Source organism: Scyliorhinus torazame, chromosome 1 (assembly GCF_047496885.1).
Source record: "Scyliorhinus torazame isolate Kashiwa2021f chromosome 1, sScyTor2.1, whole genome shotgun sequence".
NCBI classification, from domain to species: Eukaryota; Metazoa; Chordata; class Chondrichthyes; order Carcharhiniformes; family Scyliorhinidae; genus Scyliorhinus; species Scyliorhinus torazame.
In genome coordinates, this window is record NC_092707.1 from 286,269,358 (window position 1) to 286,341,446 (window position 72,089).

Here is a 72,089-nt window from a genome sequence, read left to right on the forward strand (position 1 = left end):
TCAGAAATCCGCCACTCCTCAGTGGAAAAGGAGGCACAAGCAATAGTGGAAGCTGTGTGACACTGGAGGCATTACCTGGCCGGTAGGAGATTCACTCTCCTCACTGACCAACGGTCGGTTGCCTTCATGTTCGATAATGAACAGCGGGGCAAGATCAAGAACGACAAGATCTTGCGGTGGAGGATCGAACTCTCCACCTTCAATTATGAGATCTTGTACCGTCCCGGAAAGCTGAACGAGCCGTCCGATGCCCTATCTCGCGGCACATGTGCCAATGTACAAGTGGACCGTCTACAAGCCCTCCACGAGGACCTCTGCCACCCGGGGGTCACTCATTTGTACCACTTCCTTAAGGCCCGCAACCTCCGAACAGTCACCAGAAACTACCAGATCTGCGCTGAGTGCAAACCGCATTTTTTCAGGCCAGATAGAGCGCACCTGGTTAAGGCCTCTCGACCCTTTGAACGCCTCAATTTGGATTTCAAAGGCCCCCTCCCCTCCACCGATCGCAACGCGTACTTCCTGAATGTCGTTGACGAATACTCCCGTTTCCCTTTCGCCATCCCCTGCCCCGACATGACAGCGTCCACGGTCATTAAAGCCCTCGGTACCATTTTTACACTGTTCGGTTTCCCCGACTATATCCATCCGGCTCATCAAATCACTTTAACTCTCAACGTTTTCAGTTATTGTGTCTTGTTATAGTTATGGCATCATGCCGACCCTGTTTGTCCCGTTGGCCCAGTTGAAGCGATAATTTTGTGTTTTGTTCAAAGTTACGGCACAGTACCGACTCTGTAAACCCCTACCACCATGCGAACCACCATCCCGCCGGGTTCTTTTTCAACAAGGGGTGAATGTGGTGGTATGTATTAGGGGTAATACGGTACACCACGTGTCGACAGGCTATTGGTGGAGGGATGCCAGGTCCTGATAGGATCTGCCACCTACTGGACTCCACCCAGAAATGCCGGTATAAGAACCCAGCTTTTCCCTCCATTTCTCTCAGCAGCTGCATTCTGTAACCACGCTGCTGGGGATAAAGTTCTGCTTAATAAAGCCTTCAATTGACATTACCTCAACCTGCCTCGCTACAGGTTGCATTTGACTTTGTTCAATAATGTAAACCAGCTAACAGCTAATCAACAGATGTTTACATCTTTCTACATTAATATTCCAATTGAAGATAATTCCAGTGAGCTGACCCCTGTGCTGTTCTATTCCTCTGCCTTGATTCCTAGACACATTGAAAGTAATTCACTTGGAGACCCCCCTTGGGGTCCCCCCCCCCCCCATGCAGGATGTGAGGTGTAGAATCATAGAATCCCTACAGTGTAGAAGGAGCCCATTCGCCCATTGAGTCTGCACCAACCCTTTGAATGATTACACTACCTAGGCCCAATCCCCCACCCTATTCCTGCAGCCCCACCCTATAGGGCAATTTAGCATGGCCGAACCACCAAACCTGCACATCTTTGCACTGTGGGAAGAAACCGGAGCAGACACAGGTAGAATGTGCAAACTCCACAGTTACCAAAGGTCGGAATCGAACCTGGGTCCCTGGCGCTGTGAGGCAGCAGTGCTAACACTGTGCCCCTGGTGTAGGGAAATAAGTGTTGCAATAGTGGAGAGAGTCAGGTGTTCAGAGTGTGCGAATAGGAGGATATAGTCATGTAGTGACTATAGGATAGTATGTATGTGACTGTAAGATGTTAATAAATGTTGGGTGAGGAATGTTGTCAATAATGGAGTTTTGGATTGTGCAAATGTGAGGAGGAAATAGTTGAACCCGACTTTGAATTCTTACCTTGATAAGCCTGAGCAGGTTATGTAACTTCTTTCTGCAAATCAGCCACATCCTTGAATCTGAGCTTCTTTCATTGGTACCCTCAATGACCTTACCCCCTCAGCAGCGACGGTATTATCTGGAGGGTTTTCTGTCCCGTGGCAGGTACAGGATTTCCTTCCTCCTGCCCACTGCCTAGACTCGGTTCCAAAGTGGCATTAAAGAGCTCGAGGGTCAAAATAATTACTCTTGCATCCATTTTTCTCTTCAGGAACCTTCTTTCCTGACTAACAGCTGCCCTTGAAAGGGTGTCGACTGCCTTTATGTAGCATCACAGACACCAAAGCTCCTGCCCTGCCAATGCACCTCCCCATCCCCCACTCCACACAGCCTCAACCCAAATACAGGCGTGCTGCCAATAAGTAGTTGAGGGTAGAGTTGGCTGCAGGCCTCTCCCATTATAATGAGGACCCAGTAATTACATGTGGTGTCAGTGCCCACACAAACAGACATGTGCAGTGCACGCCTCAACCCCAGTACTACTCCCTTCCCCCACACCCGCACATACACATTTTCATTGTTCAAACAAATTTCTGAATGAAAATGTCCATGTAGAATGTCAGCAGTAAAAAAATCCTTTGTGGGTTCACATGCAATTCAATGCGATATATGCAGAGGTTTAAAACACTCATTCAAAGAAAGTAAGGATTGGTTCAGTCCTTTCTGAGATTTGTAGCATGCAAACCAGCTGGCGAAAAGCATTCTGCGTTTCTGTGCATGAATCTTCGCAGTTATTAGCCCGTGACTGAGACATCACCAGACAAGCACAAACGTGCACATGCACAGCTGTCATCATGTTGCTTTGGCTGTTTGAGAATCCTCACAGTAATGTAAATGAAACATTCCTGCATCAGCCCAGTACAGCAGAGCTAATGCCCCATAAAGCGGTTCCCCAATGCAAACAAGCCATCGTCCACAGAGGTCTTTGAAGTTGTTTTTGCATTAGTTTGTTTTAAGCAAAGCAAATAATATAACATGGGGATTTAGCGAAAGAAGAATATTTGAATTAGCAGATCATTTGAAGTAAGCAGTTTTGAATTCTGAAGTGCAGGAATGTATTGCAAATTACCAAATGGAAACCAGGGAATTTTTTAAAAATAGCATATGGGCTTCTTTGTATATATTGCTCATCTCCAAATACAACTGAGTGGCCTGTTCGACCTCTTCAGAAGGCATGCAGCTTCAACCACTTAAAATGGGAGCACAGCCACCAACAGGTCAGATGGTTTCTGATTACTGAGAAACAGTGGGTTTATCCAGAGATATGGGGGAGAGACTGGAGCTCAATACACCCGGTTTTTTGGACACAAAAAGAGTGTCGAGGTAGGCACCACCTCTCGCACACAATCTCCCATTCCCAGAAGTGCACCAGCTGCCATCTCAGAGGGTGATCTCTTTGAGGCTTACAGAGTACTCACCTCAAACATAGATCAGGCACCTGGAATATGGAAATCAGGGTCGTAACACGCCTGAGAGGAAATTCAGCAACAACTCCACCTTACAAATCCTGCTTGGTTTACCTGGGTTGACGCCAGTGGTCCAATAAAGGAACACCAGGAAGCAATCTAGTGAAAGGCAAGTAACCTTTTTATACTTTTGTTTCTGTGTACAAAATTCTCTTTAGTCCTGATTCATCCGCCCATCTGCAGTCCATTCAACAATGTTCCTGTTGCCTGGTTTGGTGGTTTGGAGATGGACGACATTCCTAAGGCCCCATCAATTGGTGTCTGCATCTGGAAAATGCGGCCCAAGGCCCAATTTCTGGCAATCTTTGACCCATCCTCTTTGAAGAGCACAATCCATCCACAGAGTTTCACCGCCATTCCTGACGCCATGTTACAACAGTGACTATACTTTTTGGGATATCCTGAACTCCTGGAGGGGCCATAGACATAACATTTTCTGCAATTTCTTCACAGTCAAACACTCATTAGAGCAGTTACTGCAAATCTGGAGGCACAGGAACACAAGGGATAGGGGACGGAGCAGACCATTCAGCCCATCGAGCCTGCTCTGACATTTCTTACGACCATCTTGGGATTTAACTCCATTTTCCCACCCATTCCCCATTTCCCTTGATTCCCCGAGACACCAACAATTTCTTTATACCAGCCTTAAATATATTCATCATTGGAGCATTAACAACCCTCTAAGGAACAGAATTCCAAAGATTCACAACCCTTTGTGTGAAGACATTTCTCTTCCTCTCAGTTCTAAATGATCAACCTCCTTATCCTAATGTGTCTCCAAGTTTATTTATCCAGGCCAGTGGAAATAATGCACCAAAGTCCAGAGCAGCAAATACTGGCACCCTGTTGGCACCCTGTTGGCACCCTGTAGAGGTTCTACTGCACCCACATTTGCTGTAATTGCCGGGAAGTTTGAACTTCCGGTGGGTTGATTTTCGCTGCCTGGGATCCTCTGTGAATGTCTCAGAGACTGAGCTCAGGATCAGAGACTTGAATCAGATACCTGAGACTTACCTGAGTACTTACCTTGCAAATGTTACATAGGAAAATGCCTGGTGTAACTGTAAGATTAACCAGCATAACTGAACAGAACTAACACCCCCCCCCCCCCCCCCACCACCCCCCACCCCCACCGCACCCCCCCCCCCCCCCCCACCCCCCCCGCACCCTGCCATCAACCCATCCTTGGACCAAACCCGACTCTCTACCTCGGCACCTATACCCAACCCAGCCCAACCCAAATGTCCCCAACCTGAAAACCCCCAATCCGACAACACCTGACCCAACCCGACTTCTCCCCGAATCTGACCTGACTACCCACTCTGACCCACTCTCACCCATTCACTCACCCACTCCCACCCACCCTCACCCACCCTCAGCTACCCTCACCCACTCACTCACCCATTCTCACCCACTCTCACCCACTCTCACCCACCCTCACCCACTCTCACCCACACTCACTCACACATTCTCACCCACCCTCATCCACTCACTCACCCACTCTCACCCACCCTCACCACCCTCACACACACCCACCCTCACCTACCCTCAGCCACTCACTCACCCACTCTCACCCGCCCCCACCCACTCTCACCCACACTTTCCATCCACTCACCCACTCTCACCCACTCACCCATTCTCACCCCCACTCACAGACTCGCCCACCCTCACACACTCACCCACCCTCACCTACCCTCAGCCACTCACTCACCCACTCTCACCCACCCTCTTCCACTCACTCACCCACTCTCACCCACCCTCTTCCACTCACTCACCCACTCTCACCCACCCTCTTCCACTCACTCACCCACTCTCACCCACCCTCTTCCACTCACTTACCCGTCCTCACCCACTCTTATCCACCACCTCACCCACTCTCAGCCATTCTCATCCACCCTCACCCACCCTCATACACCCTCACCCACTCACTCATCCACTCTCTCACCCACTCTCACCCACCCTCTTCCACTCACTCACCCACCCTCACCCACTCTCACCTATTCACTTACCCACTCTCAGCCATTCTCATCCACCCTCACCTGTTACTCACCCACTCTCAACCATTCTCATCCACTCTCACCCACCTTCACCCACTCTCATCCACTCTCTCACCCACTCTCACCCACCTTCACCCACTCTCATCCACTCACTCACCCACTCTCACCCACCTTCATCCACTCACTAGCCCACCCTCGCACACTCTCATCTAGTCTCACACGTTAGAAGCATAGGGGTTTCTAATTTAGACAAATGATCTGGATTAAGAAGCTCAGTCCAAAGTTTGCTAATGTTCTCCAAACAACAGATGGAACAGCGGGACCGAAGGAGGCAGCTCTGATATTGTCCAACGAGACAGACAAAACATGCAAGCGGACAGAACGAGAGCAGGTGAAATTTATTGCAGCAAAGTACAATCTATCTTTAAGAAGTGGAGACAGGACGGGGGGACACTGACGGTCGCGGACTTTTACACTGAGGGCAGACTAGTGACCCGAGAGGAACTGACGGAGAGACTGGAACTACCAAACGGAAATGAACTCCGACATTTACAGGTCAAGAACTTTCTTCGCAAGGAGACGACAGCATACTCAAGGACTCCAAGAAACACAATGCTTGAGGAATTACTGGACGCGGACAATCTAGGGAGGGGAAACCGTGGGGACCTGTACAGCAATTATTAGAAAAGACAAGCTCCCCACCGGACAAAACACAGGAAAATGGGAGGAAAAGCTAGGGACAGATCTGTCGGAGAAGATTAAGTTAACCATCCGCGGGTCAGAAGGTGGCTTCCACAAAGCGTGGAGGTCATTCACCAACTTGTTCCAGGACCTATTTGAGGCCAAGAGAGTGAGGTGGGGAGGGGGGAGGGGGGGGGGGAGGGGGGGGGGGGAGCGCACGGGAGCCAACGAGGCTGCATGGAGCTGACAGGGAAGGGAGGGGATGGTGGAAGGAGGCCAGAGAGAAAAATCGGCCAATACAGGAATCAGGTGGCCTAGAACAAGACCACAAGACACGGAACCCCCGAAGAAATGCCGCAAATAGGTTGGGGGGGGGGGGGGGGGGGCGGGAGGAGAAGTGGTGAAGCCAATCGTCAAAAAAGGGGAGAAGTAAAGGGGAAAACACTGCAGACATGTATATAAGTGACCCAGGAAGGGACAATGAAGCAACAAAAAGAGGGGGGTGGGGGGGAACCAGGGAGCTGGGGGGAGGGTGGACCAACACAGAGGGAAATGACTTGTATATTGTAACCAATGCAGATACCCTTGCTGAATGTACAGTGTCCATTCAATGAAAACATTTTTTTTTGAAAAGCATAGTTTAGTCTGTCAGATGTAGAAAGGAAAAATCGCCAATATGAATATTCAATGAGCAGTGTTGACATAAGGAGAAAATGTAAAGAGTTGTCAACTCTTATTAGACTCCTGGTGAAGTGAAACCAAAACAATATAGATCAGTAAGTGAACATACCAAGAGGTGGTTGACTAATATATCCATAATATTAGAATACAAGCCAGTTAGTGCAGAGTGGGGCGCAGTGTCGTAACTATATAGGGCTCTGATTAAAGCACACCTTCAATTCTTCATCCCATTCTGGATTATAAGAAAGAAGAGAAACATTCAAGAGACAAGTATAGCGAAGAAGCATAAGACTAAAGGTCAGTGTGAGAGTTTGTGTTATGAGGAAAGACGAACCATAAGGGAAATGTGAAGTGACATAAGGTTATTAAAGGTATAGAAATGGGAACTCTGGGTATTAAGTTGAATTGAACTGTTGGAGTAGAACCAGATGACACAGGTTCAGACTGGTAAAAAGCTGCTATTCCAAACTAGGATTGTTCTCCTTTGAGCAGAGAAGAATAAGGGGAGAATTGACAGAGCCGTTCAAAACCTTGAAGGGTTTCGATAAATAGGGTGAAACTGTTCCCCGTGGTTGAAGGGTCCATTATGGGAGGAGACAGGTTTGAGGTGATTGGCAAAAGAACCAGTGGCAATATGAGGAAAAAATACTTTGCAGAGCTAGTTGTTGTGACCTGGATACCACTGTCTGGAAAGGTGGTGGAAGCATATTCAATCATAACTATCAGAAGGGAAGTGGATATATATTGGAAAATAATAATTTGCTGGGCTGTGGGGAAAAAGCAGAGGCAGTTGAACTAATTGGATAGATTTTCCAAAAAGTCAGAGCAGGATCCATGCGCGGGATTCTCTCAGCCCACGCCAGGTAGGAGAATTGGCAGGCCGGGTACGATTCGCGCGATGCCGCCCCGACGCCGGTCCGCCGATTCCCCGGTCACCAGAGAATCGTCGCCATTGGTGCCAGAGCGCTCCCCCCCCCCCCCCCCCCCGGTAATTCTCCGCCCGGGATGGGCCGAGTAGCCACCCAAAAAAGCCCGAGTCCCGCTGGCGGCGTTAACATCTGGTCTTACCCGGCGGGACCTCGGCATCCATCCTGTCTGGGGCAGCCTGGTTGGGGGGGGGGGGGGGGCGGGGTACTGATCCGGGGGGGGCCTTCACCGTGGCCTGGCCCGCGATCAGGGCCTGCCAAACGGCAAGCCAGCCTCTCGTGATGGAGGCCTCTTTTGCTCCGCGCCGGCCCCTGTAGCCCTACGCCATGTTGCGTCGGGGCCGGTGCGGAGAAGGGAGCTACCACGCACTCGCGCTGGTCGCAACGCGCATGCACAGACCCGCATTGCCCATTTGACGCCGCTATCGGCAGCTGAAGCAGCGTGGGTCGTTCCAATGCCATAGGACCAGAGGATCGCTACACTTCGTGGTCCGATGACGCCATCATTAAACTCTCCAGTTTTTACAATGGCGTCAACACTCTGCCTTCAGATGGGAGAATCCCGCCCCATGTTCCAAATGGCCTCCTTCAGTCCTGGATCATTGATAGATTCTAGTTATATTTATAGTTTTATTCATATAGGTGTTAGTTGAATCCATATAGCTAATAGGCAAAAATACTAAAAGTGTCTTGACTGTGGCAATCCAGTCAGTGTCTCATATAATGAATTAACCATTGTATTCCAGTGTATTTAGCACTAAGAATATATTCTTCCCTGTCTAATCAACTAATCAGCTACAGCAAGGTCTCCACAGAGCTGTGTAACATGGAACATGTGGGAAACATATCCAGTAATTTTCCTAAGACTGCGTAATCAGATGCTAAGCTGGTTTTGATAGGCACCAGTGAATCTTCAGTAATGTCCAATGTTTGATTAACAAATCATCCTCTAAGTAACAGACGTACATTTGAACAAACCAGGAGGTCTCATCTGAGAATTAGAAGCCAATGAAAGTAAATGAGGAATTAAACCAGAGATAAGAATTCTCTTAAAAGTAGGACCTCGTGGTTGAGGTCTTTGTTCCTGAATACTTGAATGTTCTGTTTAAAGTGATTTCTTTGTGCTTATGGTTTTTGCCATGAGCTTATGCATTTTTATATATTGTTTGATATTTTGTTTCTAAGTTTTTATTCAGTTCTTATTCAAGTGTATTCAAGTGAGTAATTAGCCATAATCGTATTTTTCACACCTCCCACCAACCGGACTATCGATTCTTATTAGAAGGTAAAATAAGAGTCCCATAATTATTCCATGATTGATTCTCATCTAACCTTTATGATCGTGGGGTAAGGGTGGAAAAAAGGCCAGTGTCCATCAAACCCAAGTAGCAGTGCTGAATTTTAACCAGGTATGCAGACCTGGCATTTAATCTCAGCTCGCTCAGAGGCAGAGTCATAACCCTGAGCCCAATCCTACCGACAATATTCTCCTCTCCATTCCCCAGGGTAAGGGGAGTGGAGGCAAAAAAATCCCCAGAATCATTGTGGGTGCTGGTGATAATTGGGAAACAATAGGATCCATCAGGATGGATGAATTAAAATGGGTTGAATTGTCATCCTTTTCTGTCATTATCTTGCAATTCCCGGGTTGCTTATCCAGAACTATAACCGGACGCTACCAGGGAAAACAAAACATGTAAAACATTAGATGGTTGGGACTTCCGATGGCGGACATGGTGTGAGTGGTGGCACATTAGGTAGCTCTCGCTCATGGTGGACTTTTTGGATCTTTTCCTAGCTAACGACGGAGCTGAGAGATTGTAAAAGGTGCAGGAGGGGTGGAAGGAGAGAGTCGCCCATCGGTGTATGGATTTGTGGACCAGAAGCGGACGAAAAAGGAGGGAACAATTGTCGAAAGATGGCGTGGTGCCTGCGACACAGGGGAAGATGGCGGAGGGCCAGGGACCGATCTTGCCCGCTCAGTGGTCGACGGAGTAGCTAGTGGGCTTCCTCCATGAGACATTTGCCCAGCAAAGAAAGGAAAACTTTGAGGACCTGGCCAGGGTGGTGGAACTGACAAAGGTTCGGATCGACCCCATGGAGCTGAGGCTGGTGGCCTATAGCCAGATGATCCTGAAGGCAGAGGAGGTGGTGGGGGAACACGAGGAGCAGCTTGCCTCGATGGCAACGGAGAAGGGGTTGATGCGGGATCAACAGAGGCAGCTTCAGGAAAAAGTGGAGGACCTGGAGAATCGGTCACGTACGCAGAACTTAAGGATCATGGGCCTGCCAGAGGGCAGTGAGGGAGCAGATGCCGGCAGCACGGTAGCATAGTGGTTAGCGCAATTGCTTCACAGCTCCAGGGTCCCAGGTTCGATTCCCGACTGGGTCACTGTCTGTGCGGAGTCTGCACGATCTCCCCATGTGTGCATGGGTTTCCTCCGGGTGCTCCGGTTTCCTCCCACAGTCCAAAGATGTGCAGGTTAGGTGGATTGGCCATGCTAAATTGCCCTTAGTGTCCAAAATTGCCCTTAGTGTTGGTTGAGTGGGGTTACTGGGTTATGGGGATAGGGTGGTGTGGGCTTGGGTAGGGTGCTCTTTTCAAGAGCCGGTGCAGACTCGATGGGCCGAATGGCCTCCTTCTGCACTGTAAATTCTATGAAAATCTATATATGTTGCGTAGATGGTCAAGAAGCTCCTGGGTGAAAGGGCATTTGCTCAATCCCTGGAGGTGGACCAGGCGCACAGGCCACCAATGGGGAAGCCACAGGGGAACGAGCCGCCGAGGGCGATGGTGGTGCGCCTGCACCAGTTCTTGGATAAGGTACAGATTTTGAGGTGGGCCAGGCAGATGAGGTGCTGCACCTGGGAAGGTAGTGAGCTGCAAGTTTATCAGGACCTGGGTGCGAGCTGGCCAAAAGGAGAGCGAGCTTCAACAAGGTGATGGCGGCCCTCTTTAAGAAGGGGGTGAAGTCCGGCATGCTATACCCAGCGCGTCTGTGGGTAACATATGAAGGCCGGGACTTCTACTTTGGGTCACCAGAGGAGGTGATGGAATTTGTGAAAGACAATGGACTGGCAGGAGAAGGAGGACATTGAACTCTGGAGGAGGTGTCCCTGTTTTGTATTTTTGTGGTTTGTCTAGATCACTTTTGCACTGGGTTGGGGGCCATTCTTTTTATTTGTTCTATGTTTGTTTGTTTTTCTTGATGGGGGATGGTGGGTGCTCTTTTCTGGATGTTTGGTGGGGGTGTTAAGTTAGCACTGGGAGGATGGTTGAGTGGAGGTGGAAGGGATTCAGTGAGGAGTAGGACGCTCGGCGCCATGGGCAGGGGCTACCAGGCTTGCTGGGTGGGCTAGCTCACGGAAACACAGTGGGGGATGAGCAGGTGGTTCGTGTGTTGATAGGGTTGGGGTTGCTATTTTGTGGTAGGGGAGAGTGGGGGGAAATTGCTGACAGGGGAGGGGTTTTTAAAAGGTGGCATGGGGAGGGGTTATGGTTGATTGAAGGGGCGTGGGGTGGAGGGGGGGGGGGGGGGTCTGTCCGACCAGGCTGTTCACATGGAACGTGAGGGGATTGAATGGGCCAGTCAAGAGGCCCTGCGTGTTCTTGCATTTAAAAAGCTTAGAGATGGACGTGGCGATGATCAGGAGACACACCTGAGGGTGGGGGATCAGACTAGGATGAGAAAAGGGTGGGGAGAGCAGTTATTCCATTCGGGGCTAGATTCCAAAACAAGGGGGTTGGCGATTTTCATAGAATCATAGAATTTACAGTGCGGAAAGAGGCCATTCGGCCCATCGAGTCTGCTACGGCTCTTGGAAAGAGCACCCCACCAAAACCCACACCTCCACCCTATCCCGTAACCCAGTAACCCCATCTAACGGGGGCGATTCTCCGAGTCCCGCGCCGGGCCGAAGAATCGGAGCAACCACGCCACGATGCCCCGTCGCCGGCGCGCGATTCTCTGAGGTGCGGAGAATCGGCGCTATTTGCGCCGGCGCGTTTGGTGCAGCGCCGGCCGCGGGCCGCTGGAATCGGCGGGGCCGCCGATTCTCCGGCCCGGATGGGCTGAGCGGCCGCTCCGACGCGACAGAGTCCCGCCGGCGCCGTTCACCCCTGGTCGCTGCCGGCGGGAACTTCGTTGGGAACACTCGGGGAGAGGCCTGTGGGGGGAGGGAGGGGGGCTCCCTCACTGTGGGGGGGGACCTCCGATGGTGTCTGGCCGGCGGTCGGGGCCCACCGATCGGCGGGCCGGCCTCTCTGTCGGCGGGCCTCCTTTCCTCCGCTGGCAATGTTATAGCCCTGCGCCATTTTTGTGCGGGGCGGCCTGAGGGAGTACAGCCACTGCGCACGCGCTAGTTGGAGCCTGCACGGGATCCAAGGAGCTGCGTCTTTTACGCGCCGCCAGGTCTCCGACGCCGCGCCGAGGCCCCGCCCCTGCAAATTGTGCCTCGCCCCTGCCAGCCCCACGGAGGCCCCGGAATGGGGTCTGGGAATGGACGCCATCGTCAGCACTTAGACTCCCATTGGGAGGATCCCGCTCAACCTTTTTGGTCACTAAGGGCAATTTAGCATGGTCAATCCACCTAACCTGCACATCTTTGGACTGTGGAGAAAACCGGAGCACCCGGAGGAAAGCCACGCACACACGGGGAGAACGTGCAGACTCCGGACAAACAGTGACCCAAGCCGGGAATTGAACCTGGGACCTAGAGCTTCGAAGCAACAGTGCTAACCACTGTGCTACTTTGCCACCCATATCAACAAATGGGTGGCATTTGAAGTGGGAAGTATAGTGCCGGACTCCGGGGGGCGGGGGGGGGGGGGGGCGGGGGGGGGGATATGTTATGGTGAGTGGGCAGTTGGCGGGGATGCCGGTAGTGCTGCTGAACATTTATGCACCGAACTGGGACAATGTAGAGTTCATGAGCCGGGTGCTGGGGAGGATCCCTGACGTTGACTCGCATCGGCTGATTATGTGGGGAGGAGGGGATTTTAATATAGTTATAGATCCAGGCTGGGTCGGTCGAGCTCGAGGACAGGGAGGATGTCGGCGGCAGCGAAGGAGCTATAGCGGTTTATGGAACACATCAGTGGGGTGGATCCGTGGAGGTTTGGGAGGCCGAGAACGAAAGAATACTCATTCTTCTCCCATGTGCACAAATTGTACTCCCAAATTGACTTCTTTATTTTAGATAAGACACTGCTGGCAGGGGTGGTGGCCATTGAGTATTTGGCAATTGTGGTATCTGATCACGTCCCACGCTGGGTGGCTTTGTGGGAGAGTAAGGGGGGGGCAGCACCCGCAATGGAGGTTAGATGTGGGGCTGTTGGCGGAGGAAGAGGTGTGTGAGGGACGGTGTACGAATATGGGGAGAAGGCAAACAGGATGCTGGCACACCAGCTGAGTAAGTTGGAGGCGGCGTGAAGACGAAGGTGGGGGAATACAGTCCTGGACCCAGTGGGGGTGAACGGGGTGTTCAGGGACTTTTATAGCACGTTATACAAGTCGGAAACCCCAACCGGGACGGAGCGGGTGAGGCAGCTTCTAGAGGGATTGTAGTTCCCAAGTGTGGAGGAAGGGGTGGTGAAAGGTCTATGGGCCCCAATTGGGCTCGTTGAAGTAATGAAGGGGCTGGAGGTGATGCAGTCGGGCAAGGTACCCAGTGGAGTTCTACAAAACGTTCTCGGGAGTGCTGGGGCCCCTGTTGATAAGGGCGTTTAATGAGGCTAAGGAGTGAGGGGTGTTCCCCCCGACGATGTCACAGGATTTCTCTCATCCGGAAGCGGGAAAAGGACCTGGAGCAATCTCCCTTCTAAATGTTGATACCAAGCTCTGCCTCGAGAATAGAGGATTGTGTGTCAGGGGAGGACCACATGATGTTTATGGAGGAGTGACATTTGGCGGCAAATATCCAGAAGGCTGTTAAATGTGATAATGATGACTTCCGAGAGACACGGGGCGAAATTCTCCGGTATCGGCACGATGTCCGCCGACTGGCGCCCAAAACGGCGCAAATCAGTCGGGCTTCACGCCGCCCCAAAGGTGCGGAATGCTCCGCATCTTTGGGGGCCGAGCCCCAACCTTAAGGGGCTAGGCCAGCGCCGGACAAATTTCCGCCCCGCCAGCTGGCGGAAAAGGCCTTTGGTGCCCCGCCAGCTGGCGCGGAAATGACATCTCCGGGCGGCGCATTCGCGGGAGCGTTAGCGGACGCTGATGGCATTCCCGCGCATGCGCAGTGGAGGGAGTCTCTTCCACCTCCGCCATGGTGGAGACTGTGGCGAAGGTGGAAGGAAATGAGTGCCCCCACGGCACACGCCCGCCCGCGGATTGGTGGGCCCCGATCGCGGTCCAGGCCACCGTGGGGCACCCCCTGGGGCCAGATCGCCCCGCGCCCCCCCAGGACCCCGGAGCCCGCCCACGGCGCCTTGTCCCGCTGGTAACGTAGGTGGTTTAATCTACGCCGGCGGGACAGGCATTTTAGCTGCGGGACTTCGGCCCATATGGGCCGGAAAATCGCGGGGGGGGGCCCGCCAACCGGCGCGGCGCGATTTCCGCCCCTGCTGAATCTCCGGTGCCGGAGCATTCGGCAACCGGCGGGGGCAGGATTCTCGCCAGCCCCCGGCGATTCTCCGACCCACAGGCTGCCAACGGGCGCTGCCATTTTGGACCCCGGATACACGAGGGGGGGACGGGCGCCGCCATCTTCCTACCCACGGGCCGCGTGTGATCCATGGGAGCGGCCATTTTGTCCACCCCCGGCTGCGTGCGACTCATGGGAGCGGCCATTTTGTCCACCCCCTACCGCCTGCGATCCATGGACGCCGCCATCTTGGCTGACAGGCAAGGACCCCAGCGTGGACGGCTCCACGCTGCCTGAAGACAACGATCTGATACACCAACCACGTTTGGCATCGGTGACCCTCGAACAGTCACGGCCCCGGACACTCCAGACGACAACGACAAAGGTGCTGGTGAACGGGCATGAGACGCCGTGTTTGATCGACTCGGGGAGCGCGGAGAGTTTTATTCACTCGGACACGGTAAGACGCTGTTCCCTTGTAATTCGGCCAAGCACCCAAAAAGATTTCCTGGCGGCGGGGTCCCACTCCGTTGAAATCAAAGGGTTCTGCATCGCAAACCTAACGGTGCAGGGGAGAGAGTTCAAAAATTACCAGATGTACGTCCTTCCCCACCTCTGCGCTCCCACCCTCCTGGGGTTGGACTTCCAATGCAACCTCCAGAGCTTAACATTCAAATTTGGCGGCCCTATACCCCCACTGACTATCTGCGGCCTCGCGACACTCAAGGTCGAACCGCCCACCCTGTTTGCGGACCTCACCCCGGATTGCAAACCCGTCGCCACTAGGAACAGACGGTACAGCACCCAGGACCGGACGTTTATCAGGTCCGAAGTCCAGCGGCTGCTGAAGGGAGGCATAATCCAGGCCAGCAATAGTCCCTGGAGAGCCCAGATGGTAGTAGTGAAGACAGGGGAGAAGCAAAGGGTGGTCGTAGACTACAGTCAGACCATCAACAGGTACACGCAGCTAGATGCGTACCCTCTTCCCCGCATATCCGACATGGTCAATCGGATTGCACAGTACAAGGTCTTCTCCACCGTGGACCTTAAGTCCGCCTACCACCAGCTCCCCATTCACCCCGGTGACCGCAGGTACACTGCCTTCGAAGCAGACGGGCAGCTATACCACTTCTTAAGGGTTCCATTCAGTCTTCCAACGGGAGATGGACCGAATGGTCGACCAGCACGGTTTACGGGCCACGTTCCCGTACCTCGACATGTCACCATCTGCGGCCACGACCAGCAGGACCACGACGCCAACCTCCGCAAATTCCTCCAGACCGCTAACGCCCTCCACCTCACCTACAACGAGGAAAAATGCGTGTTTAGCACCGACCGTCTAGCCATCCTTGGCTACGTAGTGCGTAATGGAGTGTTAGGCCCCAACCCCGAACGCATGCGCCCCCTCATGGAGTTCCCTCTCCCCACCGTACCAAAGCCCTGAAACGCTTCTTTTCTTATTACGCCCAGTGGGTCCCCCAGTACGCAGACAAGGCCCGCCCACAAATCCAGTCCACTACTTTTCCCCTGTCGACAGAGGCCCGCCAGGCCTTCAGCCGCATCAAAACGGATATCGCAAAGGCCACAATGTGCGCCATCGACGAGTCCCTCCCCTTCAAAGTCGAGAGCGACGCGTCCGACGTAGCAGACCCGTGGCCTTTTTCTCCCGGACCGTACACGCTTCAGAAATTCGCCACTCCTCAGTAGAAAAGGGGGCCCAAGCCATAGTGGAAGCTGTGCGACATTGGAGGCATTACCTGGCCGGTAGGAGATTCACTCTCCTCACTGACCAACGGTCGGTAGCCTTCACGTTCGATAATGCACAGCGGGGCAAGATCAAGAACGACAAGATCTTGCGGTGGAGGATCGAACTCTCCACCTACAATTATGAGATCTTGTACCGTCCCGGAAAGCTGAACGAGCCGTCCGATGCCCTATCTCGCGGCACTTGTGCCAATGCACAAGTGGACCGTCTCCAAGCCCTCCACGAGGACCTCTGCCACCCGGGGGTCACTCGTTTCTACCACTTCATAAAGGCCCGCAACCTCCCTTACTCTGTTGAGGAGGTCCGAACAGTCACCAGGAACTGCCAAATCTGCGCAGAATGCAAACCGCATTTTTTCAGGCCAGATAGAGCGCACCTGATAAAGGCTTCCCGTCCCTTTGAACGCCTCAGTTTGGACTTCAAAGGCCCCCTCCCCTCCACCGATCGCAACACGTACTTTCTTAACGTCGTTGACGAATACTCCCGCTCCCCCTTCGCCATCCCCTGCCCCGACATGACCGCGTCCACAGTCATTAAAGCCCTCGGCACCATCTTTACCCTGTTCAGTTTCCCCGCCTACATCCATAGCGACAGGGGTCCTCCTTCATGAGTGACGCGCTGCGTCAATTCCTGCTCAGCAAGGGCACAGCCTCGAGCAGGACGACCAGCTACAACCCCCGGGGGAACGGGCAGGTAGAGAGGGAGAACGGAACGGTCTGGAAGACCATCCTACTGGCCGTACGGTCTAGGAGTCTCCCAACTTCCTGCTGGCAGGAAGTCCTCCCGGATGCCCTTCACTCTATCCGGTCCCTGCTGTGTACCACCACTAACCAAACGCCTCACGAGCGCCTCCTTGTCTACTCTAGGAGGTCCGCTTCTGGAACGTCACTTCCGACCTGGCTGGCAGCCCCAGGACCCATCCTGCTCCGGAAACATGTGCGGGCGCACAAATCAGACCCGCTGGTGGAAAAGGTACATCTACTCCACGCAAACCCGCAGTACGCCAACGTGGCGTACCCAGACGGCCGACAGGACATGGTCTCTCTGCGGGACCTGGCGCCCGCCGGAGCTCCCACCCCCCCAACACAAATCACCTCCCCCTCACTCCCGCCGGTGCACACCACAGCCACCCCCTTCCCGGGTGGATTGGTCCTCCTCCCAGGCCCGTCCATGAGTAAGGAAACAGAAGGGGACAGCGCGATGCTCCCAGAGTCGACCGGACCCGAGCCAGCACCACCACCACCACCCGGGCTGAGACGATCAGAAAGGGCGACCAGAGCACCATCTCGACTCATCGAATCGACTTAAGATGTATATAATTCAGTGGCCCAGTAAAGCGGCATTGTTGTAAATAGTTAACGCTGCAAATCGGGTAAAATGTGAATAATTTGGTGGCCCAGTAAAAGCGGCATGGTTGTATATAGTTCAATGGTTAAGGTACCGACCCTGTAAACCCCTACCACCATACAACTCACCACCCCGCCGGGTTCTTTTTTAACAAGGGGAGAATGTGGTGGTATGTATTAGGGGTAATACGGTACACCATGCATGCCGAGGAGCTATTAGAGGACAGATGCTGGGTCCTGATTGGATCTGCCGCCTTCTGGGCTCCACCCAGATAGGCGGGGTATAAGAACCTGGTTTACTCCCCGCAGCTGCATTCTGTGACTGAGCTGCTGGGGAACGAGTCTGAACAAGTCTGCTCAATAAAGCCTCGATTGAAGTTCTTTATGTCTCGCCTCGTGTGTGATCGATGATGCCCGCGCCCCCCCAGGACCCCGGAGCCCGCCCGCGGCGCCTTGTCCCGCCGGTAAGGTAGGTGGTTTAATCTACGCCGGCGGGACAGGCATTTTAACTGCGGGACTTCGGCCCATCCGGGCCGGAGAATCGCGGGGGGGTGGGGGGGCCGCCAACCGGCGCGGCACGATTTCCGCCCCCGCCGAATCTCCGGTGCCGGAGAATTCGTCAACCGGCGGGGGCAGGATTCTCGCCAGCCCCCGGCGATTCTCCGACCCGGCGGGGGGTCGGCGAATCTCGCCCAAGAGGTGGAGGTGGTGATCGCCAAGGATGCGAAAAGGCCTTTGATCGAGTGGAGTGGGAATACTTATGGGAGGTCCTGGGGCGGTTTGGGATTAGGCAGGGTTTTGTGGACTGGATCCTGTTGCTGTACCAGACTCCGGTGGCGAGTGTGTGGTCGAACCAGGTGAGCTTGGATTATTTTAGGCTATACCGGGGGACGAGGCAGAGATGTCCACTGAGAGCGCTGAGAACATCAAGGACTGGCAGGGGATAGAACTGGGGGGGATGAAGGAGTGGAGCACAGGGTCTCGCTCTATGCAGACGACCTGCTTTTGTACATTTCTGATCCGCTGGGAGGGGGATTGGAGGGATTATGGGGATGCTAGAGGAATTCAGACGGTTTTCGGGGTATAAATTGAATAGGGTAAAAGTGAGATCTTTCCAATTCAAGCGAGGGGGCAGGAGAGGAGATTGAGGGAGCCGTTCAAGGTGGTGGGAGGGAGTTTTCGGTATTTGGGCATCCAGGTGGCGTGGGAGTGGGAGCAGCTGCACAAACTGAATCTTGCTCGGTTAGTGGAGCAAGTGAAGGGGGACTTCAGAAGGTGGGATGTGCTCCCATTGTCATTTGCAGGGAAGTTGCAGACGGTAAAGATGACGGTACTCCCGAGGTTTTTGTTTATATTTCAGTGCTTGGCAATTTTTATCCCCAAGGCTTTCTTTAAGAGGGTGAATGCGGTGATTTCTGGGTTTGTGTGAGCGGGTAAAACCCCATGGGTAAAGAAGGTACTGCTGGAGCGGGGTCGAGGGGAGGGGGGTCCTACCGAATTTCAGAAACTACTACGGGGAGGCGAACATAGCAATGGTCAGGAAGTGGGTAGTGGGGGAGGGGTCAGTATGGGAGTGGGTGGAGGTGGCCTCTTATAGCGGCACGAGTTTAGGGGCACTGTTAACAGCGTCTCTGCCGTTCTTGCCGGCTTGGTACTCCACAAGTAGTGGTTGCCCTGAGAGTGTGGGGACAGTGGCAGAAGCACATGGGAGTGGAGGAGGCGTCAGTCTGGACACCAATTTGTGGCAACCACCGGTTTGCACCGGGAGTGCTGGCTGGGGGGTTTTGGAGGTGGCAGCGAGCTGGGATCGAGCGGTTTGGGGATTTCTGCGGGATGGCTGCTTTCCGTGCCTGGAAGAATTGGAGGAGGAGTTTGAGCTGCCCGGGGGAAATGGGTTCTGCTACCTGCAGGTGAGGGACTTTGTGCGGAGGCCGGTTTCAACCTTGCCCGGAGTAGTCAACGCATCCTCGCTGTGTGGCACTCTGAGCCTGATACAATTCAAAGTGGTCCACAGAGCGTACATGACTGTGGCCCAAGTGAGCAGGTTCTTTGAAGGGATGGAGGATAGGTGTGGACGGTGTGCGGGTGGGCCAACGAATCATGTCCATATGTTTTGGGCATGTCCGAGGCTTAGGGGATTTAGGCAGGGATTTGCCGATGTCATGTCAAAGGTATTGAAGGTACGGTTGGTTCTGAGTCCAGAGGTTTCGATGTTTGGTGTGTCGGAAGATCTGGGAGTCCAGAGGGCAAGAGAGGCTGATATTTTGGCCTTTGCCTCCGAGTAGCCCGGAGACGGATCTTATTGGCGTGGAGGGATTCGGAGCCCCCAAAATCGGGGTTATGGGTCAGTGACATGGCCAGATTTCTCAGGCTTGAGAAGATCAAGTTTGCCCTGAGGGGATCAATACTAGGATTTGCCCAGAAGTGGCAGCCATTTATCGACTTCTTTGGGGAAAATTAAGCTGTCAGCAGTGGGGGGGGTGTGGGGGGTGGGTTGGTAAAAGGAAAGAGGGAGGCATGGGGGTTGGAGGAGGTGGGAAATAGTTAATGGGAAAGGGTGACTGGGAATTGTGTATATAAGCCATGTTGGCTGGGGTTGGCTGTTGGGTGGATGGGAGTTATTTACTTTGTAATTTGCCTCTTGAAAATTGTTAAAATTATAAATGCCTTAATAAAAATATTATTTAAAAGAGCAACATTAGATGGTTGTTAATATTATTGCATTATCGGTAAATATCTGTTAAGAGTAAAGAACTAATTGTATGGGTGAGTGTTCCAGTGGGTCACATTTCACAGCTGCACTGGAGACTGACACGATGTGCAACAGAACCAGTTCAAACCGGTTCCTCCATTGTACCAGGCAGCATGACAAGTTAAAAGATCTTTCTGATCTTTCCAAGTTTAAAGTGTGATTATTACCAACATCTGGGAACCACAAAACAAGAACTCACAGCAATGGTAAACACTGAGTATGAACCTCTGAATGCGAACACTACAAGTGTGGTCACCAAAGTAGTAAGGACAGATGCCAACTCGCCTCTTTCATCTTATTTTGTATTTTTAAATTCCTATTTTCTCCAGGGATTTGAGAATATCAAAAGGTAAGCATGATGATGTGCACCATGTAGGCTAGCTAGACACTAGAGGGAGCACCAAAGACATCACACACACACACACTCAACCAATAGATCAGGTAGATAGGACACGACCAATGGACATTCACGATACACACGGAGGTGGCACGACCACAGGGGGGCATTACACCAACCCATATATAAAGGACACCACACACATGATCTGCCTCTTTCGAGTGGAGACAGTCAGTGAGAACAGAGACAGGGTTGATTCAATATTACACCCACCACGTGGATTGCAGCAACTGGTTAGTCAGTCTGGGTAGCTATAGCAGGGTTAGCAGTAGTGTCGAACCCGAGTAATAGAAGTGTAAATAGTTTAATAAACGTGTTGAAGTTATCTCCACGTCTGAACATTCTTTTGTCAAGTGCACCACAAGGAAGCCGCTTATGTTACACCGACAACATAACAAATCATGGTACCAGGACTGAACTGTTTCAATCCACATAGCCATACCTCAGCGTACAGTGACAACCAACAATGATACCCAGGCTGGATGTTCGAGACCTGGGGCGAAACTCTCCTACCCGCCCCGCCACATTTCTGCGCCGACCGGCCGGCGGGAGTCTCCGTAACACCGGCCGGTCAATGGGGTTTCCCATTGTGGGGCAGCCCCACGCCATCGGGAAACCCCCAGGCGCCAGCAAAACGGAGACTCACGCCGGCGGAGAATGACGCCCCAGGGTTCCGCAGCAGCTCCAGTGCCACGGCGATCACCATGAAAACTGGCGGGTATTCCGGCAAATGTTTGAATTCTTCCTGGTGGCAGCCGAACTAGAAGACCTGGCCGATGCTGAAAAGACAGAGCTTCTCCTCACCATCGCCGGTGCCAGAGCAGACAAAATCTTTTTAAAATTCAAGTTCTCCAAGGGGCAAAACAGGAGCGACTTCCTGGCAGTCCTGGACAAATTCGGCAAATACTGTGAGGAAAACACACTCTAACTAGCAAGAAAAGGTAAGAGAAGCAGCAGTACTCACCTCGAGGCCGAGATCCTGGAGCAGAGAACAGTTTTGATCGGCGACCATCTTTCTACAGGGACTGCATTTGCGCAGTTGCGCATGAAGCGCGCAGAACGGGGAGGTCCGTTTGCGCATGTGCAAGACGCTGCACATGCACAATCACGAAGACGGCCATCAGTAAAGGAACAGCGATCTGCGCATGCGCAATCGCTTCCTACGCGCGACGTCACATGTGTCATGACGTCAGAGGCCCCGGACCACGCCCATTTAAAGGAGAAACGTCCCAAATCAAAGAAAAAAATCTTTTAAAGCAGTAAAACAAACCTTCTTTCATCTGGAATGACAGCACAATGCCTCAAACTGAACCAGGAAATTAAATTAACCTCCGAAGAACCCTGCAACAAGCAGTTACTTACGCCCAAACCGACGATTCCGACCTTGAATACTTCGATACCGACCTTTACATTTTCTCTGGACCTCGCGATCCCAATGCCAGCTCCGACGCAAACAGTGATGATATGGTCCTAGAAGACTACGACTCGGACGAACCTTTCACCTTGGGAGGCTACCCCAGTACCAGATCTGAACCGCAACTAGACGTGTTGCACATTGGCGGCCCCCGTATTGAATCCGACGCAGACGCGGAATGGTTCTTCAGATTTGAGGATCTTCAGCCCAGCAGGTACGACATCCCGACTCATGAGTGCAGGATTATGCTGCAGCCTGAAACCAAGAGACAGAGAGCGGTACAAGCCCATAGAGGGCGTCCTGCTGCCACACAGAGCATGGCCCATGCACCGCTCAGGGTTCCCGACTCTACGAAAGAAGACATGCAAGACTCCACACTGCAGTCCTTGCATGAACAAGAAGTGACTCCAGTGTCACAAGCCTCCACAGCGAGCTCGTGGACAGACTCCACGATAGAAGAAACGCAAGACTCCAGAGCGCGGTACTTGCACACACAAGACGTGACTCCAGTGTCACAAGCCTCCGCATCGAGCTCATGGACAGCCTCCACGGTAGAAGGAACGCAAGACTCCGACACGCAGTCCTTGCAGCAACAAGACCATGAGGGTCTAGCAACCTCCTCTGACCAACTAGCGGCAGACGATGCAAATCTGCCATGCTCAAGTAAACAGCAAGAATACTATGACAGTCTACCACGCTCCAGTGCACAGCAGGACAACCATGACGGTCTATCATGCTACAGTGAAGAACAAAGCGATGATGATAGTCCAAGCCCAAATGAAGGACAACAGCATGACAATGACAGTCCATCCACATTGTTTGCACCACCAGATGAAGACTCTGACAATTTAACCAACCCAAGTGAACAACAAGTGGCTACTGAGGATCTACCCACGGTATGTGAGACGAGTGACGACAGCATCCCACTTCCCATGCAAGATGTGCAAAGTGACGGACCTCAGCTAGTGTGTACAGAGGCACTCAACGATCACTGTGAAACCACGGGTGACTCCGGTGACACCATGATACGTCCACCCTCATTCGCTCGAACCTCTCCACAAGTCAATGCATTCCTGCATGTTCCGACTCCAGACGTGCAGCTTCAAGAAATCTCAGCTGGCTCCAGTGAACCTGCTAAGACTCCAGAAGGGGAGCATCAACAAACCAACACTGACTCAGTTAAAACAGACCAGACTCCAGATGGGGAGCAACCAAACGCCGACTCTGATTCACGTAAGCCAGACTTTACTCCAGACAGGGAGTGCCGCAACCTCAGTGATGGCACGCTCAGGGTGACAGCAAATGCCACAATGACAGGAGATGGATCACTTAACAATTACACTGGGTCAGTAATAACAAGCAGCGGCTACAGTCCAAGAGGAATACACCAATATTCACCACAGCTATATCCACACATTTGTTCCACACCGACAGTGCGGCCAATGACAGCTCATGCTGGACAAACCCAGTATTCAGGCATGCAGCAGCCAGCAGTCTATGCAGCATATTCTCAAACAGGCCAGCACTACGGATTGCCCACTAATGGAATCAAGACCGAAGGAGGACTACCGCAAGCGCAATCTGCACTACAGACTGGATGCCTGAGTTACAGCCCAGGATTTGCTGCACCCCAGCCTGGCCAGACGGCATATTCCTATTAGATGCAAGGTTCTAGTTTCACACCATCACCAGGTATTTATGCGAGCAGCAATTCTGTTTCCAATTCGACAAGCTTCAACGGTTCTCAGCGGGATCACCCTTCCAGCACAGCATGTGGCCAGAACCAGTATGTACAGTCTTATCCAACTTCAACATATGGCACATCCATGACCTCGAATGATACTGTTGATGGTACCTCTTCAACGTTAACACCTTATCAGCTACAAGATGCCATCCGACAGCACCATCACAAACTTTGTAAAAAGAAAGTGACTCCAAATCAGACAGCGAAGTGATTTGATCACTTCTTGCTTCCTGTGGCACAGGGACGGTGATGGCGTTCATAACCAAGAGAGACATTTGACCATGATGATTGATAGTTTTTGGACTCACACGAATGATTTGGACTTATTGTTTAATCACTGTTCTCATCACTTGTATACACCTTAACGTATCTACCTGTTTTTTGTTCAATTTTCTTAAATTGTACAGAAAATATGTAACATATAAAAAGGGGGGGATGTGGTGATGCGCATCAATGTAAATACATGTAGGTTAGCTAGACACTAGAGGGAGCACTAAAGACATCACACAAACACACTCAACCAATAGATCAGGTAGATAGGACACGACCAATGGACATTCACGATACACACGGAGGTGGCACAACCACAGGGGGGCATTACACCAACCCATATATAAAGGACACCACACACATGATCTGCCTCTTTCCAGTGGAGACAGTCAGTGAGTACAGACACAGGGTTGATTCAAAATTACACCCACCACGTGAATTGCAGCAACTGGTTAGTCAGTCTGAGTAGCTATAGTAGGATTAGCAGTAGTGTCGGACCCGAGTAATAGAAGTGTAAATAGTTTAATAAACGTATTGAAGTTATCTCTGCGTCTGAACCTTCCTTTGTCAAGTGCACCACAAGGAAGCCCTTATAGACATAGACATAGAATTTACAGTGCAGAAGGAGGCCATTCGGCCCATCGAGTCTGCACCGGCTCTTGGAAAGAGCACCCCACCCAAGGTCAGCACCTCCACCTTATCCCCATAACCCAGTAACCTCACCCAACACTAAGGGCAATTTTGGACACTAAAGGCAATTTATCATGGCCAATCCACCTAACCTGCACATCTTTGGACTGTGGGAGGAAACCGGAGCACCCGGAGGAAACCCACGCACACACGGGGAGGATGTGCAGACTCCGCACAGACAGTGACCCAAGTCGGAATTGAACCTGGGACCCTGGAGCTGTGAAGCAATTGTGCTATCCACAATGCTACCGTGCTGCCCCTACAACATAACAAATCAGTAAGTAGGGTGGGAGGAGGCCCACATGGAATATAAACAACAGCACAGACCCGTGGGCTGAATGGCCTCTTTCTGGGCCTGTGGATACAATGAGGAATGGTACCCATGACTTATGTGAAGTGATCTTTTTAGGTACAGAAACGGGAAAGAAACTGAAAAACCCAGCATATGTCAACCCTCTGACTTTTTAAAATAAATATAGCTTTGAAGAAAACTAACAAACTGATGACTTGCCACTGATTATATATTAAAATACGATCTTTACATTTTGTGGAGCTGCCTCATTCGAAATATTGTCCTGCACAATTGACTATAAGCTGCCAGCACATATTGTTTGCCAAAGTAATGCGGTACATTAAAAATGTAAACACAGTAGGATGTTAGTGAGTTTCACAAGAGTTGGTTTGATTTAATTTAATGATTGTCAAGTGAAAACACCATCATTAGGGAACATAGCTCCAGGTTGAAAGCAACAGCATATATACTTTCCCTTCCTACCTGCTTTGCTCTCAGCTCTCACAAGGTTTATTGGCAAATTCAGTTCAACCTGTTTGCCTGTTTTTTGATTCTTGGAGTACAGGACAAACTTTCTCAAAGCCCACACATGTGCTGGTGCCGACACTAACTCTGTTACAAAGCCTTATAAAGGCCGTAAATATATCTGAAGCTTTACTGCACTCAATGCCAGAATGGAACTGAACAGCAGTTATTTTAAGTAGTCGCTCCTGAAGGATGACTCACTAATGTGATAGTTCAGGCCTTTTGAGGTTATGGTGCAGTGAATGTAACCAGTCAAAGAAATTCAATTAAAAAGAGAAAACAAGTTTGTAAATATTAACCCTTAAAATGTCTGCCTGTCCAAGTAAAGCTGTTTCTTGCCTGGGCGAGCAGGTTCAGTAAGCATGATGCTATGATGCTGATGCAAACACTAATTACTTAAAGAATCCTACACTAAAAATCTCGGTGACATCATCAAATCAAATCAATTCTCTCTTAATTTATATGCATTTTCCCAACATTCTACTAAATATTCCAAATCCCTTGCTCATCCTCCGCATTAGCATCAACCACTCTCACGGTGGGAAAGGAAAATTGATATGAAACGCAAATCAGTCACCGACATATGCAAAATGGAGAGACGGCGGTGAGTGGTAATGTCACTGGATGAGTAATCTAGAGACCCAGACAAATGTTCTGGGGACATGGGTTCAAATCCCACCATGGCAGCTGGTGGAATTTAAATTAAGTTAATAAAATCTGGTAATCATGAAACTACCAACGATTGTCAGACAAACCCATCTGGTTCACTAATGTCCTTCAAGGAAGGAAATCTACCATCCTTACCCGGTCTGGCCAACATGTGACTCCAGACTCACAGCAGAATCTTAACTACAAGGTGGCACGGTGGCATAGTCAGCACTGCTGCCTCATGGCACCCAGGACCTGGGTTCGATCCCAGACTTGGGTCATTGTCCGTGTGGAGTGTGCACATTCTCTCCGTGTTTGCGTGGGTCTCACCCCCACAATCCAAAAAGATGTGCAAGGTAGGTGAATTGGCCACACTTAATTGCCCCGTAATTGGAAAAAAATAATTGGGTACTTTAAATTGATATTTTTTTTAAAAGAACCTTAACTACCCTCTGAAATGGCCCAGTGAGATATTCAGTTCAGAGGCAATTAGTGATGGGCAACAAATGCTGGCTTTGCCAGTGACATCCAAATCCCATAAAAGAAAATAAATTCACACGGAAATGGTAACTGATGGATAAAGCAGCCTCCACAACAAGAGCATGCCTGGGTGAGTGAATTAGGCATCACATATGAAGGGGTTGAAACATTTGTGGCAAGGGGGCAACACCCAGCCAAGAGAACATAATGGGGGCAATTGTCAACTTTGGCGGTTAGGCAAAAAATGAATGGACAGAAGGTTAAGCAGATTCGTAGAGTCATGATACATTGCAGAAAGAAGCCAGCCAGCTCAATACACCTGTACTCAGCCTTTGAAAGAACCATCCAATTAATCCCATTTTCCTCAGAGCTCAAAATTGTTTCCCCTTCAGGTGCTATCCAATTCCTTTCTGGAAGTTCCAATCGACTCTCCTTCCACCACCTGGGTGAGATTGTTTAACCTCATTTTATTTCATGTTATGGAACTGATTTTAACTTTTTGGAATCCTTTGCCAGTGAATTATTTAAGAGACCATGTAACAGGGGAAATCACTTTGCTACTTGTCCTGAAAATAATGGGGTATTAGGGAGGGATAGAGTATGAGACCTCACCTCCCCCCAGCTCTCACTTTTGGCTCTAAGTAGCTTTTGGCATGGGACAGCTGATTAGTTGTATATAAAACTATACAGGGGCCATGCCCGGGTGCACCACTTCAACAGTGACTGGTATAACACAGAACTGGAGGTTTGAAGTGCTTTATCATATATTGTAGTACCCATTGAAGTTTCTCTTGCTGCTCAAGCCTGGAGGACTGTTCGGTGATTTTTACAATCATAAGAAATAGGAACAGGAGTAGGCTATTCGGCCCCTCGAACCTGCTCCACCATTCAATAAGTGATCAGGGGCTGAATTCTCTGGTCCCACAGCCACATGTTGCTTGGCAGCACACCATTCTCTGGCAGTGAGTCCATGGTACTTCTCATTGAAGCCATCCCATGCCGCCGGGAAACCCACGGGCGGGGGTGCATTTCCGGCGGAAAAGTGGATCGGAACAGTTGGAGAATTCCGGCTCTGATTTGTAAAGTAACATAAAGAGGACAAAACTTTGGCAAATCTCTTGTTTTTAAGCAGAGATTAAATAAATAGCAAGCTTAAGGAATGCAAAAGCTGAGTAGCTTTAATTATTACTCACATCTGTGCAGTTTCGATTTAATTGACAAGGCTTAAATAGCTTAGAAAGAAATGGAAAACATGAATTTCTCCATCTGCACTCCAGCCCCCTTGATGCACCAGTCCTGGATTTAACTTCTATTTTATATCACTGCCTCTCTTGACCCCATTGCCGAAGAACAACCCATTAGAGGAAGGTGAAAGAGAGACAGTGAAGGAAGTAACAGAAAGCATTAAAGGAATATTCCAAGGTTACGATTTCAAAGGGCATAAATCAATGGCTGACTTTCCTACTTTGTGTTCATGATACCGTGAAGTACATCGTCCTGCACTAACTAAAGGAGGGGGCAGCAGATGCAAGGTCCTAGATCATTCGTCTGCCTCTACTTTGAGCATCAGCAAAGAGATTAATGGAAAAGACCGCTATGATCGGAAACTGCTAAAAGTCAACGTTCAAACCAGAGGTCATAATCGATGTATGGTACCATAGCAGTATCTAATTTTATATACAACTAATCAGCTGGCAAGACTAAATTAGAACACATTGGAGTTGCGGTTAGTCATCAGAAACATACAAGCCCATTTGACTAGTATGTTGCAGACTAAACAAATATAGGTGCATGCGAGACCTTAGAGTAGAAAGTCATAGTGAAGGGACACTATTCAAACTGTTACACAGTAATACTGGCATGTGAATGATACGTTTTGAATCCTAGCCAAATCCTGCTGTTTTATATGAAAGCTATTTTTTCAGAAACTGATAGAGAATGTGATACTTTTCAATTTCATGTAAGTACCCAGTATAATGATTGGATAACTATGTAGCCGCACTTTGAAGTGGACCAAACAAAGCTGGTGATGTGGACAATTGTCAGTATTTAAATAGATCTTGATAGTAAAGCCTGACCTTCTGAAGGGAAAGGGTCAACAACATGTGAAGGGAACTTAAATACGGGGAAGGCATCCATTTCTACGGGGGTGGACATTGGGCTGTCCAATTGCCCTGCTGTGCCTGCATTTTCTGTTCTTATTTCAGATTTCCAGCATCCGCAGAATTTTGCTTTTGTACTGATCTTTGCGAATTGGATTGGATTGGATTTGTTTATTGTCACGTGTACCGAGGTACAGTGAAAAGTATTTTTCTGCGAGCAGCTCAACAGATCATTAAGTACATGAGAAGAAAAGGGAATAAAAGAAAATACATAATAGGGCAACACAACATATACAATGTAACTACATAAGCACCGGCATCGAGTGAAGCATACAGGGTGTAGTGTTAATGAGGTCAGTCCATAAGAGGGTCATTTAAGAGTCTGGTGACAGTGGGGAAGAAGCTGTTTTTGAGTCTGTTCGTGCGTGTTGTCAGACTTCTGTATCTCTTGCCCGATGGAAGAAGTTGGAAGAGTGAGTAAGCCGGGTGGGAGGAATCTTTGATTATACTGCCCGCTTTCCCCAGGCAGCGGGAGGTGTAGATGGAGTCAATGGATGGGAGGCAGGTTCGTGTGATGGACTGGGCGGTGTTCACGGCTCTCTGAAATTTCTTGCGGTCCTGGGCCGAGCAGTTGCCATTCCAGGCTGTGATGCAGCCAGACAGGATGCTTTCTATGGTGCATCTGGAAAGGTTGGTACAGCTGTAATAGGGCTACAGCAAAAGAGCCGAGTAAATTTGCACATAGAATCATCACCACTCAGCGGAGGCAGCTAGTGAGTGAGACAACTCATTTTCCCAGCATCTACAGTGAAGCATGAACAGAGCCATGGTTGATCCAATGGTGTGGATGTCTTTCCCGATGGCAGTGTGACTGATGTTGATTAATGGTATTTGTGACGTTTGTCTAATTGATGCCACGTTTACATATTCACAACAGAGACAACTTCAAAATCAGTATCGAGCCAAAAACAAGTAACAAGTTGTCGTGTTTGTCGGATTTTAAAAAATACAGCACCACTACAAATTATGCTTACTTTAAAAGTCAGACCTTAAGTATTTTGGCGATAAAAGTGCATTTCCATTGGTCTAAGCTGGTTCGTTTGACAGTGTATTGTTATTAGCAATAGCATTTTCTATAAAGCTGTCCAACATTGTTATATTCCTTTGAAGTGCAGGCGGTTTTATGTATCACAATTATTTATGAAGTGAAGAAATCTCTGTCCCTGAAATGCTGGAAATAGATTGTGGGATGGATGGAGGGGGTTAGAACCCTTAGTTAACCATGGTTTCATCGATCACTGTGCAAAGGTGTATTCACTATTCAATAACAGGTACTTAAGTGAACAAAAAATGAAAAGAAAACAACGTAAATGATTCTTTTTTAACAATACAATCACATTTGTTAATTTTATGCTATGATTGTTTACTACTTGACTGGATGTTAACGTGGTGTTGAATGTGAAACAGTGAATGGACTCGGCTGAGAGTGGACAGCAGATGTTGGTGTGTAGGACAAGTGCAGCAGACCTTGGAGCCAGGAGGCATTTAGAGACGAACAGTGGTCTGGTTCTTGGTGTTAATTTCAGCAGGCAAGAGCCAGTCAGGAACTGAGAGCACTTAGGGGGCGTGGGGAGATTACCCAGTGTGAGCACTCAGTCTGTAGGGTTACACGATATCCTGAATTTTCTGAAATACTGCCATCCAAAATAAAACTCTGCTGCAGTTAGCCCATGGAGAGGAATGCAAAGCTTACTGGCCGCTGGCAACAAAATATTATTCCTCCTCTTGATATATTTGATGAACTGCAGATTGATTGATAATCCCCGACTGAGATCTTGGATGGAGCCAGAAGGATAGAAGACCAGCGATGGGGGGACTTTGCCAATACTGTGCCTCTTTGGTGGAGGTATTGCTCTTTAGCGAAGTGTAATCATAATGCTTATTTCAGAATGCCAAGGGAGATGTGTGTCTGCCTATAGACACAGGTCCATATGTCTCTGATATGTCTCTGCCTATAGACACAGGTCCATATGTCTCTGATATGTCTCTGCCTATAGACACAGGTCCATATGTCTCTGCCTATAGACACAGGTCCATATCTCTCTGAAATGCCACTGCCTATTGACACAGGTCCATATGTCTCTGATATGTCTCTGCATATAGACACAGGTCCATATGTCTCTGATATGTCTCTGCCTACAGACATAGGTCCATATGTCTCTGAAATGCCACTGCCTATTGACCAGGTCCATATGTCTCTGATATGTCTCTACCTATAGACACAGGTCCATGTGTCTCTGATATGTCTCTGCCTATAGACACAGGTCCATGTGTCTGTGATGTGTTTCTGCCTATAGGCACAGGTCCATGTGTCTCGGATGTCTCTGCCTATAGACACAGGTCCATGTGTCTCTGATATGTCTCTGCCTATAGACACAGGTCCATGTGTCTCTGATATGTCTCTGCCTATAGACACAGGTCCATGTGTCTCTGATATGTCTCTGCCTATAGACACAGATCCATGTGTCTGTTATGTGTCTCTGCCTATAGACACAGGTCCATGTGTCTCTGATGTCTCTGCCTATAGACATAGGTCCATATGTCTCTGATATGTCTCTGCCTATAGGCACAGGTCCATGTGTCTCTGATTTGTCTCTGCCTATAGACACAGGTCCATGTGTCTCTGATATGTCTCTGCCTATAGACACAGGTCCATGTGTCTGTGATGTGTTTCTGCCTATAAGCACAGGTCCATATGTCTCTGATATGTCTCTGCCTATAAACACAGGTCCATATGTCTCTGAAATGCCACTGCCTATTGACACAGGTCCATATGTCTCTGATATGTCTCTATCTATAGACACAGGTCCATGTGTCTCTGATATGTCTCTGCCTATAGACACAGGTCCATGTGTCTGTGATGTGTTTCTGCCTATAGGCACAGGTCCATGTGTCTCTGATGTCTCTGCCTATAGACACAGGTCCATGTGTCTCTGATATGTCCCTGTCTATAGACACAGGTCCATGTGTCTGTGATGTGTCTCTGCCTATAGACACAGGTCCATGTGTCTCTGATGTCTCAGCCTATAGACACAGGTCCACGTGACTCTGATATGTCTCTGCCTATAGACACAGGTCCATATGTCTCAGATATGTCTCTGCCTATTGACACAAGTCCATGTGTCTGCCTTTAGACGCAGGTCCATATGTCTCTGATGTCTCTGCCTATAGACACAGGTCCATGTGCCTCTGATATGTCTCTGCCTATAGACACAGATCCATGTGTCTGTGATGTGTCTCTGCCTATAGACACAGGTCCATGTGTCTCTGCCTATAGACATAGGTCCATATGTCTCTGATATGTCTCTGCCTATAGGCACAGGTCCATGTGTCTCTGATTTGTCTCTGCCTATAGACACAGGTCCATGTGTCTCTGATATGTCTCTGCCTATAGACACAGGTCCATGTGTCTGTGATGTGTTTCTGCCTATAAGCACAGGTCCATATGTCTCTGATATGTCTCTGCCTATAGACACAGGTCCATATGTCTCTAAAATGCCACTGCCTATTGACACAGGTCCATATGTCTCTGATATGTCTCTATCTATAGACACAGGTCCATGTGTCTCTGATATGTCTCTGCCTATAGACACAGGTCCATGTGTCTGTGATGTGTTTCTGCCTATAGGCACAGGTCCATGTGTCTCTGATGTCTCTGCCTATAGATACAGGTCCATGTGTCTGTGATGTGTTTCTGCCTATAGGTACAGGTCCATGTGTCTCTGATGTCTCTGCCTATAGACACAGGTCCATGTGTCTCTGATATGTCTCTGCCTATAGACACAGGTCCATGTGTCTCTGATATGTCCCTGCCTATAGACACAAGTCCATGTGTCTGCCTTTAGACGCAGGTCCATATGTCTCTGATGTCTCTGCCTATAGACACAGGTCCATGTGCCTCTGATATGTCTCTGCCTATAGACACAGGTCCATGTGTCTCTATCTGTAGACCATGGTTCACAGCAGACATGGGATGTTCACATCAGATGGAGGGCACCTCATTTCCTTGACCTCCCTTCTCTGCCCTTATTTCTTCTTCTTCCTCCAATGACCGAGTGAATGGAATGTTTGTTTGAATGTTCAAATTACACATTCAAGCTATCTGGGCCAAATCCCTTGGCCTGAAATCAACAAAAAGTAACCGAGCATTAAAGAAAGCTGCCAAAATAAACAGAAACTAACATCTGGCCTTTAAAGAGAATTTTGGAAGTCCATGCCAAGGCAGAATGTAGTAAATGAAGGCTCTCAGCAATGTTACCAATATTGTTTTTAGTCATTAAAGTTTAGCTATCTGGCAAAGTTCTAGTCTCTGGAGTGAATCCTTATGACATTAGGCAATAGAATAAAACAGACAATAGTGATGCAGCACCAGTCATATGGCTCTCTTGATCAGAATGAAAATTAAGAATGTCTAATGGACAAAGGAATGACATGGTCCATTTTACATTGTTGTCCAAAGTATTAATTGCCTGTCATGGAATAACTCCAGTATACCTTTTATTTTCCTCTTCCTGTACCTGTCGGAGAAGTAGGTTCAATTGACACTAGATCATGATCAGTGGACATCACAATTGCTGGACGTGGAACTCCAGCCAGCAGAGACCCAGAGATTGTGATGTTGCAATGGGTCTCGTAGGATTTCAGGGACCATCAGTGGATGTGACTCTATATTGGTCAATCCATCTTTAAATATGATGAGAGGGGTCCGAGACCTGATTCAGGGTCATTTTGATACATTGTTGTCCAGCGACACCTGAAACACCACTTCCTGAAATCACCCTGAAAATCATTGCAGGGATCTGTAAGGAGTTCTCACAAACAGCGTTTTGAAAGATCCTCATCTTTATAATAAAATCCTAGAGCAGTACAGCACAGAAGGAGGTCTTTCAGCCCATCAAGCCTGTGCTGGTTCTTTTGAAGAGAAATCCAGTTCGTCCCACTCCCCCATTCTTTCACCATACACCTGCAATTTATTTTCCCTTCAAGTATGGATCCAATTCCCTTTAGAAGGTGACAATTGGATCGATTTCAACCATTCCATCAGGCTGTGCATACCAAATCCTAACTACGCATTGTGTAAAAATGATTTTCCTTAAGTTACCGCTGTTTTTTGATCCAGTCCCCTTAAATCGGTTCCTTCTGGTTATTGACCCTTCAGCCAAAATTTCCTTTTATTTATTCTCTATCTCATTCATGGTTTTGTTGCCTCTGGACTTGACTATTCCAGTGTATTCCTGGCTGGCCTCTCACATGTTATCCACCCTAATCTCGAAGTCATCCAAAATTCCCCCCCCATCACCCCTCTGCTCACTGACCGACATTGGCACCTCGTCAAGCAACGCTTCAATTTTAAAATGTACACCCTTGTCTTCAAATCACTCCATGGCTTCACTAAGCACTTCCTCTCTGCCCCCCAACCTCCCATCTCTGTAATAACCCCACACAGCTCTGAAATCTCTGCTCTCTTCCAATTCTGGCCTCTTGAGCATCTCCAATTATAATAGCTTCACCGTCAGTGGTTGTGCCTTCATCTGTCTGGGCCCTAAGCTCTGGAATCGCTTCCGTAAATATCTTCCTACCTCTCTGTCTTCTTTTAAGATGCTCCTTAAAGTCTTTGGGATGGATTTTTCCGCTGTTCGCACCGACAGTGACCCCCTGCCGTTTGGTTCCCCGGCGGTGGAGGGTGTGAACAAAGGGAAACCCTGTTGATAGTGGCGGGACCAGAAGATCCTGTCGCCAGTTAATGGTAATGCAAGCCTAGTGTATATGATCTGACTGCATAACTTGACCCTTGGAGTTCTGCAACATATTGGTCAACCTGTGGTTTGCCCCTTCCAAGGCCAACGTCGCCTCACTATAAGGATAAGCTGAGGACCTCTGCACCATTCTTCCCTAGAGTTAGACACAAACACATATTCTTGCTGATATTCGTGGGCAGGTTGTTTTGGTGAAAGATCAGCAGTGCTTCACACAGTCTTTAGTCCCACAACATGGGAAAAGACACCGACAGAATTGTTTTTTCTCATTTGTTTCATATCTCTTAGTTTGAGCCTCAGAAGATCAGTATCTTCTGGGCTGATACTTGACTTCCTTTGACTTACCACAAGCAGCTGGCCTTGTGTAATCTCCGAGCATGATTGTCAAATTTGCTACCAATTTCTACCTAACAATGGGAAGAATGTGGAAGATATTTGCTGACCCTTGGTTTTCAGTGTGAATTGATATGGCCTCAAAACGTGTGCCTAAACCAGCAGGCTCGATATTCAGCTTTGGACATTATTGAATTATTGCAAGCCAGATGCCAACGTCTACTTGGACTGCTTTCCTCATCAGGATGAACATCACTTGTCGAGGTCCAATTACCCAGTGTGATTCTAAAAGAAGCATTAAGGTAAGTAAGCCCAGTTTGGACTGCAAAGGCCTCATTCAGATATTGGACAGGACATCTTCCAGGAACCTTTGGGGTTGCAAGATGTTGGTTTCAAAAATTGGTCCTTGTTGCATAAATTTTACACCAAGGAAAAAGATCTAACTAGGCTTTGCGATTGATGTCAAGATTTATGAGCAACCTATCAGGAACTTCCAAGACTTCAGAGAAATAATTCACTCTCTCTAGTAGAAATGACAATGCCAAGGCGGGAAAAGTAGCCATTATAATTATATATCTTCCACCTGCACCCCTTCCTTGTCTGTGTCACTTGACTACCCTCCACGTCCCCCTCCCCGGCCCGGTTGTTACTTTTTGCCAACTTTTTCATTAGAAATTCTTCCGGCCACGTTCAATCTGAATCTTGCGAATGTAGCATTTCTGTAGCCTAATTACACAAACTGAGTAATTGATGATATTGAGGGTCATTATTTTAGCACTCTCTTGCCCTGAGTTAGAATGTTGTGGGTTCAGGTCTCACCTGAGCATGCAATCTAGGCTTTAGGAAATGCTGCACTGTCATAGGTGCCTGTTGGACTTTAACCTGTTGGACTTTAACCTGGTGTTGTAAGACTTCTTACTGTGCCCATCCCAGTGCAATGCCGGCATCTCCACATCATGTCATAGGTGGCATCTTATGATGAGATATTAAGTGGAGTCTCTGTCTGCCCTCTGAGGGGGTGATAAAATAACGCACTGCATTAATCCACAAAGAGCAGGAAGATTGTCCTGGGCAAATGTTTATACCTCAACCAGCAGCATTTAATAAGAAACTGATTACCTGGTCACTTAATCTTATTGCTGTTTCCAGCATTTCTCTACATTATAATAATGACTACACTTCAGAAATATATCATTGGCTGCAAAGTGCGAAGTCCAGAGGTTTGTATAAAACTAGAACTTCCTTTCTCCCCCTCTCTCTTAGAAAACATGTTTTATAAATAAATGCAAAACCTTTTATGCATTTATTTTATTTTTTTTAATTTTCATCTTAGCAAATGACTGCTGCCACCCACATGGTTTTTAGACATTTGCCACCATGAAAATAAATCTGTGGTTTCCATTTTAGAGCAGCTGAAATCAGGCACTCCAGCATTTCATTTGTCCCTAACTGGCTTGATAGTGATAGGATGCAATAGCGTGGATTGGATCCACAAGAAGGGGTGGGGAACATGTCCAAGTCCCCTGCAGTGCTGCCTTGGTTTCAGTGTCTTATCCATCGTTGGTGAAGGGCCAGGGATGTTGAATATTCTTATTCCTGACCCACATTCAGGGCCTTCCAACTTTACAGGTAGTGAAAAAATGTAATGTGCTCTGCTTTCCAGGGAATAGAGTTATGGGCTGTGTGTGAAGTTCGGAGCACAGGCCAAAATCTACAAGCTGCTAATTGATGGCCCCAACAGAAGGAGCAGGAAGCAACTTAAATATTGGCAGAACATCACTCTTCTCATTTACCTCTGCCTCTCAACTATGGCAGCACTATCTTTAAGGGAGTAAAAATAATAAAATAAGTAGAATTTCTCTGCAATTAAAATTATTGATTGCCTCCATTACCTTCTATAATTTCTTTACTTATTACAATGTAAGGTATATAATGTTCAGTATGTGATCATATAATTATAGCAGCTTAACAGCAATTATAATAATTCACTTGGAGCTGATAGCTGGCACTATGACAATACACTGACATTTGTTCTCAAATGCCCCTTCAACTCAACAGAAACCTTGACATTTAAATTCTGCTGGGATGACACACAGCTTTGACAATGTTTCTTTATAGCTCCGCTGATATATTGGACCTTTTTTTATATGTTTGTACCAGCAGTAAATTTCCCTGGGAATTATTCACTGTGAACAGTGGGCCTTCTGGACAGGTCAAAAGATGGCCATTTCTCATATCAAAAGGGAGTGTCTCAACTTCCCCTTCACCGCTGCAACTGCCCCCCCCCCCCCCCCCCCCTCGGCCCATACCCCTCCCCAGCTCCTTTCTGATTTTAAACACCAAATCTCCCCTTAACCTTCTCTGCTCTAAGGAGAACAATCCAAGTGTCGCCAGTCTCTCCACACAACTCATTCCTGGTATCACTCCAATCAAACAAAAACAAAATCTGAAATTGCTGGAAAGACTCAGCAGGTCAGGAAGCATCTGTGGAGAGAAACAGAGTTAGCGTTTGGTGCTGACAAGTTCTGTTTCTGATGAAACAGCTCTACAGACGCTGTTTGACCAGAGTATTTCCTGCATTTTCTGTTTTATTTCACCATTCCAGTACTTCTCCTCCAAGGCCTTGACATCCATTGTAAAATATGGAATTGGACATAATTGTGCCATAGTGCAGAACATGGCCACTACGGAATTCTGCCTCTCAGCCCTGCTGAATTGGCATTTTGAGGTATGAGGAACATCCTCTCTGGGTTGAAATGATTTACTGTGCCCCAAGCGAGGAAGCTTTCATCTCATTCAGGCTGCCTTTTCTCAGGCGCCAAGCATAACCAGCCAATTATTGTCCATTTCCTGCTGCCATGAGAAGGTGGCGATTGCTTGGCCATGTCAGAAGGCATTTAAGGGTCAAGCACAAAGGTTTCCTTCCTTCAAAGACATTAGGGGCTCGTTGGTCTATGGCTTTGATTCTCGCATTGGGTGTCGCGGTCTCGAAATTTGCGAGAGGTCCCGGGTACAAATCCCGGACGAGCCCTTTGATTAGGTTTTAGGGCCGCACGGTAGCATTGTGGATAGCACAATTGCTTCACAGCTCCAGAGTCCCAGGTTTGATTCCTGGCTTGGGTCACTGTCTGTGCGGAGTCTGCACGTTCTCCCCGTGTGTACGTGGGTTTCCTCCGGGTGCTCCGGCTTCCTCCCACAGTCCAAAGATGTGCAGGTTAGGTGGATTGGCCATGATAAATTGTCCTTAGTGTCCAAAAGTGCCCTTAGTGTTGGGTGGGGTTGCTAGGTTCTGGGGATAGTGTGGAGGTGCTGACCTTGGGTAGGGTGCTCTTTCCAAGAGCCGGTGCAGGCTCGATGGGCCGAATGGCCTCCTTCTGCACTGTAAATTCTATGATCTATGATTAGTGAACAGGTTGGATTTTTAAAGCAATCAACATCTTCAAAGTTATTTTTTATTGGTTCCAACATTTCTTTTTATTTCCAGAGGCAGCATGGTAGCACAGTAGTTAGCACTGTTGCTTCAGAGTGCCAGGGACCCGGGTTCAATTCCCGGTTTGGGTCACTGTCTGTGCAGAGTCTTCACTTTCTCCCCGGGTCTGCGTGGGTTTCCTCCGGGTGCTCCGGTTTCCTCCCACAAGTCCCGAAAGAAAGACGTGCTTGTTAAGTGAATTGGACATTCTGAATTCTCCCTCAGTGTACCTGGACAGGCGCCGTGGTGTGGCTACTTGGTGATTTTCACAGTAACTTCATTGCAGTGTTAATGTAAGCCTATTTGTGACAATAGTAAAGATTATTATTATTATCTTTTAACAACTGCCTTAGACAGCACCTTCCACACTCACAACCACTACCATGTAGAATGACAAGGGCAACAGCTACCTGGGAATCCCACCACCTGTAGGTTCCCCTTCAAGTCACTCACCATTCCTGGGAAATATATCACTGTTCCTTCTCTTTCACTGGGTCAAAATCATAGAACACCCTCCCTACAGCACAGTGAGTGTACCTACATCTCAGGGACTGCAGCAGTTCAAGAAGGCAACTCACCAGCACCTTCTGATGGGTAACTAGGGATGGGCAATAAATGCTGGCCTAACCAGCGACACCCACATCCCATAAATTAATTTTTAAAATGTAATTAAAATTCTCTGGATTACTAGTCCAGTAACATACCCATTACACTATTGTGTCTCAGAATAACCAAATTAACTTGCTCTCCCAGCCCAGAGTTAATTCAATTGAAATTCTTACAAACCTTCTTTACTGTAAGAGTGTTTGTTGCGATGTGAATATTCCTAGAGTATGACCGTTACAAAGTAGACAGTTCACAATTCACACAGTCACATCGAGCTCTGATCCTCGTCCTATATTCATTCCAATTTCCCACCCGCACACAATCTGATATTGGGGAATGATGGATACGGAATGGGAATTCCCTGAGCTGATGCAGAACTTTGAAGGGCTGTGTTAGCTATTTAAAGGGAAGTGATCATCTTGGGACAAATGGATGCTTCAAATGAAGTGCATATTTTAAACCATCTATAAAGTATTTGCAACACTGATGTGAAAATCCAGTCCTAATTTAGCAGGTACAGCATGGGAGGCAGAGCTACAGACAGGTAAATATGTTTGATTCTTCAGGAGACCCTTTCTTGCAACAGAGAATGTGTTCTCTGTCTAAATAATCCATTTGTATTAATAACTGCTCACCGTCACTCAGTTTGGGTTCCGCTAGGGTCACTCAGCCCTTGACCTCATTATAGCCTTGGTTCAAACATGAACAAATGAGCTGAATGTCAGAGATGAGGTGAGAGTGACCATCCTTGACGCCAAGGCACATTTGATCAAATGTGGCATCAAGTGGCTCTAGCTAAACTGGAGTCAATGGGACTCAGGGGGGAAACACTCTGCTGATTGGAGTCATATCTAACACAAAGGAAGGTGGTTGTGATTGTTGGAGGCCAATCAACTCAGCTCCTGGACACCACTGCAGAGGTTTCGCAGAGTAGTGTTTTAGGCCTAACCATCTTCAACTGCTTCATCAATGATCTTCCCTCCTATATAAGTTTGGAAGTGGGGATGTTCACTGATGATTTTATAATGTTCGCGGACTGAACAGTCTGTGTCCATATGAAAAAACTTGCCAATATCCAGGTTTGGGCTGATAAATGACAAGCAACATTCATGCCATGCAAGTGTCAGCCAATGACCATCTCCAAAAAGAGAGTATCTAACCATTGCCCCTTGTCTTTCAATGGCATTACAGTGCCATTATGGCCAGCGCAGTGGCACAGTGGCTAGCACTGCTGCCTCATTGCACCAGGGACCCAGGTTCAATTCCGGCCTTGAGTCACTGTCTGTGGAGTTTGTACGTTCTCCCCGTGTTTGTGTGGGTTTCCTCATGGTGCTCCGGTCTCCTCCCGTAGTCCAAAAATGTGCGGGTTACGTGGATTAGCCATGCTAAATTGCCCCTTAGTGTCCAGGGGTGTGCAGGTTAGGTTATGTGATTATAGAGCGGGGTGGACATGGGTAGAGTGCTCATTCGAAGGGTCGGTGCAGATTCAATGGCTGAATGGCCTTCTTCTGCACTGTAGGGATTCTATTATTACCATCACTGAATTCCCCCACTATCAACATCCAGGGGGTTAACATTGACCACAAACTGAACTGTCTAACCATATAAGTACTGTAGCTACAAGAGCAGGCCAGAGGCTAGGAACCCTGCAGTGAGTAACTCACCTCCTGACTCACCAAAGCCTGTCCACCACCTGTAAGGCACAAGTTAAGAGTGTAATGGAATACTCCCCAGTTGACTGGATGAGTGCAGCTCCATCAACACTCAAGAAGGTCAACACCATCCAGTACAAAGCAGCCCGCTTGACTGGCACCCATTCAACACCATAAACATTCACTCTCTCCATCAGCGATGCACAGTGGCAACAGTGTGCACAATCCGTAAGATTCACTGAAGCAACTCATCAAGGTTCCTTCAGCAGCACCTTCCAAAATTCTATTCCAGGAGTTGGAGCACCAAAACCATTCTAGTGTGGTACAGTAATGAGGAAGTGTGGTCATGAAAAGTGCTCGTCTTTTATTGTCAGTCAGGAATTCTGCTTGCTGTAGCTCTTACAGATTATTTTTAAATAGAACATAGAACATAGTAAATACAGCACAGAACAGGCCCTTCGGCCCACGATGTTGTGCCGAACCTTTGTCCTAGATTAATCATAGATTATCATTGAATTTACAGTGCAGAAGACTCTGTAAATAAACCTTGCTTTAGTCCCTCCCAGCCCCCAACTGGGCTGGCACATATCAGCTGCACCACACAGCAAATGGAAAGAGAAAGGGAGGGTGCTTTCTGACGTAAAGCAGGTTCACCAAGTCAAGAATCTTGTATGTTTCAATGAGATCACCTTTTACTCTTTTGGAATCCAGAAAATATAGATCGTGTTTACCCAAACTCTCATCATAGGAAAAGCCTCCAGCACCCCTGCTGCTCCGCTTCCAATACAAGTATATCCTTACTGAAATACAGAGACCACAATTCCAGGAGTGGCCTCACCAAATCTCTGTACAATTATGACAAAGCTGATTTATTCTTGTACTTTTGTTCTCTGAAATGTTTCTCTCACCGCAGTTGCTGCCTGACCTTGGTGTTTCCTGCATTTTCAAATTCTCATCAGCCATTTGGGTTTTCTGTCACCCTGTCGCTAGGGTTCCTTGAGTAATGGCCATTTACCTGCAATGTGAATGGAGCCCTCTTGCACACGACCCTTCAGTAACTAATGAAGCGCAGTTTACTTTTACAGCGGAAACCAACTCTGCGTTAAAAGAATGCACACGATCGTCCGCCCTGCAACATGTTAATGAAGTTCCCACTCATAGAATGCTAGGAAAGTCACAATGCTGCCCTTGTAGAACATTACAGCAGCCCATTTACAATTGGTTCCCATATCTCATTCTTCCCCCACAGATTGGAAAATAGAACTGGCATGAGGAAGCTTTTCGATCAGATTTCAGCAAAATCACATGGTACGAGCAGCACCCACATCTTAATTTCCTCCCTACGCCAGTTACAGGGGTCAAATTCGTAGAGTCATAGAATCCATACAATGCAGAAGGAGGCCATTCGACCCACTGAGCTTGTACTGACCCTCTGAAAGAGCACACCACCTAGACCTACTCCCCCTGCCCTATCCCTGTAAGCCACCCCACCTAAACTGCACATCTTGGGACTGTGGGAGGAAACCAATGCACCCGGAAGAAACCCACCCAGACACAGGGAGAAAGTGCAAACTCCACACTGACAGTCATCCAAGGCCGGAATTGAACCCCTGTGATCCTGGCGTTGTGAGGCAGCAGTGCTAAGCACTGTGCCACTTGCACATTATAGAAAATGTGCCTGTTTCTCATTACAATGTCTTTGTTGCTATGTCCCCAGCAATTGGGAACTGCCACAATCAGTGAAAGTAAACAGTTCTGTTACGTGATCAACTCTAAGGGAGCACACACAATATTCCACCACATGTACAAGCTGTACAGCCAAAGCATGAAATAAATGAGATGGTCTGACTCTGTCCAAAACAGAAACAAACGTAGATGAGCTGAATGGATTGCCCCCGTTTCAGCCATTTTTTGTTGTGATTGAAAAAGCACAGTGATGAATTTATGAAAGATGACCTTCCTCTTTGTAAATGAAATATTTAGAATATACGTGCAGGTTTGCTCTTGCTGCACAAGTTTTGAATTTTAGGAGCAAATACAGCACAAAAAGTGTGAGTCATTAATCTGAAGTACCACTTAGATGAATGAGAGAATGGATAGATTTTTCACATGAGTGAGCACGATAAAACATGAAAGATAATCTCAGCAGAAGGAGAGATTTATGCACTTGTACAGCTTGCGAGGTTTCTCCTGACACAGGAGGAGGAACTGACTTCTACTCCAGTCTGAATTAGGAATTAAATTCCATGGAAGATTTGGACAAGGGCTTGCTGAAGGAGCATTAACCGCTGCTGTGTTCACCCCAGCAATTGCAACAATCCAGCCTGAAATGCCAGGAAGAAACTGCGTACAGAACAAATATCAGTTTATTGCAACACTGATCAAAATCTCACACCAATCATACAAGATAAAGATTAAATGCAATTTGGGAGTACTGATGTCACCAATCTAAAACAAGTTGTTGTGAAGGGCACTACAGTCAGTAAATAAAACAATTCATGGCTCCCAATCTTAGCTTATCTCAAATTATCAATAATACTTAGAATTATTATTCAATAACTGTTTCTGAAACATTTTACCACATCCATTACCAGGACTAAACATACACACATAGGCATAGCAAATAGGAGCAGAAAGAGGCCATACGGTCCTTCGAGTCTGCTCCACCATTCATTATGGTCATGGCTGATAATCAACTCAAAAGCCTGTTCCCACCTTCCCCCCATATCCTTTGATCCCTTTTGCCCTAAGTGCTATATCTAACTCTTTCTTGAAAACATACATGGTTTGGCATCAACTATTTTCTGTGGTAGCAAATTCCACAGGCTCATCACTCTCTGGCTGAAGAAATTTCTCCTCATCTGAGTCCTAAATGGTTTACCCGTATCCTCAGACTGTGACCTTGGTTCTGGAATCCCCGCACCATTGGGAACATCCTTCCTACACCTACCCTGTCTAGTCCTGTTAGAATTTTATAGGTTTCTATGAGATTTTCCCTCATTCTTCTGAACTCCAGCAAATTGAGTAAACAACTCAATTTCTCCTCACACGTCAGTCCCACCATCCAGGAATCAATCTAGTAAACATTTGTTGTACTCCCTCTATAGCAATAATATCCTTCCTCAGATAAGGAGACCAAAACTGCACATAATATTTCATATGTGGTCTCATCAAGGCCCTGTATAATTGCAGCAAGACATCCCTGTTCCTGTACTTGAATCCTCACGCTATGAAGACCAACATACCATTTGCCTTCTTTACCGCCTGCTGCATCTGCATACTTACTTTCAGCGGTTACTGTATGAGGACACCCAGGTCTCGTTGCACATTTCCCTCTCCTAATTTATGGCCATTCAGATAATAGTCTGCCTTCCTGTTTTTGCTACCAAAGTGGATAATCTCACATTTATCCACATTATACCGCATCTGCCATGCATTTGTCCACTCACTCAACTTGTCCAAATCACACCGAAGCATCTCTGCATCCTCCTCATAGCTCACCCTCCCACCCAGCTTTGTGTTATCTGCAAATTTGGAGATGTTACATTCTGTTCCCTCATCTAAATCATTAATATGTATTGTGAATAGCTGGGGTTCCAGCACCGATTCCTGCGGTACCCCACTAGCCACAGCCTGTCATTTGGAAAAATGCCCGTTTATTCCTACTCTTTGTTTCCTGTTTGCCAACGAGTTTTCTATCCATCGCAATACACTGTCTACAATCCCATGTGCATTAATTTTACATGCTAATCTCTTATGTAGGACTTTATCGAAAGATTTCTGAATGTCCAAATAAACCACATCAACTGGCTCCCCTTTATCAACTCCACTAGTTACATCCTCAAAGAATTCCAGTAGATTTGACAAGCATGATTTCCTTTTCATAAATACATGCTGACTCAGTCTGATTCTGTCACTGTTTTCCAAGTGCTCTGGTATTAAATCTTTTACAATGAACTTTAGAAATTTCCACACTCCCAAAGTCAGGCCGACTGGTCTCTTATTCTGTTCTCTCTCTTTTTAAATAGTGGTGTTACATTAGCTACCCTCCGATCCGTAGGAACTATTCCAGAGTCTATAGAATCTTCAAAGAAGACTGCCAATGCATCCATTATTTCTAGTGCCACTTCCTTTAGTACTCTGGGATGTAGATTATCAGGCCCTGGGGGTTTATCAGTCTTCAACCACACCAATTTCCCCAACATCGTTTCCCTACTAATACTGATTTCCTTCAGTTCTTCCCTCCCACTAAACCATGTGTTCCCCAACATTTCTGGTATTTTTTTTTGTCATCCTTTGTGAAGACAGAACCAAAGTATGTATTTAGCTAGTCAGCCATTTCTTTGTTCCCTTTCATAAATTCCTCTGTTTCTGACTGTAAAGGACGTACATTTGTCTTCACCAATTTTTTTCTCTTCACATCCCATAGAAACTTTTACAGTCAATGTTTTATGTTCCCCTAGTCTCAGAATCAACTACATTACTCTCCATCTTGATGAAGAATTCTATCATATTATGGTCGCTCATCCCCAAGGGGCCTTACACAACTAGGTTGCCATTAATATCTAACATGTCATCCTAATAGATAGCACAGACTGCAAATATTGTGAAGGTGGAAAATTAAGATGGTTTAAGCATCAGGAATCAGAACAAATGATGAAACAGAAATCTCAGACACAGACCGGCTGCTCACCATATGAGAGCTTCAGGTGACTGGAATAATGAGATTTTAGTTAGGCATTGTGTGTGTGATCAAGTGTTCAAATATGGCAAAAAGATGCACACACAACTTAAAGCAGGCTAATTTTTCTGTAGATTTGGAGAAGCAGGTGTTACCTTCTAGGGTCTATCTAAGGAGCAGTTTACATCAAAAGTACCATTCGTTTCAGAGAAAGCTTTTTCCAATCTCTGAAATTCGATATTTTTCGAGTAATCTGAATATTTACATTTTAGAACGCAGGAGTGCATTCTGAACAAGGCATTCAGCTTCCCATTAAACCAGCAATAAATGTGATCCTTTTTGAACAGCCCGACGCAGAGTTTATTTCTGAGGCATGGGAGATCCCTTCGTTTTGGAAAATTATCTCCTCCGCCTGTTTTAAAGTCCTTCTGTGTCACAGATTATTCTGCTAATGTGAAAGTAGGCTGTCAACTTGATATTCATGTCAAATTAGACACTTAACCGACGAGATTACACCAAAGAACTCCGAGAGTAATTTACAAATTTTGTATTATCAAGAACAGACGACAAGCATTAAATATGTTCTCAACTTGAAAATAAACATATGTTCTGTATCTTCCTTGATTAAAATTGAATAACTCTTCCGCTAGATCCTCTCCCATCTTATTCATATCCTCTTCAAAATAATTTCATCCTCAAAACCCACCTTCTCCTCCCATGGCTCCATTCCAAATAAATTGATTTCCCCTATGGCCCTCATGTTAACATTTTGAATTATTCCCTCCCCACGGGTACAGCCCCCAGTCCTTTCCATACCAACTGCTCCTCAATTCACTGCAACTTTGCAAACTATCGCTGCATCTCCAACCTCCAACTTCCTTTTTTTTTGCTCCAAAGTCCTTGCTTCCTTTGGGCTCACCTTTCCTGCAATTCCTTGTTTGAATCTCCACACTTGGGGTTCTGTCCCACAACAGCACTGAAACAACTCTGACCAAAGTTGTAAGTTGCAACCTCAGGGATTTTAATCATTAGATTATTGCTCTCGATCCCTCTGCAGGGGGGGAGGAGGGGGGGAGGTGCTGGGTGCTGTGTGGTGCCCGTGTACAGGAGTGACGGTGCAAGTGGCAGTGTTCAGCGAATCCCACCCCCACAGTGCGTGAACCGTGCGGCCACCAACGCGTCGCGTTCCCGCTGTCCCCAGCGGTGCCGTCGCGCAGCCTCCTGGGCGCCATGAGCTGCCGGGCAGTGTCGGCGTCCTGCGCCCCTCCCCCCACCCTGATGCACCCCATCATCCTCATCCTCCGCATCCTCCTCTTCCCCATCCCCCTCTTCCCCATCCCCTTCGTTTGCGTTGGCTCCGGTGCCGTCGGATCCTCCCTCCGGCTCCTCCATCAGGTCATCTCCCCTCTGCATGGCAATGTTGTGCAGCGCACATCAGACCACAACTATGCGACCGACCCTGTCGGGCCGGTACTGCAGGGACCCTCCTGATCGTCCAGGCATCTGAATCGCATCTTCAGCAGGCCGAAGCACCGCTACACCACACCCCTGGTTGCTGCATGTGCCTCGTTGTATAGGCTCTCCGCGTTGGTGTGAGGCCTCCGTATTGGCGTCAACAGCCATGACCTCAATGGGTAGCCCTTGTCGCCCAGCAACCAGCCCCTCAGCCAGGGGAGGCATCCATCGAACATTGCGGGGATGAACGACTGTGTCAGAATGTAGGCGTCATGCACACTGCCGGGGTACTTTGCACACACGTGCATGATCTTCATGTGAGGGTCGCACACCACCTGAATGTTCATGGAGTACGCGCCCTTCCTGTTCATGAACACGTCCCTGCTGTCTGCAGGCGGGCGCATGGGGACGTGCACACCATCGATGACACCCTGGACCATCGGTATCCCGGCCATCTTGGCGAATCCACGTGCCCGTGCTTCCTGCTGTGCTCGGTCCTCGGGGAATTGAATGTACCTGTCCGCGATGGCGTACAAGGCGACGGCCCTGATGCACCTGTGGACCGATGCCTGTGATATCCCGGATAGGTTCCCCGCTCGGCGCCTGGAAGGAACCGGTCGCATAGAAGTTTAGGGCCACCGTCACCTTGACAGAGACTGGTATCACGTGTCCTCCTCCCATTCCACGTGGTGCGAGGTGCGCCATGAGCTGGCATATATGTGCAACCGTCTCCCTGCTGAACCGTAGTCTCCTCCTGCATGTGATGTCCGGTAGGGCCTCGAACGATATTCTGTCACGGTACACCCTCGGCCTTGCTGGACGCCTGTGGCGCGCTGGCACCACCATCAGTGGATCCTCGTGCTCCACCTGCTCCCCCCCCCCCCCCCCCCCCCAAGCACTTCCTCTGCATTCCTCACCGTCTGGCGGTCAATGTTCCCCTCGGCATCCCCCTGAACATTGGGGTCCTGAGCGCCTGCGGCCTGCGCGGTGACGACGGGCCACTCCGCGGCCATCCCCTCTGCTGCACCGGCAACCGCTGCATCTGCAGCCAATGTGGGCCGCCCGACTCTAGGCTGCCGGATGGCAAACTCCAGAACTGCGGCTCCAACCACGGCAGTAAACATCGCTGTCTGGTTGGCATACATGGTGACCTGAAGGAAGGTGGTGAGGGGCAGAGAAACGACATGTTACACAGAGGTTCTTCCACACCTCGCCAGCCGGGCTGCATGGGATCCCTGTGTGTCCCAGTGGCCTGGTCGCGCTGCAGATACGCTGCCAGCCTAACATCTGGTCACTGTCTGCGCCCAACGGTCAGTTCACACCATACTGCTCACCAGTGTGCCACTCGCCTGTGCCCATCAGCCACACGGAACCTGCGGCCGTGTCCTCGTCACCGTCCTGCCACATCAGGGCGGCTGACATGTGGCATCCGCGGATGGACGATACCATCCACACTCTCCCGCACCCCCCCCACCTGCACACTCTCCCCCAACCTCCCCCCACCTGCACACTCTCCCCCAACCCCCCCCCACCTGCACACTCTCCCCCAACCCCCCCCCACCTGCACACTCTCCCTCGCCCCCCTCCCACCTGCACACTCTCCCTCGCCCCCCTCCCACCTGCACTCCGCTCCCTCACCCCCTCCCACTTGAACACTCTCCCGCACCCACACCTCCCACCTGAACACTCTCCCGCACCCCCCCTCCCACCTGAACACTCTCCCGCACCCCCCCACCCACCTGCACTCCGCTCCCTCACCCTCCCCCACCTGCACATTCTCCCTCACCCCGCTCCCACCTGCACACTCTCCCTCACCCCCCTCCCACCTGAACACTCTCCCGCACCCCCCTCCCTCCTGCACTCCGCTCCCTCGCCCCCCCCACCTGCACACTCTCCCTCACCCCCCTCCCACCTGCACACTCTCCCTCACCCCCCTCCCACCTGCACACTCTCCCTCAACCCCCTCCCACCTGAACACTCTCCCGCATCCCCCTCCCACCTGCACACTCTCCCTCGCCCCCCCCACATGCACACTCTCCCTCACCCCCCTCCCATCTGAACACTCTCCCTCACCCCCCTCCCACCTACACTCCGCTCCCTCGCCTCCCCCACCTGCACACTCTCCCTGACCCCCCCCCCCCACCTGCACACTCTCCCTCACCCCCCTCCCACCTGCACACCCTCCCTCATCCCCCCTCCCACCGGAACACTCTCCCTCATCCCCCCTCCCACCTGAACACTCTCCCTCACCCCCCCCCCACCTGCACACCGCTCCCTCACCCCCCTGCCACCTGCACTCCGCTCCCTCATCCCCTCCCACCTGCACACTCTCCCTCGCCCCCCTCCCACCTGCACTCCGCTCGCTCACCCAGGCCCAGGCGAAAATATTTACGAAACTGGATGCCTCTAAGGGGTTTTGGCAGATCCAACTCGATCCGTCCAGCTGAAAGCTATGCACCCTCAATACCCCTTTCGGCAGGTTCTGCTACAACCGGATGCCATTTGGCATCATCTCGGCATCCGAGGTCTTTCATAGGATCATGGAGCAGATGATGGAAGGCATCGAAGGGGTGCATGTATACGTGGACGACGTCATCATCTGGTCCACCACACCACAGGAGCACATATATCGTCTCCAAAGCGTTTTTTCCCGCATACGGAAAAACGGCCTGCGCCTCAACCGAGCCAAGTGTTCCTTTGGCCAAACCGAGCTGAAGTTCCTGGGGGACCATATCTCCCGGTCAGGGGTCCGTCCGGATGCAGACAAGGTGAGCGCCATCACAGCCATGCCGCAGCCGGCAGACAAGAAAGCAGTGCTACGCTTCCTTGGCATGGTCAACTTACTGGGGAAGTTCATTCCCAACCTTGCCTCCCACACGACGACTCTGCGTCACCTCGTCAAAAAGTCCACAGAGTTCCAGTGGCAACACACACACCAGCTGGAATGGGAGGAGCTCAAACTCAAACTCACCACTGCACCGGTATTGGCGTTCTTCGACACGTCTCGTGCCACCAAAATCTCGACTGATGCCAGCCAATCCGGCATTGGAGCAGTGCTCCTGTAGCGGGATGACACGTTGTCATGGGCCCCAGTTGCCTATGCATCGCAAGCCATGACCCCCACAGAGCAGTGCTACGCGCAGATCGAAAAGGAGTGCCTGGGCTTGCTAACCGGTTTAGACAAGTTCCATGATTATGTATATGGTCTTCCCCGGTTCACTGTCGAAACTGACCACCGCCCCCTGGTCAGCATCATAAACAAGGACCTGAACGAGTGGGTGTGGACCTATTTCACGCACTCGGCAGGGACTATGTCATCATCGTTGACTACTTCTCCAACTACCCAGAAGTCATACGCCTGCACGATTTGACGTCGTCCGCTGCCATCAGGGCCTGCAAAGACACCTTTGCTCGCCACGGCATTCCGATGACTGTCATATCGGACAATGGGCCCTGTTTTGCCAGCCAGGAATGGTCGTCCTTTGCTGCATCGTATGGCTTCACACACGTGACGTCCAGCCCTCTGCATCCCCAGTCAAATGGAAAGGCGGAGAAGGGCGTTCACATTGTCAAGCGGCTCCTCTGCAAGGCTGCTGCTGCCGGGTCGGACTTCTGCCTTGTCCTGCTGGCCTATCGCTCGGCCCCACTAGCCACTGGTCTCTCACCAGCCCAGCTGCTGATGGGTCGCGCCCTCAGGACCACTGTGCCTTCCATCCTGGCACCAACAATAGACCATGGTCCGGTACTGCATTGGATGCAACTGCAGCGCGGTCGCCAGAAGAGGTCATATGACACACGGGCAACTGATCTTCCCGCCCTGGCCCCTGGAGACGACGTCCGCAACCACCTACCAGAAGGTGGCTGGTCAGCAACTGCCGAAGTTCTCCGACGTGTGGCTCCCCGCTCGTTCCTGGTTCGCATGCCTGATGGATCCGTGCGTAGTCGCAATCGCCGGGCTCTTTGCCTACATCCACGCTCGCAACGAGACCTTACACTGACACCGTGTCCTCAAGTGGTCCTGATAGCAACTTCGTGGAGCTGCCTGCTACCATGCCCCTTCCGTCGCCGCCCATGGCCAGGCCCGCACCTCAGCCGGTGGTTCCCGACCCACCCTTGAGGCGGTCAACCCGAATTCGTCGCCCACCTACTAGACTGGACTTATGAAACTGTTTACACGTTGAACTCATGCAACCACTGTTTTAACATGTTTATGTTCTTATCGTTACAGGAATTTGTTTTATCGTTCCACATTGCCACGTTCTTTGTTATGGTACAACCTCGTTATTATGTCACACCCGACATCGCCCCTTGTATATAGTTAAGCCCCATGTACATGCTGTAAATATTACACACACACACATTTAGCTGCACTCAGGACACATCTCTATTTATAACCACGTAGGCACATAATCTTGTAAAAAGTGGGGATGTCATGATATTCAAGTGAACATCACAGCACATACACACATACATAGTGATGGACAGATCAACGGACCAATTAGCACACACAACACGACAGCCAATCACAGACAAGAGCATACACAGTACAAAACAAGAAACACGACACTTCCTGGGCAGTCCAGCAGGAGACGGCTCAGGGCAAGGACCTCCAAGCCAGACACTCAGACAGTCACCATGTGCTGAGTACCAGTTTGTTATATAAATAGTTAAAAGAAATAAAACTGAGTTGTACCAATCGTAACCGTGTTGGTTCGTCTGTGTCGCAGAGTACCCAACACTTCAATAATGTCACCATCTGCGGCCATGACCAACAAGACCATGACGATAACCTCCGGCACTTCCTCCACACCGCTAAACTCCTGAACCTCACCTATAATAAGGAAAAATGTGTTTTCCGCACAACCCGCCTAGCCATCCTTTGCTACGTTGTGGAAAACGGAGTCCTAGGGCCCGACCCTGGCCGCATGCGCCCCTTACTGGAACTTCCCCTCCCCCACTGCTCCAAGGCCCTGAAGAGATGCCTGGGGTTCTTCTCTTACTATGCCCAGTGGGTCCCCAATTATGTGGACAAGGCCCGTCCACTTATTAAATCCACCATTTTTCCCCTGATGGCTGAGGCCCGCCTGGGCTTCTACCGCATCAAGGCAGATATTGCCAAAGCTGCGATGCACACTGTGGACGAGTCCATTCCGTTCCAGGTGGAGAGTGATATTTCAGACTTTGCTCTGGCCGCTACCCTCAACCAGGCGGGCAGGTCCGTGGCTTTCTTCTCCCGTACCCTCCATGCCTCCGAGATTCGACACTCCTCCGTCGAAAAGGAAGCCCAAGCCATTGTAGAAGCTGTGCAAAATTGGAGGCATTACCTGGCCGGCAGGCGATTCACCCTCTTCACTGAGCAATGGTCGGTTGCCTTCATGTTCAACAATACACAGCGGGGCAAAATCAAGAACGACAAGATTCTGAGGTGGAGGATCGAGCTCTCCACCTACAATTACAATATCTTGGACCGACCTGGGAAGCTCAATGAGCCCCCAGATGCCCTGTCCCGCGGTACATGTGCCAGCGCACAAGTAGACCGACTCTGGGCTCTCCACATTCACCTCTGTCACCCAGGGGTCACCCGTTCTTTTCACTTTATCAAGCTCGCAACCTGCCTTACTCCATCGAGGAGGTCAGGACTGTGACCACGGACTGCCAGGTCTGTGCGGAGAGCAAACCGCACTTCTATCAGCCAGACAGGGCACACCTGGTAAAGGCCTCTCGCCCCTTTGAGCGCCTCAGCATTGATTTCAAAGGGCTCCTCCCCTCTACTGACCGTAACGTGTACTTCCTCAACATTGTTGACGAATACTCAAGATTCCCCTTTGCCATCCCATGCCCTGGGTTTCCCTCCTACATCCATAGCGATCGGGGTTCCTCCTTCATGAGCGACGAGTTGCGTCAGTTCCTGCTCAGCAAGGGCATCGCCTCAAGCAGGACGACCAGCTACAACCCTCGGGGCAACGGACAGGTGGAGAGGGAGAACGCTACGGTCTGGAAGGCCGTCCTCCTGGCCCTATGGTCTAGAAGTCTCCCTGTCTCCCGCTGGCAGGAGGTCCTCTCCGATGCGCTCCACTCCATCCGGTCGCTCCTGTGCACTACCACCAACGAGACCCCGCACGAACGTATGTTTGCCTTCCCCAGGAAGTCCACCTCCGGGGTCTCGCTCCCGTCCTGGCTGACAGTCCCAGGGCCCGTCCTCCTCTGGAAGCACACGAGGAGCCATAAATCAGATCCCCTCGTCGAGAAGGTCCTGCTCCTCCATGCCAACTCACAATATGCCTACGTGGCACATCAGGACGGGCGACAGGACACAGTCTCCCTCCGGAATTTGGCACCTGCAGGTTCCCCAGCGACCATCACCACCACCCCGATCCTACACCGTCTCCCTCCACCACTACCCGGCTACTTCAAGGTCTGGCACCCACAGGCCCACTGGCGGCCATCACCACCACCCCCGCCCACACACCGCCCCCGTCCCCCTCCCCCCCACCGACTCAACTACTGGGTGAAGAAGAGGACGACACGCTCCCAGACGCGCAGGTCTCGACACCGGTGCCCACACCACAGCCGGGACTGAGGCGATCACGGCGGAAGGTCAAGGCCCGCGACAGACTTGATCTTTAAGTCCACTTCACTCCCGCTGGACTCTTTTTTGTCCACAGGGGGTGAATGTGGTCAACCACTGTATTGTATTGTACTGTTGTACTGTTACATGCCTGGGCTTGTCCCTGCTGTCTCCGAACCACTGTAGTACATAATAGGTGTATTGTGGTAAACTGCCACTGTATTATATGTAATGTGGTAACCACAGCCTGCTGGCTCCGCCTCCCCTCGGGCTCAGTATAAAGGTGGCTGGTCTCCGCCGCTGCATCAGTTCAGGATCCGAGGCCAGGAGGCTTTCTGTTTATTAAAGCCTCAGTTACGTTCACCACTCGTCGTGTGTTCATTGATGGCATATCATGTTGATTATGAAATAATCTAATTGGTTGTTTCGAAACAAAGCCCCCATTTTTCATCTCAGTTTGATTGGCCCACTGCCACATGGCCTCTCATTTAGATATATTTTGGAGACTCTCTTTCTCACTGCATTTAAACCACAATTCAGTTGGTAGTAAAGATATGTGAAATGTCATGTTATGTTGTGTCATGTTAATGTCATGATATGTACATATGTTCCCTTTTGAAACAATAGCAGGTGGATTTTCAGTCAGCCGTTCCGGCCTGTGATGAATCCCTTTGTTATGTTTTGCTGTGTGGAAATTGCAAGCCTGGTGGGAGCTTTAAGCCAAGCTCTCATCAGGATGAATAACTCTGCATGATTTATCCTGTGGATTGTTCTCCGTGGTACAAACTTGCTGCAAATTTGCAATAAACGCTAATTTGCAGGTCGAGAGCAAACAGGGCTTTGGGGAGACTTTGAGCTCCTTGTAATTTTCAGACCACAATCTCATCCTAAAGTCTGGGCATCCCGGGGTTAGGAGGTGTGCGCTTGTAATGTGTGACTCAGTGTAAAAATTGGCTCCAGTTTGATCCTTCACCAACTCGTTTCCTGGAATAGAACAGAAGGCATGGTTAAGCTGCCGGAGGGGGTGGTGAATGGAAGATGACCGCTGATTTCAAAAGAAGTTTTGATTGGCACCTGAGAGAAATATCTTTTCAGGGACAGAGTGGGCGATTGGGACTGGCTAGATCACTCTGTACATGATCTGTGCTGTGCTCTCCGACATGCCTCATTTAATTCCGAGGACAGGATGAAGGAAGGGAATCATTAATTGTCACAATTCAGAGGATTCTTTTCAAACATATTGGCCGGATTCTCCGATCTCCCAGACGCGTCTTTTTTCTCGGCATTCCCACCATTCATTGGCGACGGGATTCTCTATTCCCGCCATTTGTCAAAACAATTTCCTATTGTAGCCATCCCACGCCACTGGAAAACCCACGGGTGGGGGTGCACTGCCAGTGGGAAAAGAGAACCCCAAAGGGCAGAGAATTCCACAGCAACTTAAAATAAGGAGCGCAATTTTATGGCCACGCTGCCCCTGAAAAACTGCTCACAGTGGCGTGGAGCGGGCAATAGAAACCGGGAGACCATGCTCCCTGGATCTATCCGGCTTGCAAAAACTCGAGAGATCTAACACTATCTCGCGAGACGTACGATGTAAATCCCGCCCACTTTAGTAAATCTGCATATTAAAGCGAAATAGCTAGTCTCACTTTAATGTGCAGATTCCCAAGATGCCCGAGGCGTGGGATGAATCCCAGGTGGTACTGACAGGGTGTGAGGTTGGTACTACCAAGGTGCCAAGCTGGCATTATTTGCATGGTTGTACTTGGGCCGGGGGTGCCCTCTGTGGGTGAGCATGAGGACTCGAGGGTCCTCCCATAGTGCATTGGGGCTTGAGGGGTGGGTCGCGTCGGGTGCCTCAGTGATCGGGATGCCATTTAAAAATGCCATCCCGATCTCTCGCTACACTAAGGAGTTCCGGCAAGCGGAGTTCCCCAGTGCGCAAAACGGGTCTATGTGCGGCCTCAACCGTACATTACATGCTGGGGCCCCTTATCAAATGTGAGCACTGTTTTATAGCCTTGTGCTCTCGGCGCCGCAAGCGCTGGGTAACATGCTGCTACGCACCCCTGCTTTGGGACTTTGTTCCATTTCAGTAAAATCACACCCAGACTATTTTACAACCTATCAGCTGTGCTTCCCTCGGTACCGTTCTCAATACTGAATCACAATGTTTAAGGTCCATGTCTTGCTCTGAAGGCTTGATTAAAAGATCCAGACTTAAGTTCCAGTGCAGTGTTGAGTGAGTGCTGCATTGTCAGAGGGTCAGTACTGAGGGAGTGCTGCATTGTCAGAGGGTCAGTACTGAGGGAGTGCTGCATTGTCAGAGGGTCAGTACTGAGGGAGTGCTGCATTGTCAGAGGGTCAGTACTGAGGGAGCGCTGCACTGTCAGAGGGTCAATACTGAGGGAGTGCTGCACTGTCAGAGCGTCAATACTGAGGGAGTGCTGCACTGTGAGAGGGTCAGTACTGAGGGAGTGCTGCACTGTCAGAGGGTCAGTACTGAGGGAGTGCTGCACTGTCAGAGGGTCAATACTGAGGGAGTGCTGCACTGTCAGAGGGTCAGTACCGAGGGAGTGCTGCACTGTCAGAGGGTCAGTACTGAGGGAGTGCTGCACTGTCAGAGGGTCAATACTGAGGGAGTGCTGCACTGTCAGAGGGTCAGTACTGAGGGAGTGCTGCACTGTCAGAGGGTCAGTACTGAGGGAGTGCTGCACTGTCAGAGGGTCAATACTGAGGGAGTGCTGCACTGTCAGAGGGTCAGTACTGAGGGAGTGCTGCACTGTCAGAGGGTCAGTACTGAAGGAGTGCTGCAGTGTCAGAGGGTCAGTACTGAAGGAGTGCTGCACTGTGAGAGGGTCAGTACTGAGGCAGTGCAGCACTGTCGTGGATCGTGTTTTCGGGATCCTTAAGGGGGAGGGGGAGCAGCCCCAAGTCGTGGTCCACATAGGTACCAACGACATAGGTAGGAAAAGGGATAGGGATGTAAGGCAGGAATTCAGGGAGCTAGGGTGGAAACTTAGATCTAGGACAAACAGAGTTATTAGCTCTGGGTTGTTACCCATTCCACGTGCTAGCGAGACAAGGAATAGGGAGAGAGAGCAGTTGAACACGTGGCTACAGGGATGGTGCAGGAGGGAGGGTTTCAGATTTCTAGATAATTGGGGCTCATTCTGGGGTAGGTGGGACCTCTACAAACAGGATGGTCTACACCTGGACCAGAGGGGTACCAATATCCTGGGGGGGATATTTACTAATGCTCTTCGGGAGGGTTTAAACTAATTCAGCAGGGGATTGGGAACCTGAATTGTAGCTCCAGTATACAGGAGGTTGAAAGTAGTGAGGTCATGAGTAAGGTTTCATAGTTGCAGGAGTGTACAAGCAGACAGGAAGGTGTATTAAAGTGTGTCTACTTCAATGCCAGGAGCATCCGGAATAAGGTGGGTGAACTTGTGGCATGTGTTGGTACCTGGAACTTCAATGTTGTGGCCATTTCGGAGACATGGATAGAGCAGGGACAGGAATGGTTGTTGCAGGTACCGGGGGTTAGATATTTCAGTAAGCTCAGGGAAGGTGGTAAAAGAGGGGGAGGGGTGGCATTGTTAGTCAAGGACAGTATTACGGTGGCAGAAAAAACATTTGATGAGGACTCGTCTACTGAGGTAGTATGGGCTGAAGTTAGAAACAGGAAAGGTGAGGTCACCCTGTTAGGGGTTTTCTATAGGCGTCTGAAAAGTTCCAGAGATGTAGAGGAAAGGATTGCCAAGATGATTCTGGATAGGAGCGAAAGTAACAGGGTAGTTGTTATGGGGGACTTTAACTTTCCAAATATTGACTGGAAACGCTATAGTTCGAGTGCATTAGATGGGTCCGTTTTTGACCAATGTGTGCAGGAGGGTTTCCTGACACAGTATGTAGATAGGCCAATGAGAGGCGAGGCCATATTGGATTTGGTACTGGGTAATGAGCCAGGACAGGTGTTAGGTTTGGAGGTAGGTGAGCACGATGTTATAGTGACCACAATTCGATTACATTTACTTTAGTGATGGAAAGGGATAGGTATATACCGCAGGGCAAGAGTTATATCTGGGGGAAAGGCAATTATGATGCGATGAGGCAAGACCTAGGATGCATCGGATGGAGAGGAAAATCGCAGGGGATGGGCACAATGGAAATATGGAGCTTGTTCAAGGAACAGCTACTGCGTGTCCTTAATAAGTGTGTACCTGTCAGGCAGGGAGGAAGTGGTCAAGCGAGGGAGCCGTGGTTTACTAAAGCAGTTGAAACACTTGTCAAGAGGAAGAAGGAGGCTTATGTAAAGATGAGACGTGACGGTTCAGTTAGGGTGCTCGAGAGTTACAAGTTAGCTTGGAAGGACCTAAAGAGAGAGCTAAGAAGAGCCAGGAGGGGACATGAGAAGTCTCTGGCAGGTAGGATCAAGGATAACCCGAAAGCTTTCTATAGATATGTCAGTAATAAAAGAATGACTAGGGTAAGAGTAGGGCCAGTCAAGGACAGTAGTGGGAAGTTGTGCGTGGAGCCCGAGGAGATAGGAGAGATGCTAAATGAATATTTTTCATCAGTATTCACACAGGAAAAAGACAATGTTGTCGAGGAGAACACTGAGATACAGGCTACTAGACTAGACGGGCTTGAGGTTCATAAGGAGGAGGTGTTAGCAATTCTGGAAAGTGTGAAAATAGATAAGTCCCCTGGGCCGGATGGGATTTATCCTAGGATTCTCTGGGAAGCTAGGGAGGAGATTGCTGAGCCTTTGGCTTTGATCTTTAAGTCATCTTTGTCTATGGGAATAGTGCCAGAAGACTGGAGGATAGCAAATGTTGTCCCCTTGTTCAAGAAGGGGAGTAGAGACAACCCTGGTAACTATAGACAAATGAGCCTTACTTCTATTGTGGGCAAAGCCTTGGAAAGGATTATAAGAGATAGGATTTATAATCATCTAGAAAGGAATTATTTGATTAGGGATAGTCAACACAGTTTTGTGAAGGGTAGGTCATGCCTCACAAACCTTATTGAGTTCTTTGAAGAAGGTGACCAAACAGGTGGACGAGCGTAAAGCATTTGATGTGGTGTATATAGATTTCAGTAAAGCGTTTGATAAGGTTCCCCACGGTAGGCTATTGCAGAAAATACGGAGGCATGGGATTCAGGGTGATTTAGCAGTTTGGATCAGAAATTGGCTAGCTGTAAGAAGACAGAGGGTCGTGGTTGATGGGAAATGTTCAGCCTGGAATTCAGTTACTTGTGGTGTACCACAAGGATCTGTTTTGGGGCCACTGCTGTTTGTTATTTTTATAAATGACCTGGAGGAGGGCGCAGAAGGATGGGTGAGTAAATTTGTGGATGACAGTGGTGGACAGTGCAGAAGGATGTTACAAGTTACAGAGGGACATAGATAAGCTGCAGAGCTGGGCTGAGAGGTGGCAAATGGAGTTTAATGCAGAAAAGTGTGAGGTGATTTATTTTGGAAGGAATAACAGGAAGACAGAGTACTGGGCTAATGGTAAGATTCTTGGTAGTGTGGATGAGCAGAGAGATCTCGGTGTCCATGTACATAGATCCCTGAAAGTTGCCACCCAGGTTGAGAGGGTTGTTAAGAAGGCATACGGTGTGTTAGCTTTTATTGGTTATTACGTTTCGGAGCCATGAGGTCATGTTGCAGCTGTACAAAACTCTGGTGCGGCCGCATTTGGAGTATTGCGTGCAATTCTGGTCGCCGCATTATAGGAAGGATGTGGAAGCATTGGAAAGGGTGCAGAGGAGATTTACCAGAATGTTGCCTGGTATGGAGGGAAGATCTTATGAGGGAAGGCTGAGGGACTTGAGGCTGTTTTCCTTCGAGAGAAGAAGGTTAAGAGGTGACTTAATTGAGGCATACAAGATGATCAGAGGATTAGATAGGGTGGACAGTGAGAGCCTTTTTCCTTGGATGGTGATGTCTAGCACGAGGGGACATAGCTTTAAATTGAGGGGAGATAGATATTGGACAGATGTCAGAGGTAGGTTCTTTACTCAGAGAGTAGTAAGGGCGTGGAATGCCCTGCCTGCAACAGTAATGGACTCGCCAACATTAAGGGCATCCAAATGGTCATTGTATAGACATATGGACGATAAGGGAATAGTGTAGATGGGCTTTAGAGTGGTTTCACAGGTCGGGGCAACATCGAGAGCCGAAGGGCCTGTACTGCGCTGTAATGTTCTATGTTCTATGTCAGAGGGTCAGTACTGAGGGAGTGTTGCACTGTGAGAGGGTCAGAACTGAGGGAGTGCTGCACTGTCAGAAGGTCAGTACTGAGTGAGTGCAGCACTGTCAGAGGGTCGCTACAGATACAGTGCTGCACTGTCGGAGAGTCAGTAAAGAGGGAGTGCTACACTGTTGAAGGGTCACCACTGAGGGAGTCCCCACTGTCCGAATGTCAGTATTGATGGAGTGCCGCACTATCGGAGAATCAGTACTGGGGGAGTGCGGCACTGTTAGAGAGTCAGTATTGGGGAAAAGCTGCACTATTGGAGGATTAGTGTAGAGGGAGCACTGCACTGTCAGAGGGTCAATGCTGAGGGAGTGCTGCACTATCAGAGGATGAGTACTGAGAGAGTGCTGCACTGTCTGAGGATCAGTACTGAGGGAGCGCCGCACTGTCGAAAGTACTAAGTAAGTGCTACATGCTCCAAGGGTCAGTCCTGAGGAGTGCTGCACTGTTGGAGGGTCAGTACTGAGGGAGTGCTGCTCTGCTGGATGGACAGTACTGGAGGAATGATGCACTGTCGAAAGTGCTGTCTTTTACATGAGTTGTGAAACTGAAGCCGTGGGCTGGATTTTCACCCCCAAGGCAAGAAGCTCAAATCAAGAAGTCCCCACCGTCACTGGTAGCAGATCCAAGGTGATCATAGGGATAGCGGATGTCAATTTGGGCTGGTTAAGAAGCCCGTCTTGGTTCTCTGGGTCTTCATTCCAGTTGTTTTAGAAGCTGTTAGGCCCTCTAGCCCTCACCCCTCATACTCCATGGCCCTTCCATGCCTTTTTGTGCCTCCCACACACCCCCTGCATAGCCACGACACAATATCCACCATGGGCTGACCTCAGGAGTCATGTGGAGATGAAAAAAATATAAAATTCTAACGCTCCTAAACTGTTGTCACTCAGACATTTGACAATGAAATGGATTCTCATTCATGAAGCACATTAAAAACATGTAAACCTCCTTAAGTGGTCAATCATTAAGATAAACAAACTTCCATTTGGTATCCACATCAAAGTCAGCAAATTTGTTAATAGCCCATCTAAATTGTCAATCAAACTTTGAATTCAGAAACTCCTGCTGAGATAATAGGAGTTTTTGAAAGTCATCCAAGCATTCATATGACAGAAAAACAGCCCTTGGGAAATGTTAACACAGATCTCTACTGAAATTTCACAAACAGGTGACAAAATGTATTTTTTTCTAACATTTGCCAGATGGCATACCAATCAAAGCAGTCCAGCAGAGGACTTTTTAAACTCTCGCTGACAGTTGAACCCCATTTTTTAACATATTTAAAGTGTGGGGGATTTTTTTAAACTTCAGATCATGACACTTAAGCAGACCTAAACTGCCCCGCAGGAGTGTTTACATTTGCTCCATCAATTCATGGCTTCCACTCTGTGGGTGAAGACATTTTGAACAATTAAAATGGTGTTCGGCTAAACTAGGTACAAAGTTCGAATGGCCTTACTAAGTTTGGATTTCCTGCCTGTGTGATTCATGCCCCCTTCAGCCAGCTGGCAAAAGTTGGATCCGGCTGAATTGGAAGCAGGGATTCCGCATCCGGGTTCTGCCCACCACTTTTAAAAGTCCACAAAATGTTCACAATCCGTGTAAATCCTAATCCCCCACCCATAATCTCCCTTCTCAGGTGGACACTTGGCACAATTTGAAAGACGAGCAGGGGTATTCTCCTCAATGCCCTATCCAATATTTGTCCATCAACCAACACCGCTACAAAAGTTATTTTGCCATTATCTCATTGTCATTAATGGGATCTTACTGTGCATAAGCTGGCTGGTCAATTTCCTACACTACGACAATGGCTACATTTCAAAAGCATTTCATTGGCTGTGAAACAATCTGGGTGTCCTGAGGTCATGAACGGCATTATATAAATGCAGTTTTTCTTTCTATGACACCTATTTATGTTTCAACTTTGTACTCTTTACATTTACATCGTACAGAGGGGTATATAATTATCTCAAACATTATACCATAAATATTCAGTGAATAACTTCATGTTACACCACAATCTTGTAATTGTTCCTCAGATTCGACCAGATCGGTGGCTTCACCTTCGGTCCAGTCTGGGCAAATCTTTCCACAGGTTGACACATGAAGTCCCTCATTGCCCTTTTTATATTTTCCAATTTATTTGACAAGCAAACATGATTAAAATGCAAGCTCCATACCCATCCTGTGCTCCACCTCCTTGTTCAAAGAGATAGCATAGGTATTCATGGCTAGAGTCATCTTTGCTCTCTCTGCAGGAACAATAATCCTGTGTTTAATTTTACAAAACTCATTTTCTTTTTATGCTTTCCCCAGTAGAGACCAATCTCTGCCTCATAAATTTTTAGATTGGGCTGCTTTATATGTAGGTGAGCAAAGTATTTCAGCTTCCCTTCTGTTGAAAAAAAAATTCATGTGTGTATTAAATGAGGGGCAATACTTTCAGATTGCTGAATAGACAGACAATTTAAAAAGTTTGTAATAATCTGTGCAAAGCCAAAACCGGACGCATCTCAGCTCAATCACGTTCTAACTTATTTACAGGAGAAATGTAAGCCAAGTAATTGGAGGTAAGTGAAAGTCAGTCAGATGTATTAGTTTGGTGATGGGAAAGGACACATGACCCTCAGAGTAAGAGGGATGCAAATCAACAGAACAGGACAGCAGGACAGAACAGAAATCACACCCGAGAATGTCATAGTCCAATAGGGTCACACCTCAAAGACAATGATGGCAACACCTCAACATTATCACTCTGCGGGGGGGGGGGGTCATGTGACGTGAGCACGGGAGCAGCGTTTCCATCACTCCGGCTCCGCTAGCCTTTTAATTCATTTTTTAAAAATCCGTTTGCACATTTCTTTTATGTCTTTTCTTGGCATGCATAACTTTTACTGTGTCCCAAGATTAGCTGGTCAACATTTCAGCACTATTGAGTCAAGACAATATGTTTAAACCCTCGTTGATTTATGGCAGCTAGAAGGAGTTGGGTGGGACTGTCTCAATCCTAGTGCAGCTACTTTTGGGAGACTTCCTGCCCCAATCATGCAATGTGTTCCGGCGAATGATGGCTGCTAGTCATCATGTTGTCTTGGCTCTATGGAGCAGATCGTCAGAGACCAATTTTGAGAGTTGCGAGGTGTTTTCTTGGAGGGGTTGAAGGTGCACAAGAAGGTTCCAGTAACTGAGAGAACACTGTCTTGGTGGATCGAGGGAGAACATTTAATCCTGTCTCCAAAGCCTGGGGTTGGGTTGGCCTTCCAACCCCTGGTCCAATGTTGTCCTGTTTCTTATGTTGGTCAAGAGGGGTTGGGGATGGCTGAGCCGGCAGAGTTATCCCACCCCCTTGCTGGAGGCTGGGTTGTGGGCCACCTGGGTTCGGGAGAAGCAATGAGGGTTTATGCTTTGATCGTTAGAATCCATGGAAGATCCTGAAGAATGCTCACCATCTTTGATCCTGCTTTATTCTTGATTTCTGCTTTTTTCATGCACCAGTGGAGAAGTCTGTATCCTGATAACTGCCTCACATCTCAATTGTCATCCTGGACTTCGGTCCCTGAGAATTATGTTGTTGTCTGTTGTCAATTTATTTGCTTGCAGGGAAATGAATTATTCAAGTGCAAAGTCCTGCATCGCTGGTTATCCTAATTTAATACGTTTATATCATGTTAAGCTGAATGTTGAATTCATGATTTGAATTGTGCAAAGTATCTTTATCCTAATTTATCCTGGGGGTGGGGGGGAAGACAAGCAGATTTGGAGTGGAGGGTTTGGGTTGGTAGGAATAGTTCAGTCCACACTATGTTTGAGGAAGGTATCCCAATGAGAGGTAATCTATTTTTTTTTTGCTTACCATCCTTTCTTTCTACAGGCCAAGGCAAACTTTGTGTTATCCTGTTGAAGACTGGGATTTGTTTGACTAGAATTGAAGTTTGGCGGTGACTAGGGGCTGTGTTTGCGAAACCCACGCAAACACAGGGAGAACGTGCAAACTCCACACGGACAGTGACCCAGTGCCGGGATTCGAACCCAGGTCCTCAGCGCCGTAGGCAGCAATGCTAACCACTGTGCCATTTAAATCCAGCTGATGTAGTTTTCTCTTTCCAGGAATTTACAGATGCTGCTTTCTCTGCCTGAGCCAGCAGATGTATTGCACAGGTGAGATTTTAAAGCAGTGAATGTTTTCACTGTCTCTGTCTGGACTGCTGTCTAGCTTCCAAGCAGGAGTTTCTGTAATGGGGGCTTCCAGACCGTGGTCTCTTTTATGGGTGGGTCAGTGGTGGAGATCTATCTGATGGAGGTATATCGGGTGGGGGTCTCTCTTATGGGGTGTTTCTGGTGAGATCCTCTCTTATGGGGGGGGGGACTGATGGGGGTGGGCAGGATTTGTCTCGTGGGAGGCAGGCTGGTCCTCCACTGGACTTTGGGGCCAACTCCCTTGATGAGTTATACCCTTGGCCCACCGCAAGGTCCACCATGTCAAGGCCACATTTGTAATAATATATTACTCAATTGTCACAAGTAGGCTTCAATGAAGTTACTGTAAAAAAACCCTAGTCACCACATTCCGGCGCCAGTTCGGGGAGGCTGGTACGGGAATTGAACCCGTGCTGCTGGCCTTGTTCTGATTTACAAGCCAGCTGTTTAGCCCACTGCGCTAAACCAGCCCCTGTGGATACCTGTACCAATTCTCACCCATGCAAATTCCGGCCCAGAGGACCGGAGATTCACACGTGCTTGGAGAATCCTGTGCCCAGCCCGTTTCTAGAATGCCAATAAGTCAAATTGACCTATTTGCATCCCCCCGCTGGCGTGCGGGGCAAACCTCAATGCCGCCACCAGCGGGAGAACGGAGCATCAGAAGGGGATCGGTGCTGGGCGCCATCCTGTTTTTTGGCTGACGTGGATTCTCCGGCACATCAGGGGCGAGATTCTCCGGAAACGGCGCGATGTCCGCCGACTGGCGCCCAAAACGGCGCAAATCAGACGGGCAACACGCCGCCCCAAAGGTGCGGAATGCTCCGCATCTTTGGGGGCCGAGCCCCAACCTTGAGGGGCTAGGCCGGCGCCGGACGAATTTCCGCCCTGCCAGCTGGCGGAAAAGGCCTTTGGTGCCCCGCCATGACATCTCCGGGCGGCGCATGCACGGGAGCGTCAGCGGCCGCTGACGGCATTCCCGCGCATGCGCATTGGAGGGAGTCTCTTCTGCCTCCGCCACGGTCTGCGGAAGAGAAAGGGCGCCCCCACGGCACAGGCCCGCCCGCGGATCGGTGGGCCCCGATCACGGGCCAGGCCACCGTGGGGGCACCCCCCGGGGCCAGATCGCCCCACGCCCCCCCCAGGACCCCGGAGCCCGCCCACGCCGCCTTGTCCCGCCGGTAAGGTAGGTGGTTTAATTTACGCCGGCGGGACAGGCATTTTAGCAGCGGGACTTAGGCCCATGCGGGCCGGAGAATCGAGCGGGGGGGCCCGCCAACCGGTGCGCCGCGATTCCCGCCCCCGCCGAATATCCGGTGCAGGAGACTTCGGCAACCGGCGGGGGCAGGATTCACGCCAGCCCCCGGCGATTCTCCGACCCGGCGGGGGGTTGGAGAATCTCGCCCCAGAAACTCCACTATCGGTGGTGGGCGGCGAAGACTCCAGCCCTTAGTCTCCTACACAGAGAATTGTGTTTGGTGACCAGAAGCTGGGTCAAAAGATAGGTTTTAAAGCAGCACCTTCAGGGAATAAAGCGAGGGAGGGAATTTCAGAGCTCAGGGCCCGGGCATGTGAAGTTACGGCCATCAGTGGTGGAGCGCTTAATGCAGGACAGAGTGATCTCAAAGACATGGGTGGGGGACGGTAAGGTGTCAGACATATATAGGCAGATGAGAGACGAGGGGGAGATTATGGTAGACGAGCTGAAAGGGAAATGGGAAGAAGAGCTGGCGGAGGAGATTGAGGAGGGGCTGTGGGCTGATGCCCTAAGTAGGGTAAACTCATCGTCCTCGTGTGCCAGGCTAAGCCTGATACAATTTAAGGTGTTACACAGGGTGCATGTGACTGGAACACGGCTTAGCAAATTTTTTGGAGTAGAGGATAGGTGTGCGAGATGCTCGAAAAGCCCAGCGAATCACACCCACATGTTCTGGTCATGTCCGGCACTACAGGGGTTTTGGGTGGGGGTGACAAAGGTGCTTTCGAAGGTAGTGGGGGTCCAGGTCGAACCAAGCTGGGGGTTGGCTATATTTGGGGTTGCAGAAGAGCCGGGAGTGCAGGAGGCGAGAGAGGCTGATGTTTTGGCCTTTGCGTCCCTAGTAGCCCGGCGCAGGATACTGTTGATGTGGAAGGAAGCCAAGCCCCCGGGTGTGGAGACCTGGATAAATGACATGGCAGGGTTTATAAAGCTGGAACGGATTAAGTTCGTCCTAAGGGGATCGGCTCAAGGGTTCACCAGGCGGTGGCAACCGTTCGTCGAATACCTCACAGAAAGATAGAGGGAATGGAAAAGAAGAAGACAGCAGCAGCAGCCCAGGGGGTAGGGGGGGCGTGGAGGAACCAGAGGGATTCTCAGGGATGTTAATATATAAGTATAATATGTATAGGTTGTTGTTATAGATAATTGTCTATTGGACTGTTAAAACATATTTTTCGAGAATATTTATCTGGGACAAGGCAGTTGCCATTTAGTTTTGTTTTTGTTTTTGTTTATATATTATTTATTTCTTGTTTATAAAACTGGCCATTGTTATTTATATTGTTATATTACTGTGTAAAGGATACACAATGTACTGTGATGGTTGGCCAAAAATTTTCAATAAAATATTTTTTTTAAAAAAGTGGTGGAGCGCTTAAAATCAGAATGCTCAACAGGCCAGGACTGTCGTGTTGGGTGTTCCGCTATACAGACGAACCAACACGGTTGTAGATGGTACAACTCTGTTTTATTATTCTTGATAACATGTGTAAACTTATGACTGTGGTTCGTTCTTTACCCTTTAACCTGTGGACCCAGCCCTAATCCTATCTTAGAGAGGCACTCAGCACATGGTGTATGTCTGAGTGGCTTGCTGTGAGCTCTGTGCCCTGAGCTGTCACCTGCTGGAATGAGCGGGACTGTGGTGTTCCCCGTTTTATAGTGCGTGTGCTCTTGCTTGTGACTGGCTGTGATGTTGCGTGTGTGTTGATTGGTCTATTGATCTGTCCATCAGTGTGTATGTGTGTTTGTACCATGATATGTTTATCTGAATATCGTGACAAGGACATGCTGAATTCTCCCTCTGTGTACCTGAGCAGGCGCCAGAATGCAGCGACTAGGGGCTTTTCACTGTAACTTCATTGCAGTGTTAATGTAAGCCTACTTGTGACAATAAAGATTCTTAGTATTACTATTATTAATTAGCTAAGTGTAGATTCCTATATAATAATCATTAATAATATAAATCATTATTGTCACAAGTAGGCTTACATTAACACTGCAATGAAGTTACTCTGAAAATCATCTAGTCGCCACATTCCAGCGCCTGTTAGGGTACACAGAGGGAGAATTCAGACTGTCCAATTCACCTAACAACAGGGGCGTCATTCTCCGACCCCCCAGAGGGTCGGAGAATGGCCGTTGGCCGCCGTGAATCCCGCCCCCGCCGGTTGCCGAAGTCTCCGAAGGGAGAAAAGTCGGCGGGGCGTTAATGTCGCCACTGCCGTCGGAGAATGTCACGGGTCTGCGCAAGGCAGCCGATTTTCGGCCTGCCGATATTCTCCCTTCCGGATGGGCCGAAGTCCCGTCGACGTGATGACCGTTCACGTCGACGTAAATTAAACCTCCTTTTCATCGGCGTGACCCTGTGCTCCAGGTTCACGCCGACCAGCGTGGAGGTGAGTGATGGCCTGGGGGGTTGGCTCTGGGCAGGCGATGGCATGGCCGCAGTCTGAATGCGTGAGGAGAGGTGTGTCTCAGGTTGTGTGTGTGTGTGTGTGTGTGTGCGGCGGGGGTGGGGTGGTTAGAGTGCGAGTGCCGGGAGGGGGTCCGTGCCGGGGAGGGGGATGGGGGGTCCGTGCCGGGGTGGAGGTTGGGGGGGGTCCGTGCCGGGGTGGAGGTTGGGGGGGGGGTCCGTGCCGGGGTGGAGGTTGGGGGGGGTCCGTGCCGGGATGGAGGTTGGGCGGGGGGTCCGTGCCGGCGTGGAGGTTGGGGGGGGTCCGTGCGGGGGAGGGGGATGGGGGGGTCCGTGCCGGGGAGGGGGATGGGGGGTCCGTGCCGGTGAGGGGGATGGAGGGGGGTCCGTGCCGGGGAGGGGGATGGGGGTCCGTGCCAGGGTGGAGGTTGGGGGGGGGTCTATGCCGGGGAGGGGGATGGGGGGTCCGTGCCGGGGTTTAGGTTGGGGGGGGGGGGTCCGTGCCGGGGTGGAGGTTGGGGGGGGGTCCGTGCCGGGGTGGAGGTTGGGGGGGGGTCCGTGCCGGGGAGGGGGATGGGGGGTCCGTGCCGGGGTGGAGGTTGGGGTCCGTGCCGGGGTGAAGGTTGGGGGGGGGGTCCGTGCTGAGGAGGGGGACGGGGGGTCCATGCCGGGAAGGGGGATGGGGGGTCCATGCCGGGGTGGAGGTTGGGGTCCATGCCGGGGTGGAGGTTGGGGGGGGTCCGTGCCGGGGAGGGTGTTGGGGGGGTCCGTGCCGGGGAGGGGGATGGGGGGTCCGTGCCGGGGAGGGGGATGTGGGGGGTCCATGCCAGGGAGGGGGATGGGGGGTCCGTGCCGGGGTGGAGGTTGGGGGCGGTCCGTGCCGGGGTGGAGGTTGGGGGGGGCGGTCCGTGCCGGGGTGGAGGATGGGGGGGGGGTCCGTGCCGGGGTGGAGGTTGGGGGGGGGTCCGTGCCGGGGTGGAGGTTGGGGGGGGTCCATGCCGGAATGGAGGTTGGGGGGGGGGTCCGTGCCGGGGTGGAGGTTGGGGGTTCCGTGCCGGGGTGGAGGTTGGGGGGGGTCCGTGCCGGGGAGGGGGATGGTGGGTCCGTGCCGGGGTGGAGGTTGGGGGTGTCCGTGCCGGGGTGGAGGTTGGGGGGGGGGTCCATGCCGGGGAGGGGGATGCGAGCGCAAGTGAGTTGGTCCACCTGGCCAGGTGCCAGCCTCCAACAGTTGGACCTATGCGGTCCATGCCACCTGGCTGGGGGGAGGAGGGGATATGGGCAATGATGACATGTCGTCATTCCCCTCCCCCCCACCAGGCCGTCATGTTTTCCGATCATCCAGCGATGTTGGCCGCCGCGGCGGCAGCCTATGTTGCCCTGGATGAGGAGGAGGAGCGTGCCAGAGAGGCGGCGCAGGCTGCCGCAGAGGGACAGGCGGCAGCCGCCCAGGCTGGAGGGACACCTGACCGACAGGACGAGGAGGGGGAGGAGGACGTCGCGGCCCCACGGCAACGGAGGCACCCGAGGGCGCCCCATGTGTACCGGCCCCGGCAGTCATACCAGGACCTCACGGACCGGGAATGCAGGAGGAGACTCCGGATGAGGCGGGAAACCGTGGCACACATCTGCCACCTGCTGGCACACCTGTCACCGCGTGGCACTGGCGGGGGACACACTCTCCCCGTGTCCGTCAAGGTTACGGTGGCCCTGAACTTTTATGCAACGGGGTCATTCCAGGCACCAAGTGGGGACCTATCCGGTATATCGCAGACATCGGTGCATTGGTGCACCTGGGCAGTGACAGATGCCCTATATGCCATGGCGCACCGCTACATCCGCTTCCCCGTGGACCGGGCCAGCCAAGATGCCCGGGCCGTGGGCTTCTCTGCTGTGGCCGGGTTCCCCATGGTCCAGGGCGCGATCGATGGGATGCACGTCGCCGTGCGGCCACCTGCAGATAACAGGGCCGTGTTCATCAATAGGAAGGGGACCTATTCGATGAACATACAGGTGGTCTGCGACCACCGCATGATGATCCTGCACGTCTGCGCCCGTTACCCAGGCAGTGTACACGACTCATACGTGTTGTCGCGGTCACCCATGCCCGGCATGTACGAGGGATGCCATCCCCGGCTGAGGGGCTGGTTGCTGGGCGACAGGGGCTATCCATTGCGATCGTGGCTGATGACGCCTATACGGAGGCTACGCAATGAGGCGGAGAACCGCTACAATGATGCCCATGTAGCGACAAGGGGAGTGATAGAGAGGTGCTTTGGCGTGCTGAAGATGCGTTTCAGGTGCCTGGACCTCTCTGGGGGCGCCCTCCAGTATCGGTCAGATAGGGTCGGCCGCATCATTGTGGTGTGCTGCGTCCTGCACAACATAGCCCAGCAGAGGGGCGATGTGCCGCAGGCAGAGGAGGGCGGAGTGGAGGAGCAGCAGGAAGAGGCGCAGTCCTCCCCAGATGAGGGGGATGGGGGTAATGGTCAGAGCAGACGGGGTAGACACAGGCAGGTGGCTGTCCACCGTTACCGGCTGGCCCAGCGGGCACGGGACAGACTGATAGCCGCCCGCTTCACTGACTAGATGGGCGTGGGAATCGTGTAGTATGGCCACAGACCGCACACCATGGCAACAGCCGACCACCCACACCCCCCACCCATCCACCCACCCAGCACCCTCACCCCCCTCCCCAACCCCACCCACCCCACCCGCATGCACACCACCACCCCCCATTGCCGATCCACCTGCGGCACAACGGGCCGGGCTCACACAGTTGCGGGTGGACGCGTGTCTATTGCAGGCCATGGAGGATGATGACAACCCGCCCTGCGGTGAGCTCCTGGCTCTACATCGTTGGACTATGTCTGACCCATGGCCACAGTACCACCATCCACCCGGACCATCCCTGCATGCGGCTGTGACACTGCAGCGCACGGTCCCGTCCTCTGCCCGGGGGGGATGTTGATGGCGGCCCAGGGGGAAGGGGGCAGACTCACCTGGGGCTGAGGTAAGACCACCCCTCACACACACACTTGCGCTCAACGTACATGACACCCCCGCACGCTTTGGACAGAGCACAAAGGCAGCTTCTGTAGGTGTAACATTGACTTTAATAACCAAAGGAGTTCATGCACGTGCCCTAGCCCCTAAAACTCATCTGTGCCCTGCACCCGTGCCAACTTACTCAGTGTCTAATTGTTTGGCCTTACGGGCCCTTTGACTACGTCTACGTGGTTCCCCAGACGGTACAGCAGAACTGGAGGTGGACTCCTGTGATTCCTGCCCTCTGACACTGGATCCCTTTGGCGGCCGTTTCCTGGGGCGTCCTGGCCTAGATGGGCCAGGCTGCGGCCCAGGCGACTGGGATGGCGAGCTGCCAGCCTGTCCTGCCCGTTGCCCACCCGATGCACCTGGGACGGAAGGGGGGGAGTCCGAGGTATCGCGGTGTACCGGGACCTCCCCTACAGGGGGAGCCGGGACGGATCACACCACCTCCTCCTCCCTCGGGGTGCCCGATGGCCCCCAGGCCTCTACATGGGTGGGGGATGCGAACGGACTGGCCATCCGACGCCCCCCCGACATCTGGCGCTGCCAGTCCTGGAGGCCCGTGCTGGTATCGACAGGGGTCTGCAGGTTTGCAGCCATGGAGCCCAGGGGGTTGGCAAACCATGTCTGTGACAGTGCGACGCTGGCTCGCACATGGCCACTGGCGCCGATGCCCTCAGCGATGGCCTGCAGAGACTGGGCCATGGCCTGCTGAGACTGGGCCATGGCCTGCAGAGACTGGGCTATGGCGTTGAGTGCCTCTGCCATCTGGCGCTGGCACTGGCTCATGGCCTCCTGTGAGAGGGCAGCCATGTCCTGGGCCACAGACGCCGCCTGCACGGAAAGCCCCAGGCCTCGCAAACCGTTCCCCATGTCTGACACCGTCGCACCCATTGCCTCCACCGCGGACGCCACCCGTGCGGTGTCGGCCTGGGTGGCACGCATGACCGGCACCACTCCCAGCTCCTGGACGCGGGTGGACTCCTCCACCTGCGACTGCAGCCGCCGCAAGCCGCCCGTCACCGGTTCGGTGGTTGCATCGGATCTATGTGTGGGTGTGGTAACTCCAGGAACCCGGGATCCACCTGGGCAGCAGATGTTCGCTTGGGCTGGGCTGCCCTCCGACCGCCCGGCCCCTCTGCTGCTCCTACCTCCACCTGCTGTACCGGGACGGCTGTGTTGTGCGCACCAGTGAGTGTAGCAGACGCCTCATCACTAAAGTGCCCAACCGAGGTGAGTGTTTCTGCGATGGTGGAGGGTGTTGGTGACAGCAGTGGAGTTGTGTCGTGCTCTTCGTCCCACTCTGAGTCCATGGCACTTTGGGGTGGGGGTTCGTCTCCACCCATCCACTCGGAGTCACTGTCCGGTATTTCGTCTTCCTGGGTAGTGCTGTCCCGGGTAGGGGTGTCCCGGGTAGTGGTGTCCCGGGTAGTGGTGTCCCGGGTAGGGGTGTCCTGGATAGTGGTGTCCTGGGTAGTGGTGTCCTGGCTCGGATGTGACGGGGGCCTGTGGCTGCCCCCCTCATCGCTGGGTGGTCGCTCCCGCACGTGACGGGGGTGTCGTCTCCCTGTTGCTCCAGGTCTCTCCGTCTCCCATGGTGTGCGAGGGGCATCCTGCGGGCGTCGCATGCTGGAGGGTGCGGGTCTCTCCGTCTCCCGTGGTGTGCGAGGGGCATCCTGCGGGCGTCGCATGCTGG